At 38.4% G+C, this 72089-nt stretch overlaps 1 protein-coding gene across 1 annotated transcript; it reads left to right on the top strand.

The window, feature by feature from the left end:
* The first annotated feature begins 54349 nt into the window (after positions 1-54349).
* LOC109215251 (UPF0503 protein At3g09070, chloroplastic-like) lies at positions 54350-58189 on the top strand. Its single transcript, XM_019379281.1, has 2 exons — positions 54350-56547; positions 57722-58189. The coding sequence occupies exon 1, from the start codon at positions 54556-54558 to the stop codon at positions 56533-56535; it is 1980 nt and encodes a 659-aa protein (XP_019234826.1). The 5' UTR covers positions 54350-54555; the 3' UTR covers positions 56536-56547; positions 57722-58189.
* Positions 58190-72089: the final 13900 nt, after the last annotated feature.

The following is a 72089-nucleotide window of genomic DNA, read 5'->3' on the forward strand; positions in this document are numbered from 1 at the left end:
ATGGTACGTTCCCGAGGTAGAGTTGATACTTCCAAAGTGAGGGCAGAACCCTCCCGAGGCTGGGGTAGAGACAAATCCAACATACCTCTGTCAGTTCAAAAAGTAATCATCAAGAAAGCAATCGCTAATAGAGCCCCGAACACCTCTGACACTAGTGAGTATGTCCCATCCGAGAAGGCTTCTGAAGGAAACTCCGGGAAAGCACAGTCGGAAAACCAATTTCAACAAATCCAGGGGAGATTGCATTTGGTTGATGAGTCCTCCTCCTTTAAGGGTTCATCTAGGGGTTCGGAAGGGGGTAGTGAAGATTTTGAACCCTCTTCCGCCCATGCTCCCTCAGTACCAATCAATTTAGATGACGATGATGAAGTCCCAAAAGATGGGAGAGGGGGTGATACAGTTGTGGGAGGCTTGGCTAGATCAAGGAACCTGGAGGTGTGGGCCGATAGGTTTGTCAGTGAAAAGGCTTATGCCAAATTTCGAGAATGGTGGACCCAAAGGTCGCTTACTCTTGAGCTACAATTCATAACCAAAGACGTGAGCCAGCACAATCCAAATCTTCTAAGGCAATTCTCGGAGAGAAAAGGGTGGAAATGGTCTCCGGCCGTCCGTATGATGCCAATGAATACCTCGTCAGGGAGTTTTATGCCAATGTTGCCCACATCAAAAAGGGTGCAAAAGTGACGAAGGTCCGGAATTTGAAAATTCGGTTTGATGGCCAAGCACTGAACAGATATACAGGGTCTGAGGAGGTTAAGTCAGTGCAATACCTGGAGAAGCTAGCCTTGGGTGAGGCAGTTCGCCCATGGCTAGCTGAGTTACTTGCTATTCCGGGGTCGGCACCTGTATGGCTCACAACAAGAATGCCAATCCTAAGAAACACCCTTAGCTTTGAAGCAAAAGGGTGGCAAACATTCATGTGCAGCCGTCTTGACCCTTGCCAGCATGACCATGTCCTTCCACTTTCCCGAGCAATGTTGGTAGCTTCTATCATGGCAGGATATCCTATCAATGTAGGAAACTTGATGTCCTACAACATCTCCAACGCAATGCAGAAAGAAGAAAGATCTTATCCCTACCCCAACTTCCTGACTGAGTACTTCAAAGACCCAAGGGGTTGAGCCAAGACACTTTGATGTAGAGGTGAAAGCTAAAAAGCCTTTCTCATGGTATCACCTCCAGGGACTAGACAACCCTAAATTCAAGGGTAAAGCCACTACCTCCACTGGCCAGTCTGAAGATCCAGGGGTAGTGGCCACAGGATCAGTTGTCGAACCCTCCACAGCCACTGGTACTTCTACCGAAGCAGCAGCCATGCCTCCTCCATCTTCAGTGCCACAGTCAGTGCCTTCATCTTCTACCCTACCCTCAGACTGCAGTGAGGGTTTCCCAGACACGAGCCAGTCTCAACAACTGGATGCAGGCAGCCACCACAAAGTTGTCTGCCATATCCAGTGCAGTAGCAGCACAGTCTTCAGTCCCAGCAGAGCTTCAGGTACCTTCATCAGTGGAGGACTCATTGAAGAAGATTTTGGACAACCAGAAGAAGATTCTGGACGACTAGAAGAAGATCAGGGAGACTCTTGATGCACATGGGAAGGTAATCAAGGATATGGGGAAGCAGGTGAGGTAGCTGAAAAAGACTCAAAAAGAGTAGGTCGGGAAGTTGGCTAAGGAGGTGGAGAAGATTTCACATGCGTGAGATTAGCTTATGGACCTTCTCATGGATGATACAGTCCTAGCAACACATGCAGCAGAGCCCGAGGAACCAGGGACAGCAGTCGGCCAGTCTGAGGAGCCAGCTGCAACATCACACACTGCTGAGTAGCTGATCTAGATGCTCAGCAATCCTGTAGTCCCCCAGTCAGAGGATGAGGAGATACAGTTGGAGGATGCTGAGGACACTATTCAGGTTGAGGACCCAATGCAGACAGAGGCCACATAGGGAGTTTTCTTTACTCTCTGCCACTTTTCCATGTTCTTATTTGATTATTAGCATTAAGGACAATGCTATCTTTAATTTGGGGGGTGGTCCATTTTGATTTAAGACATTTGGTGTGTAATAACCAGTACTCTATTTTTCTCTATCTTTACTTATCTTTATTTTCACTTTTTGTATGTATATTTTTGTTATTTTCACATTTGGTATGTATATATTTTTACCATTTGATGTATATATTCATTTCCATTTATGTATATATTCAGCTTAATTTCCTTAGTTTAATTCATAACTTCTTTCGTTATTTTCCCTTAGTAGCATAGCTTCTTATTTCCTTTAGTAGCTTCGTTTTAAGTTGTTAGCTTCTTTTTTACGTTTATGTGAACAATAAGCCTTTAATTTTATTCATGTCGCGGTTCTTTCCAAAGGTGGATGTTGTGTGAACCGGGTGGCTCTTCCCAACGATGGATGGCGTGACAACCTTCTTAAGGGATTGAGTCCGTTTTATTTATGTTTTGGTGTAAATAGTAGAAATGAATAAAAGTATCTCAAGCAGGCTTCACTTGGTACTAACACATTTACCTTCGACCTTATGGTTAGAAACAAGTGATTGGCAAAGAATAGCTCTAGTTGTGACCTTTAGACTCTTGTGTTGACTAAAATAATCTTCGAGTGTTTTTCTTTGAGCCATTTGTGATGTTTCTTAGCTAGGGTTGTTGTGGGCCCTCGACTCTGTCTCTTTAACAATCCAGCAGCTTGAGAGGTGAGGTATTGAATTGCAAGTCCAAGTCCGTGCCAATAAGTCTAGAACTTGCCATGAATGTTTATCTAGGAAAAATTCTAAGTGTAGCTCGACTTGAGAAATTATTGTAGTCTCTCCTTGATCCAATTTGAAACTTGAAAGCTTTCGTAGCCTACCAATATGATATTTCTAGTCAACCCCTTTGAGCCGAAGCCCTTTTTCTTTCAATAACCATGTTACAAGCCTTTATCCGTTTATAATGACCCTCTCTTGGCACCCAATCTTTCCTTGACATTCTTGATAGACAAGTGGAAAAAGCACAAGTTTGAGGGAGAGACAAGGAATGTGAAAGTGATAAAAGGTACAAAGAACAAAAAAGAAATGAAGAAAAGGGAAGGCAAAAGAAAAGAAAGAAAAGCCAAAAAGAAATATGTCAAAAAGAAAGTGAATAAGATAGAAAAGTGAAGGGATTCAAAGAAAGCAATGATTAAAGGCATGGAATGATTAGAAAAGGAGAAAAATGATTGTCATGAGCAAAAAAAAAGTGACAGTGTGTCTCTCTAGTTAAATGACTCAAAGAGTCAAGAAAGTATGAGCCGAAATGAGAAAATGGAGTGTATAAGGAAAGATGAAACCATCATGTGCCGATAAGTCCTACATTGATCCAAAATCCTTCATTACATTCCCTCAAAAGCCCTATATGATTTCGAGTTGAGTGAGCTTACATTAGTGGTGATTCACATAAGGGGCAAGCTTATGGTACTCAGAGCCGGACTTGTGACATTCCCTTGAGAGAGATGAGCGTACTTCTTCACAATCCTTGTCTTCGAGTGTTACAATTCTAAAGCGAGATTTGCTTATGGAGAGTAGAGGAGAAGGAGTTTGGGTTCCAAATGACCTATGTAATAGAGAGATCTTCCTTGGTGAGTTAAGTCAACTCTTGATGCTCTAGTGTCACATTAGAGCTATGGTACTCAAAAAGGCAAAGCATGGTGTGGTTGATAATTCATTTGTATTGAGGGTAATTGTTATCCTCAATTGATGCATGATTGATTCACATTAGGGCAGCTGAACTATCCCTATATTTTTGTGGAGGTGGGAATTGCCTTATTTGCTTGAGGACAAGCAAACACTTAAGTTTGAGGGAGTTGATAAGTAAGGATTTTAACCTATTATTTGCTCTCTTTTACTTGCGTTTTAGGCCAAAAATGCGTAAAGGTATTCCCGAAAACTAATGTAATATGCTTGCTTGCAGGAATTGTTCCAAATGAGCCAAAGGAGTCATAATCAACTCATAAAGGAGGCAAAAACTTGAACAAAAACCAAGACTGGGCCAAGAGATCTGAAACACGGACCACACAAATACTGTGCAGCCGTGAAAGCCACAACGCGGCCGCGATCAGAAATACGCGGTCCGCGAAAGGGAGATTCGGAGAGTTGCATTTTCAGGCCAAATGATAAGCAAGGTCCGCGTCAGAAATATACGGCCGCGAAAGTCTCACCGCGGTCGCGATGGAAATTATGCGAACCACAGTGCATGAAGTTCAGAGAGCTCACAACTTCAGCAAAAGAAGGAAGTGCGGTTCGCGTCAGAATTACGCGGCCGCAGAAGTTCATTACGCAGCCGTGTTTGAAATTATGCGGCCCGCAAAACTCATCTCAACCCAGATCCAGATTTGAAGAACATGGACCGCGGTCAGAATTATGCGGCCGCGATAGCAAGAATGCAGTCGCGCTCAGAATTACGCGGCCGCACAACCTCCCCAGGGGTATTTTTGTCCGAAAATTTCATCTTAGTTTAAATAGATCTTTTTGGCATTTTTAGGTTATGTTATGTTTTAGCTGAGCACGTGAGACGGCTGCACATTCATTTTTGAGCAATTTTGTACTAGAATTATCTCTCAACATTAGATTTTCATCTTTTAATCTAGTATTATGGATTTTATCTTCATTTCTTCTTTGATTTCTGTTAATTCCATGAGTAGCTAAACTCATAGCTAGGGTTGTGACCTAACCCTAGTGTGGGTATTTGATGGGTATTGAATTTTAGGGCTTGAATATGTATGGGTTAGTGATATTTAGACTAGTTCTTGCTAGAACTATAGAATTTGTGGTTGCAAACATTGATTCATGCCTTTATGACTTAGTCTCTACTTGAGAAAGAGGGACTAAGTCTAGGAAAACTAGGCTAACAAGGAATTGGGATGAACTCAAGAAATTGATAACCCCAATTAAAGGGTTAAACCTAGAGATAGTATTATCCGGCTTGAGCTAATATCACTTAAATTGCATGAATACCCATTTGGACTTGAGAAAGTCGAATTTGCAAAATCACTCAAACTACCGAGAGGTATAGAGTGAGTAACCGGGTGTGATAGCTATGTTGCGACCCCAACTAATCACAATATTGTCCTATATTCTACTATCCGTTAGATATCCACCTAGGTAGACGTCACGACCCTAGTCCCTTTAAACCCTTAAAAATCAACAACAAAAACATTATACTTAGTTTCAAATATTGCATGCAATAGAATAAAGTTAGAAGTAGAAACCAAACCAAACATGTGTGGAAGTGTAATTATATTCAAAACCCGCATCTAGACTTAGATATAAACCTAATTCCAATTATTAACTCCATGTGGTTCGATCCCGACCTAGTTGGGTTAAAACTGCATCGACCACCCTCGCTACTCACTAGTAGTGTAGGCTTGGACCCGATCAGTAGCCCGTGTCCATCATTTTGTTTTGTCCACTATTGGATGATTGGTCACGATTTGTGATTTAAATGTTCTACTGGCATGGGAAGTTCGTTATGTGCTGTGATCTTGTTTCGCGTAATTGAATTAGTGGAAGGTTTTGGTTGGTATGATGTGTATCCTACTTGTGATTTAGAGCTAAGGAGGGACCCTCGCATTTTCATGTGGTTTGATATGTTTGAACCGGGCTGCGGGCCGCGGTGGAGTTATATTAGGATGATATCCTTGTGATTTGTTCATATGCTTTGATTCTGCCTAGCAGAATTAATTCGTAGTATGATATTGATAGGGAGTTGTGCCTATCGGGCTTGTTTGATAGTTCTCTCATGTATTTTTTTGTATATTCGGTCATATTTACGTGGTGCTTATTTGGTTTTAGCTTGCGAGGTGTGTGCCCAGGTGGCGTTAGATGTGACTTATTGATTCGGGTGAATAGTTATGATGTCCTCATGTTTCTCGCATCGTTGTCATCATTGTGAAGGTCTGGAACGAGGTTTTAGCTGAGATGAGGTTATTCGTTGGTGCTGTATTTGATTTTGGCCGGCTATTTTGGCTAAATTTATTGTTATGGGCATATGTGTGATGTGTTATGTTGTGTGGTTGTATCGTGTAGGTATAGGCATGAGTTGTTGCAGCTGGTTGAGGCTGATACCGTGTGTGGATATGGGAATAGGGTCTTTTGAAAATATCGGATGGTGAGAAATTTGGTTTTAAGGTTATCAGTGTGGGTAGAAGGAATAATTTTCAGTTGGGATGGTGTCGTCGGGCCTATGTGGATTAGGGTGATGTGGCATCATCCGCGAGTATATGTATGGTAAGTACATTCAGTGATTTGATGACCTCGAAATAGTTCTTGGCACGTTCGAGGACGAACGTTTGTTTAAAAGGGGGAGGATGTAACGACCTAACCTGTCGTTTTGAGAATTAGCATCCCGTTCGGTGGCTTAAGGTGTCTAGTAGCTCCGTGTTGTGTATTATTACTTGCGTGTGTGGTTGAGTTCGATTTTCGGATGTTTCGGGGTTGGTTTAGGAAGATAATTCTTATTTTAGAAGCTTAAGCCGTAAGAGTTGACCGGAGCTAGACTTTTGTGTAGACGACTCCAGAATGGTGGTTTGATGATTCCATAGCTCCGTATGGTGATTTTGGACTTAGGCGTGTATCCAAATTTGGATTTGGAGATCCTTAGGTTAATTTGATGCATTTTGGCAAAAATTAGAAAGTTGAAGGTTTGAAAGGTTAAGAGGTTTGACTGGGAGTTGACTTTGTCAATATCGGGATCAGATTGCAATTCTATGAGTGGAAATAGCTTCGTTATGTCATTTGGGACTTGTATGCAAAAGTTAACGTCATTCTGTGTTGATTTGATATATTTTGACGCGAGTTATGGGAGTTGAGAGTTCATAAGTTCATTAAGTTCGATTTGAGGTGCGATTCGTAGTTTTAACATTGTTTGATTTGATTTGAGGCCTCAACTCCGCGTTATGTTATGGAACTTGGTGGTATATTCGGACAGGGTCCCAGGGCCCCGGGTGTATTTCGGACGAGTTTCAGATCAATTGGATCATATGGGTAAGGCTGGTTTGGGCAGAGTTCTAGTGTGGCCGCACCTGCGGACCACTGGGCGCAGGTGCGTAGATGAAGGCACATAAGTGAGATGGCTGGGATCTGGTGTTTTGCGCATATGCGTTATCATTCCTGCAGATGTAGTTTCGCAGGAGCGAGTTGGTGCATGCAGGTGCAGACGTGAGATGGGTTGCTAGTCTTCGTAGATGCGGAGCATTTGGTCCAAAAGCAACTGCGCATGTGCGCTTCTTGGTTTGCAGAAGCGATACTGTAGGTACGATTGGTCTCTCGCATCTGTGATTCCTGGACTGATAAGTGAAAGCCGCAGATGTAGTGAATTGTCGCTAAAGCAAGAGCGCAGGTGCCCGTGTTTGTCCGCAAATGCGGAAGTGCTGGGCAGAATGCTATAAGTAGAGGGTTTGGTCATTTTTATCATATTTTTGAGTTAGAGACCTCGGATTTGAGCTACTTCTTGGGGGCTTCTTCACGTGTTGGATTGGGGTAGTGTTCTTTACCCCGATTTGATTTTATTTCATGATTTTATCTTTGTTTTTATCATTAAATTAGTGATTTGAATGGGAGAAAATGAGAAATTTTGGGAAAACTTTCAAAAATGTAAAATGACAATTTGAAGGATGGTATGATGTCGGAATTTGATAATTTTGGTACGGCTGGACTCGTATCGGAGTTGGTGTTCAAATTTTGTAATTTTTGTCGGGTTCCGGGCTGCGGGTCCGGGGTTGACTTTTTTGGTTGACGTTTTAGTTTTTATTAAATATTGAAGTTTTATTATCCGAATTTGTTTTCTATGGTTTTTATTCATGAGATGAAGTTATTTTGGCTAGATTTGAGCCGTCCGGAGGTTGCTTCACACGAAGAGGCTATTTTAGAGTACTGGTCTAGCTTCTTTGAGATATGTATCTTGCCTAACCTTGTGAGGGGGAAACTACCCCTTACGATTTGAGTTATTTGTGCTAATTGTATCATGTGAAAGCCGTGTACACGAGGTTACGAGTACGTACTCGGGCTTATTTGTAGGAATTTAACCATTTTAGGTTCTTAGGTTCTTATGTCCATTAGAAATAAAGGTGTCTTATCATGTTAAATCCTTCACTTACTAAATACACTCTTACGTTCCTTAATTGTAGTTGTCGCATCTTTATTGTCATGATGTCATTTCCGTAATTCCTTATCCTTAATTGAAGTTATTGATGTCTTTTCCGTAAATGCTTAACCTTAATTGAAGTTATTATTATCTCTTTGGTAATTTCTTAACTTTAAGTGAAGTTTTATTATTCCTTTCATTGCTGACTTATCCTTATTTGGAGTCATTGATTCATGCTATCTCTCTTATCATCGAGTTGTACTTATGTGGAATCATTGTTATACATTATCTCTCCCCTCGTTGAACTATTCTTGTTGAAACTATTATTACCTATAGTGTCTTTCATTGTGAGCTTGTTCTTCCGTTTCTCTGTGTTCTGTTGTCCGTGTGTTGAATTACTTGTCGTACTCTTGTGTTATTATTGTTGATTGTCGCTGTACTCAGTATTGTTGAGCAGAGGGTTATGTGTGGTTGTGGTATTGAAATTGTTTCGAGGAAAGTTGTGGTATATGGGCACATGTGGTGAAAGACCTTATATTGTGTTGTTATATTTTTGGCACACGTGGTATTGCTGAGAGGACTGTTGGGATGTTCGCACGTGAGTTGTCCGTGCTATTGTTATTATTGATATTTGCATGTGGCTTGACAAGTCCGGCTATATATGTGGGTTTGCGCATGTGGCGAGACAAGGTGGGAATATTATTATACGCGTGTGGCGAGACAAGGCGGGCATTTACTTCATTATTGCGCACGTGGCTAGGTAAGATGGTCTATGTCGGGGAATGAATTATGATGACTTGTGATGACTTGGGGGCATTGTTATTGACGATATTTGTAGAGTGGTGTACCAACCTTGTGTGAGTTATACATTGTACGTTTCTTGGTGTATGTTTTCGATATGACATTCGTTGCCTCTACTTATACTTGTTGACTTGAGTTGTGATCGAACACTTGTACAAACATACATGTAATTAATCACCGATATCGGTATAAGAAGACTAATTCTGATGATACCATTTATATGTACCCTCATTTACTTGCCTTCTGTGTGACAGTTATCCTATTGGCACGCGAGTTGTCCGTGTGGATATGAGATATTATCATTCCCTTGACACGTGAGTCGTCCGTGCGGTTCCTAATTGTAATGTGGGCACAAGATTCCAAGAGATTAGGGTTCATGAATTGGAACCCGTGAAATGTGACTATGAGGTGAAGTACCTTAAGAAATGTAAGTGGTTGCTCTTATTGAGTTGTTACTTATTTTCTTTACTTGGTATCACCGGACTTAAACTGTATTCAGCTTACTCCATGGCATTATTACCTCTTTGTTCCCTGTTGCTAATGGTTGCTCTTAGTTTCCTATTACAAGCATTGTTTTGTTATTGTTATCATGATTAGCTTTATATTGATTTGTCCCTGTTAGTTTCACATTTATACTTGTACAGGTTATTATGCCTAGTAAATGTCTTGACTGTTCCTCGTCACTACTCCACCGAGGTTAGTCTTTATACTTGCTGGGTACCGCTGTGGTGTACTCATGCTACGCTTTCTGCACATTTTTGTGCAAATTCAGGTACTTTGGAGTTAGTTGATCACTAGCTAGCTATCCGGTTTTTGTTGTGGAGACTCAAAGTAAATCTGTCGTCGCGTTCGTAGGCCCTGGAGTCACCTTCTGATATTGTACTTGTACCTTCTATTTCTATTTCGGAACAATTGTACTTAGAAGATTTGTCTTAGCAAGATCAGTAGAGCTTATGACTTGTACTACCAGTTTTGGGATTGTTGGCTTTGTATAGAAAATTCTGTTTCATATTCAATAGTTGTTGGTTGAGTTTGCCACTAATTCAGTAAGTGTTAGGCTTACTTAATCCCTAAGACTAGGTGTCATCACGACATCCTACAGAAAGAAATTGGGGGCGCGACACATACTTGCTATTACTACACTAACATAGTAATTGAAATCCTAGACGATGCAAAGGGAACATCTAGAACATTGTAAAAATCATTCTCATGGTTGTTGTAACTGAACACTTGTGATTGAAACAATGTTGAAAATAAGGTATTGATGGGCAACTGTGTTGAAATTTTCAAAAAGGATTTTTAGAATCTCCTTGAAAAGTTTAATGAGGGACTCGATTATGTCAGCTTTCGGTGTTGAAGTGAGTTGCATTTTTACATTGTCTTTGAAGCGTTTAGATCTCGTAGAGAGACCACTTTCAGATTAAAAAAAATGTTTTAAAAAGAATCAATCCCATTGTTATTGCCCTAAAACATAATACATTATATTATATGAGTACTAAAACTTGATCTTTTTTCTCTAATTTTGGAGATGTCAATGCAAATACTTTTGTTGCACTGGAAAGGAGAAGAACAATTACAATATGGAGAAAGAATCAGCTTTTATGAATATAAATAGTACTCTCATGGATGTAAAAATTGTGTCACTTTCGTAGTAAAATGCATCTCTTTTGGTCAATATATAAATAAATATATGTATTTACGTGTATGTAGTATTCTCATGGATATGAATATTGTGCCACTTTCCAATGATGCCTCAATTCCGTCTCTTTTTGCAATTTCATATCAAAATAAAATTAATTACTAATAGTGATTCCAGATTTTATAATATTGGGCTCGTGCTATGCACGGGAAATTCCTATCTAGTTTTGATATATACAACAAGCAGTCTACTGCACACCTTGAGCTAGCATTAAGAGTGGGGATTGTGGCACCCTACTCTTTTTTAGGAAAGGAAAATATGGACTCCATACCAAGAGTTGTTACTTAATCGCAAGAAAGAGGCAGCCATAAGTAGACCACTGGCATCACCTCCTTTTTTGGGAGAGTTAATGCTCATTGGGTATTTTAGTATGACATTATTTCACATAAAACAAAAACGAAGAGTTGCCCTCGTATACGAAGCATCCCTTGCCATGTTCAGCTTTGAGATGGAATTTCTAAATAATGGATTTTTAGGTTTTAATAAATTATGCCTTAGATACTCAGGTGATTAATTTTAGATCTAATTCTTCATTAGTATAACATGTTACAAAAATTAAAAGAAAAACTTCTTAAATTTGATCCTTATGAAAAGAAGTTACGAAAGAAAAATCAGCACCAAAACTATTTGCTTATGAAAGGGAAAAAATCAGAAATAGCCAGAGTTACAACTGGTAATTGAGAAATAGCCATAATTTCAAAAGTAATCCAAATTAGTCACATTAACAAAAACGCCCTTAAAAATTCGAAAGAATCCCAAAATAATATGCTAGAGTTCAAATTTTTTACATACGAAATTCTAGCATAATGTGCTGGAATTTCATAATGTGCTGGAGTTCCAACATAATATGTTGGAAGTTTATATGCAGGAGGTCCATAATCTAGCATATTATGCTGGGACTTTCCGTGTTTCAGCAAAATAGTGGCTATTTTTCAGTGACTTTGCAAATGCTGACTATTTTCCAATTACTAGTCCGCAAGCTGACTAGCCCATGCTATTTTAACGAGCTCCGAAGAATTTTGAAAAATTTTCATAAAGCACTATCTTTTGGTAGTAATTAGCCATCTATAGATATCATTTGCTATATTACGGATTATAGATACCTTTTGTGTGGCTATAAGATGTATTTGATGTATTTAAGCTATTGTATTCATGAATACAATAGCAAAAATAGGCGTGAATCAGGGAAGTCCAGCTAATCAGTTGTTGTATTCGACTGTATTCATGGAGTGAAATATGGGATTACAGCTGGACAGATTATTGTATTCAACTGTATTCACGGTGCGAAATAGGGGATTACACTATTTTTAAAACGGAAAGTGAATCAATTAACATAATAGACTCCTAATATAACTCAAAAAACTCAATTATAACACACAAATTTTGTATTTTCAGTTATAAAAAAGATACTCAACCGAAAAATACCCCAAAAAACATAGCAATCTTCAGAGAAATTATATAATACATCTTAATACATAAATTATATTAATTAAAAAAATATATGAATACATTTATGGCATATAGTGAGACAGTAAATATAATAAAATACATAGAATACAGTAGGATACATTGAAATACAATGGAAAAAAAGACAGTGAATACAATGAAATACATGGAATACAACGAGATACATTGAATTACAATGAAAAAAAAGACAATGAATACAATGAAATACATGAAAATACATTGAAATATATTAACAGAAAATCAAGTTGCTCAGTCCTAAACTTCGTCGTCTTTGTTCAAGAACAAACCCTAATTTTCGGCGAATCCGCCGTAGCAATACACTTCAACCAACGACGAAACAATCCACGGAACCCTCACAAACCCTTCCTATAACGGCGAAATGGCAAAAACCTACTCCTTCAAGCTCGACCCATTTCAGGAAGATACCGTCGCGTGCTTAGAACGTAAAGAATCAGTTCTTTATACTTCACCTTTAGGGATAAGTAGAGAGTTATTTATAATTCACCTTTGAAAGCATTGAGCAATCAGAAGTATAGGGAATTAAGCCATGAGTTTAGTGATATTCAATTCGGTGCAAGAATTAATCGGAATGAAAAGAAAATAGTGTGGTGAGAGAAATTTTGAGATGGAACATCATGTTTTTAGGGAATGGGGAAGAGAATGGGATGTATCAAAGTAGAGAGAGAAAGAAAATAGTGTAACTGAATAGCGTATTTAGTGGCTTAGGGCTAGGAGGTAACCAAAATTAAATATTTTGCTATAAACCTTAAAAGGTATCTATAGAATATAATTTTTTTAAATGGTATTTATTTAAAATAAATAAGGTTAAACCTTTGCTATATGAGGTAAAAATTCCAAAAATTTTCAAGTCTGGAAATTGATTAAAGGAACTTGAAAATGGTATTCGTGGTGATTTTTTCTTTAATACTACTAGCCTTTATTTTTTGGTCAAAAGATCTGCAATGAGCTTTGAGGCTAATATAGTTAGGTAGCTGGCCCAATTATTCTTAAATGGGGCACTGAAAATTATTTCTGATGAGTAGCCAGAGTTCAAATCAAAAGTGGGCTTTGGTTTTGTCTGAACTCTCAAGTAAAGTGCATACAAAACCCAGCCTGGAAAGTACTTATTGGGTCCATCCATTTCTTCTTATCCAACAGAATGTGGAAATGACTACCAATAAAGTTGTGATAATGAATTCAATAGCAATGGAATCCATTCATATTTGAAACTCACAAATCAAACTTCGCCTCAATCCTAAATTAAATTTGAATCTTCTATATGAATCTTCTTTATCCATTCGTATAGTACGATAGTGAAAGTGGAGCCTCCCACTTGTATTAGTAGCGCTATGTCGAACGTCTTTAGTTTTGAGTGATATTACTGCTCTTTTTTTAGTAACGGAAGAGAATGAGAAAGAATTAATACCAGAATAGAGCCGAATAGAGTTGTGAGTTTCTTTATTAGAACCATTTTTTCTTTTTCAAACATTTCATCTTTGGAAAAGGGAAAGAACAAAAATTGAGTCTTTCCTTTGTAAAACACACTTTTTTCCTTCATACACATCCTTTTGATCCATAACTCATTGGTCTCTCCACTTTAGCATAAGAAAGAAAAGAAAAAGTAAGAAAAAGCATTATTCTCCAATTGCTTTTCCCCTATCCCTTCATACTTTCAAAAGAAAACCATCTCTTGCTGATGATTTTCATGCAATTTTAAATGTTAAAGAAACTGTAGCAAAAGCCCTTTTTCTTGTTAGTCTCAAAGTATGTCAGTGTAAATAATAATATAAGCATCCAAAAAAAATCATTTTTTGTAATCAACCAAAGATCTATTGTTGGAATAATTGTAAATCCCTAAGAAGGTATGCCTAGAAATTACTCTCTTTGAATTCTTTTATGACCTTTGTCTGGCTTTAGTAACATGCCAAACTCTAAATTCTTTCTTGGGATTCCTTCACTCTACATATATAAAGCCATCATATTACTTACTCTATAAAGCTATGATTAGAATCCCTACTTATAGTGTAATAATAAGGCCTAAAACCATGTTATTAACCTAAGCCACTAAACCACAACCTTATATAAAAAATCATTAACCATGAATGTGAAATCTTTAGTCTTGGAAATTACAAGATTTAGGATCATGTTTTAATAGGTCTTACTTATCCTAATAAAAAATTAGTAGTGTCTTACTATGTCTAGTATTGAAAGAAGCAACTCTTGTGAGAATCAAAGACAAATTGATGCTTGTTGATGACCCAATGACAATATTTTCATATTTTTGCCCATAGCCCAAGAAAGTTACTCATTTGATTTGAGATCACCAAGCTTTAAAAGGTGTGTGTGCCTTTGTTTGTGCCACATGCAAGGGACACACCACTAAGTTCAAGATTTTGCAAACATGATACTCCCTCCGGTCCAAAATAAGTGATTTTTTGGCTTTTTTTTGTGGTCCAAAATAAGTGATTTTTTCAGATTTCAAAAATGAATTAATTATTTTTTTCCTACATTGTTCTTGGAGTAAATAGTGTTGGAATATGTGTTAGGAGTGTTTATGTGAGATAGTAAAGGTTAATATGGTCAATTCCATTGCTAATTAATGCTAAAAGGTGGATTTCTTAATTTGTGTGAAAACATACAAAAAATCACTTATTTTGGACCGGAGGAAGTATGTATTAGTGTAGAAATGCATCTGCAGAGGCTAAGGGACCATTCTTGATTAGTATTGGATACTATATGTAAAAGGTGTTTAAGTTATACACATTGATTAAATAAATTGTTTTACATTTATCAGTCAAGTTAAACTTTGATTCTTTCAAGAATGTAATTATCCTTAATACTGAGGAGTAACTTTAGAACCTTTAGAGTGAATTAAAAGAAAGAACATACTCACATGAAAGTTCTCACAAAAAAATAGTTGTTGTTGAATCAGCTATGAAATACACTCTTGCTCACGAATCTGTTATTATAAGGTAGACCAAATTATCACCGAGAAAATAGCGTCCCAAATGAGAGAAGAATAAGATTATAAGAGTTTTTTTTTTATTTCCAAGTTAGCTTAATTTGATAGTAAATGCCGGTACATATAACTTGAACTCATCTGAAAAGGTTTGAATATTATTAAGTCTATGAATACACATGTTCTTGATATGTTTAATGCTATTTTGAACATCTGAAAATGTGGTTAATGTGAAAGAGGTTTGGGTTAAATATTTGAGGGTCCAAAATGAAGGCTTTGGTTCTTGTTATTTAGTGGGCTATCTTTCAACAAGATATCTTATTTGTGTTAGATTCTTTTCAACTGATTTATGCTCTCTCTATCTCTGTGTATGTGGGGTTAGGGGTGGGCATCGGTCGGTTCGGTTCGATTATGAATATTATCGGTTTAGCATATCGGTTATCGGTTTACAAATTTGATAAACCGATAACTGAACCGATAAAATATCGGGTATCGGTTAATCGGTTATCGATCATTATCGGTTCGGTTATCGGTTTACCCGATAAGATAACTCAATCTAGAGTTAAGCAAAAAAGAGAAGACATTTTACTGGAGTTAAGCAAAAAAGAGAAGAATTCACATATAATATACTAAAGACTTACACTAGGAGTAACTAGTAAGGTCTATGAAGAATGAAGATGAAGCAACTAAAGAGTTCGGTTGAGAACGAATAGGAGAGAATGAACTGAAGCCCTAGCATCTGTATATACTTAAGGGTAAAGTCATAATTTTATTAATTCTTATTGGGTTATCGGTTAACCCATTAACAAAACTGACAAACCGAGGCCCGAACCGATAACCCAATAGTGAAAAAATTCTAAACCGTTATCAAACCATTAATCCAATAACCCGCTACCGATAACCCAATAAAAATTAACGATTCGGGTTATCGATTTTAACCGCTATATGCCCAGCCCTATGTGGGGTTTTAAAGGACTCTATATAGTACTGTCATTTTTATGTCTTTCTTTGAAATGAGGAGTGCAGCCTTTTTCTCTTTTTAATTTATCTCATTTACCCATATTTAAGATACCAAGCCAATTAGAAAATGACAAAAAAAATAATATGAAGATGTTTTTTTTTCCTTTCTACTGGATTCTACATATAATTTTAATGAACAAAATGAATATGTTTGCCACTAAAGGATACTCAATTGAAATGGACAATCTTACCTCCAGTTCAATTCACCCCATTTATACTGGGTAGTAACAAAATTACAGGTGAAAAGGTACTCTCATGGATTGAAGAATATGTGCAAAAGCATGAATTATATTGGATTCCAAACAACAATAACAAATCCAGTATAACCTCACAAATAAGATTTGAGAAGGATAGTATATATGTACGCAGACCTTACCTCTATCCTGTGAAGGTAGAGAAGTTGCTCCCGATAAGCCCTTGACTCAAGAAAAGAAATAACAACAAGATAATGAGATATCGGAGCGAAAGAGACGACATATAGTAATTAAAGAAGTCTTTCAATCAAAAATTACAAGATAATAAGGTAGCCGGAACGAAAGAGACAACGTGTTGTAATAGAAAACTAAGAAATAGAAAATACTACTGGTATGGAAATGAGGTACACTCGACTCATTGAAAATATGTAGTAATACAAGAATAATACTTATACCACTGGTATGAAAAAGAAGTACACTCTACTATCTACTGACTATGAAAAGAATTTCACTGGACCACGAAATGATATATTGGTACAAAATATGTTATTAGTTGTATCCACTATTGTACATTTGTACTTTAGAGCTATACATATTCTTATCATTAGCAAATTTTATATCCGAAGTGAATTGGATGGATCCCACCTGATAACATAAATAAAAAAAAATCAAATTTATCCTTTCACTTTTGACTAAAATTTAAAATTATCCTATACTATATAAACCTTAGTGTTTACCTCGAAAATACGAGTAACAATTAAATTTGATTTGTGGTTTTAAAGATATGTGATTTAGTTCAATACCAATTAATAATCAAGAAATATGAAGTATAGATGAAAGAAACGAATGAATCAAACCAGTATTACCAAACAGTATCGGCCTCGAGCTTAGTGACCTTGAGATGAACCAAGAACAATAAAGTAAGGATAGTAAAGAGAAAAGACAAGTCTGATGAACAATGAACCAGAAAAATAAGATAGTATATTCTTTGCCAATGATTAGATAATGTTTACAAATGATTGGGGTCCCCTTTATATAATAGGGAAACCCTACATAAGGTACATTTCCATTTACAGTAAGGAGTCTTATTGGGACAGTTGTCTAACTGCCTAGTACGGAATCGTACAATTCTATTCCGGAATTTGCGCCATGATTTTGGGGACGTGGCAGGAATCTCTCTCATTCTGTTAGAAATCCATAACGGCATTATTTCAGGGTCGAGCATACTCGGCTTTGGTATTCATCGTACTTCGATCCTCGGGTACTGCATCCTATCTTCGAGCTCGAGTCTGATCCATCGAGCTTAAACTAGATTTTGCCTGAACTCGGTCTTAAGACGACCCCTCGAGCCTATAGATCGAAGGTATATGATTTTGACCGTATACAGATAGTCCCCGCGTTTCTTAGAGTAGGTCGATAAGAAACGTTTTGATCTTTGATGCTCCAACGCCTTGATCCTGATGTCAATCTCGTCATGTCGGTGGCTGGAGTGACTGAAAAGTCGCTTTCGTGCAGTTCCCAAAGTCATTAATTAGGGGCGGCTGACGGTCGACTATTTGGCTTCCCCGATTCGCTTAAGCGACTTCTATAAATAGGCCAACTTCAAAATTTTGCAAACTTACTTCTCAAATCGTTCTCAAAATCTCATTAGCTCCTTCAACCTTTCTGAGTTCACCCTTCTCTCAATTTGTTCTTACTTCATCATCCCCCTTTTTCTCTTCTCTTTAATTTCCAAACCACAATGGCTAAAACAACTAAATCTGTTCTTCAAAAAGAAAAACCCTCTTCATCATCGCGTCCGGCCAGAAGTAAAACGGTGGTACCACCTCGTATCGAGGAGTGTATTCCCCGCCGTGTGAAATAACATCCGATTTTAAAATCGAAAAATCTGTATCGACACCAGGTCGATGTGAGCCCATGTCCCGATACATCTGTTTCATAACCAAAGATGAGCTCCAACAGGTAAAAAAGGACTGCAACTATGAGAACAAAGATGTACACCTACCCATTCACGATGGGCCCTGCCGATCCAGCTCTAGGTCCCATTGATCCAATTATTCTTAAATTTTTCCAGCAATACCAAGTGACGTTTGGCCAGATCTATCCTTCATTCTGGCGCATCGTCAATCTGATCAAATTCTTCTCGAGACAGGTCGAGGGAATGCCTTTTACCCTCGATCATCTGATCAGGCTATACATCCCTCATCTTTATCAAGGTGGCCTGATAAAGCTGCAACGCCAATCTACGAAATCTCTCTTCTCCAGCATCGATGAAGACAAAGATCGAGGGTGGATGAGCCGATTTGTCTGAGTCAGGACCTCCGACCTGATTCCTGCTGGGAGGATGCCATTCCCCGAGGAATGGAATATGAAACGTAAGTATATGTTTGTCGATAATGACTTTATACCCTGTTTTCCTTTCTCTTTCTCGACCTCATCGTTTTTTTCTCGGTCTAACCCCTTTCTGATGGTGTAGTTGTTGCTTGGTTCCCTGGTGCGGTCCCAGACCTCGAAGGTTGGGTCCAGAAACTGGCCTCTACTTCTTCGTACGCGTAGCGCAGCTGGCGTGACTTTGTCTTTATGCAGGCCTCGGAGACGCCATTGCTATGCAGCCGCCCTCGCCCGGTGAAGAAGAGATCCCAAATCCTTCCAAAGAAAAGAAAAGAAAGAGGGGGTCGCCTGCAAATTCTCCGAAGCCGAAGAAAAGCAAGGCTCGAAAGCCTAAGGCCGATACTGTTGCCCTATTTCCAGAAACGTCTCAACGCCTTCGGGACGAGGAGGAAGAGAGGAAGGATAACGACTACCTATTGGTAGTTCGAAAAAAGAGGAAGCACTAACGCTTCGAAGTCTACTGAACCGATGGTGGCTAATGCGGTTTATTCTAGGACTAAAGAAATCTCTGAGGGGAGCTCGAGCAAAGTCCTCGAGCCATCGGGCAGCAAAAGAACACCTCGTCTTGGAGGTCATTTGGAGGGTGAGACCGAAGGGCCCGGTCCCGAGGCCCTTCAAAGAGAAGAGAATGCCCCGAGTGGATCACTTGGGGTAATCAACGTGGATGAATCGCCACCTGATCTTGAGTTCTCTGAGGGGCAATTCCGAGATGCTCGGAACATGCGAACTCCTAATGTGGGGACGAGCCATGAAGGGCACGATATCTTTCGAGAGTTCCTTGCAGGGATCGAAGATGGTCCCGACCCAGATGCTTCTTTTATTTTTGATGAGGCCCAGCGGCTCTTCAAACAAGTAAGTTTCTGCCCTTAGGATCGCGCCTGCGTTTTATCGTTGTTGTTTTGAGTCTAACTTTTCCTTTTTGTGAAGGCTGTGACGCTCCATCGAGAAGTGTTTTCCAAGTCTCGAGCTGAGCTTGCTCAATGTGAGGCAGAGCTCAAGAAGCTCTCGAAAGAAAGGGATAGCCTTAATATCCTCTATGTCAAAAAGGATGGGGAGATCAGTGACCTTCGAGCTGGACTGGAGAAGGCTCGCCAAGAACAGACCAAGCTTGTTGAAAAGGTAATATACCCTTTGAATTTTTGTTATGTATTTGTCCGATTGGTCGGATAACATTTCAACTTTTGCAGGCTCAACAAAAGGGCGAGCTGGTGGAGCAGCTTCGAGAGGAGCTCAAGATGAAGGAGGTCGAGACCCTGGGGTGGAGACAAGGCATGGACCGTCTCGCCTCGGAGAAAGATACTCTTCGGGAGCAGTTGGCTTCAATTGAACGCAGCTTCAGAGTGTAAAGGAGGAGAGCCTGGCCCGAAGCCACAGAATCGAGGAGCTCGAAGCTAAATCTGCTGCTGAGCTTACAAAGGCCAAATCTGACGCATAGGCATTTATATCTTCGTACCGAGATGACGTCGAAGCAACTAACACTCGGGCAAAGGAGATCTTTGCTGCGACCGAAGTTAAGCTATCATGTGCACTCAACCACGCCAGGCGACAGTCCCGGAGAGAAACCCTCGAGGAGGTGCATGCTCGCGCCTTCGACCACTCAGTCGATATTGAAAAGTCAAAGACTTTGGAAGAAGAGGCCGCCGCTTTGCTTTCTAATGATGAGGATTCAGCTAGTGGCTCCGATAGCGGAGGAGACGAAGATCAAGTCCCCGAGGAGGAGGTTCCCGAAGACGCGGCTGCCGAAGATGCAGCTGCCGAAGATGTAGCTGTCGAAGATGTGGCCCCGGAGTAGGTTTAGGTTTCTTTGCTTTATTTTTATGTTTTTGTGCAAGGACCCCTCGTGGGTATTGTAAAATATCTCTTGTAAGCCCCTCTTATAAATATAAAAAGATCTCTTTGCTTCATCTTCGATTCCGTATAGTCTTTATTTTTTGAAAAATTTAATAACTTCAATGACAAAGTGAACCTTGGCTCGGATTCTGAATATAACAACCCTTAGGTTTTCTAGTGATCAGCGTGTGATCCTCGAACTTAGAATAGAATACCTCTTAAGGTTTTTGTTAGTCTTCAAGCTATGCTTAAGCTGATTTGGCGCGAGCTCAGGATAATGGAATTCTTGAGTCCGAGTTGAGTGAGAGCAAGATCTCGAACCCTATATGTTTTGGCCCTTATATCGGCCCTTAGGCTCTTTTATATTGGCCCTTAGGATCTTTAAGTTGGCCCTTAAGCTCTTTAACTTGGGCCAATTCGGCCTCTAAAGCGGCTATAATTTTTCCCTCTTTTCGGCTAAAAGACTTAGTGAAAAATTTATCTATGCCTTAGCATGTGTTTTTTTGCACCCGTTGGGTTTTTCGAAGGTTCGACGTATCGGAACCTTATTAGTAATTTGTTTATGTAAACATAATCGAATACCTCTTGAGGTTATTTTGAAGGCTGACGTTATCGAAGCCTTTGTATTATTCGAGGGCTGATTTTATCGAAGCCCTTTATCTTTTGCTTTTGCCAAGGGTAGCCTGATTTAACCGGTTTTTTCAAAGTGTTTGAAGGCCTTTATTTTTATGGCTGAAGTCGAACGTCTCCGAGCCGCATTATTTCGGCCGTAGCCTTTTTATATAACTGTAGTCTTTAATATGGCTGTAGCCATTAATATGGCCGTAGCCTTCGGGTATGTCTCTTGGACTTGTTTCCCGATAACCTTTTGAACTTGTTCGTAAGGTTAGTCCCCGAGTATGATGGCCTTGGCCTCTATATCGAGGGGATGCCTCTTTGAGGTCTTATAAGTTTGAGTTTTTGATGACTCGGACGTGTTGACTGTCGATGACAGTCCCCGAGTATTCGGGGTGTATTTGCGTTCTGTCCCTTGAGCCCTTTCTCGTAGAATTATAAGTGTAGAGCTCGTATAATAGTAGACTTCTTTGAGACACAAAGTGTTTTGATATAGAAGGAATGCTTCCTTGGATAATTGATACATGCGTACATGTTTTGCCGTCGACCCTCGACTATTTTATATAGACACGGTTCATCTAACCGTTTGGCCCATTACAAAGTTCTTCTATCGAGGCCCTTTCAGGCGTGAAGTATTTTCCTCGAAAATATGACCTCCGAGGGTTATGCCCCCCAGTATTCGAGGTTGACTGAAAAGAAGCCTTGGGTATTGTTGAGTTCTCCTTAGGTAGCATATAGTTGTTGCCTCGTTAAAAACCTCGCCGGTAAAACCAATTTGGGATAAAATCCGATCTAAGGAAAAAAGAGAGTGCAACCCATGCTTTAGAACCTAAGGCCTTCGTGTAAAAAGGTGTCTTCGATATCTTCGATCAAACACATGCAATGAGTTAGTTTCTAATTAAAATGGACAAGAAAGATACATTCATACCTTAGCAATAGTATCGTTTGAGCAATGATACGTTCCTATTGTTCGGCAATTGTTCACCTTCTATAGTGCTAAGTTTGTAAGATCATTTACCGATAACTCCGAGGACTCGGTACGGTCCTTCCCAATTCGGGCCCAATTTCCCTTCATTCGGGTCTCGAGTATTAAGGGTGACTTTCCGTAGAACTAAGTCACTCATTTCAAAGTGTCGAAGGTTGGTTCTTCTATTGTAGTACCTCTCGATTCTTTGCTTCTGCGCGGCCATCCGAACAAGTGTTGCTTCTCATTTTTCATCTAATAGCTCGAGGCTGGTGTTCATAGCCTCGTGATATGATTCCTCCGATGCATGTCGAAACCTAACGCTGGGTTCTCCGACCTCGACAAGGATAAGGTCCTCGGATCCATATACTAAAGAGAACGAAGTAGCCCCCGTGCTAGACTTCGATGTTGTTCGATATGCCCAGAGAACCTCAGGTAGAACTTCTCTCCATTTTCCCTTTGCATCATCTAACCTTTTCTTCAGGTTTTGAACAATAGTTTTGTTTGTTGACTCAGCCTGTCCATTTCCAGTTGGGTGGTATGGTGTTGATAAGTTCCTCTTTATTTTATGTGCTTCAAGGAACTCCGTCACCTTGCTACCGATGAATTGTTTTCCATTATCACATACAATCTCGGCGGGTATCCCGAACCGGCATATGATGTGGTCCCAGATGAAGTCAATAACTTCTTTTTCTCTGACCTTCTCGAAGGCCTGTGCTTCCACCCATTTAGAAAAATAATCAGTCATAAACAAAATAAATTTAGCTTTACCTGGGGCCGTTGGTAGAGGACCGACTATGTCCATTCCCTATTTCATGAAAGGCCACGTAGATAGGACTGAGTGAAGTTGTTCCCCGGGTTGATGGATCATCGGTGCAAACCACTGGCACTTATCACATTTTTTACAAACTCCTTAGTATCTTTTTCCATGCTGTCCCAGTAATACTCTAATAATCTTGCAAACTGAAGACTCGGCGCCGGAGTGATTCCCACAAGTGCCTTCATGGATTTCTCGTAGAACATAATCCGTGTCCCCTGGCCCTAAACATACCGCCAATGGCCCATCGAACGTTCTCCTGTACAGTGTTCCATCTTCATCTAATGCGAACCTAGTAGCCTTGGTTCGTAGGGCCCTCGATTCTTTGTAGTCCGATGGGAGTTTTCCATTATTCAAGTAATCGATATATTTATTCCTCCAGTCCCAAGTCAAACTCGTTAAATTTATCTCAGTGTGACCCTCTTCAACCACTGACCTCGATTACTGGATGACAGTCGCCAAGACGATATCATCTTCTTCTACCGAGGATCCCAGATTAGCAAGTGCATCGGCCTCGCTATTTAGTTCTTGAGGCACATGATCCAGAGTCCACTTCTTGAAGCGGTGCAAAGTTACATGTAGCTTATCCAAGTATCGTTGCATCATGTCCTCTCGAACCTCAAAACTCTTGTTTACTTGGTTTACCACTAACAGTGAATCGCACTTGGCTTCAATGACTTCTGCTCCCAAGCTCTTCACTAACTCAAGACCTGCAATCATGGCCTCATACTTAGCCTTATTATTAGTCAACCAAGAAGTTTTGATAGATTGTCTAAAGATGCCGCCCATATGTGGCTTTAAGACAATGCCAAGCCCGGACCCTTTCACATTCGAGGCGTCGTCCGTGAAAAGGGTCCATACCCCCGATGATGTACCCAAACTTAGCAGGAGTTCTTTCTCTACTCGGGTACGAGTGTCGGTGTAAAATCGGCCACGAAGTCAGCTAGGATTTGAGACTTGATGGTCGTTCGGGGTTGATATTCGATATCGTGCCCACTGAGCTCGACGGCCTATTTGGCCAGCCGGCCCGATAGCGCAGGCTTATGCAAAATATTTGGAAGGGGGTAAGTGGTTATACACATATGGGATGACATTGAAAATATGGATTTAGCTTCCTAGATGCGCTTATTAATGCAAGTGCTAATTTTTCTAAGTGAGGATATCTAGTTTCAGCACTCCTAGAGTTCGGCTTACATAATAAACAGGAAATTGAGTACCTTGCTCTTCTCGAACTAGTACCCCATTTACCGCTATCTCGGATACTTCCATGTATAGGTAAAGTTTTTCATATACCTTCGAGGTGTGAAGCAAAGGCGGGATCGATAAGTATCGCTTCAATTCTTCTAAGGCTTGCTGGCATTCCAGGGTCCATGCGAAATCCTTTTTCTTTTTTAGCAAAGAAAAGAACCTATGACTCCGATGTGATGACCTCAAAATGAACCGACCCAAGGCAGCTATTTGTCTTGTTAGCCTTTGCACGGCCTTCACACTATCCACGACCTTGATATCCTCGATGGCCTTGATCTTATTGGGGTTAATTTTGATGCTCGATTCGATATCATGAAGCCGAGGAACTTACCCGAGCCGACTCTGAAGGCACATTTTTTCGGGTTAAGCTTCATGTTGTATTTTCTCAAAATTTTGAACGTTTCCTCCAAATGAGTTAAATGGTCCTCTGAGTGCGGGGACTTAACCAACGTATCATTAATATAAACTTCCATTGTTTTACCTATCTGTTCTTCGAACATTTTGTTAACTAGGCGTTGATATGTAGCTCCTGCATTTTTTAGCCCGAAGGGCATTACGTTGTAACAATAAGTTCCAAATTTAGTGATAAACGAAGTCTTTTCCTGGTCCTCCGGGTTCATCTGAATTTGATTGTACCTGGAGTAGGCATCGAGAAAAGTTAGGATCTCGTGGTCGGCTGTGGCATCGATCATACGATCGATGTTGGGCGGTGGGAAAGAATCTTTCGAACATGCATTGTTAAATCCTTGTAATCTACGCACATTCTAAGTTTATTTCCTTTTTTAGGAACTAAAACTACGTTGACTAACCATTCGGGGTATTTTACCTCTCGAATAGACACTATTTTAAGGAGTTTGGTTACCTCGTCCTTTATGAATGCATGTTTCACCTCAGACTGGGGCCTCCATTTTCTTTACCGGTTTGAACCTTGGGTCGAGGCTTAACCGATGTGTTGTTATTTACGGTGGAATCCCTGTCATATCTAAGTGGGACCAAGCAAAGCAATCCATATTATCAATAAGAAATTGAATGAGTTTTTTCCTAAGTTCGGGGGTTAATCCCGTTCCCAGGTATACCTTTCTCTCGGGCATGTATTCGATCATTATGATCTGCTTTAGTTCCTCGATAGTTGACTTGGTAGCATCGGACTCTTTAGGAACGACGAAGGTTCGATGGGTAAGGAAATCCTCTTCTTCGTCTTTGATCACCTGTTGCTCCAATTCCGTCGAGGCTGGGGGCGGTGATTGCTATTTAGCCGCCTACTTACCTTTGATGCTCGATTTCTCCGAGGCCGAAGGCTCTGGTATCAGCATCACTTCATCGACTGCAAACATTTCATTTGCAGCATGTTGCTCTCCATAGACCGTTTTTACGCCATCCTCCGTTGGGAACTTCATCATCTAATGAAGAGTTGAAGGTACCGCCATCATGTTGTATATCCATGGTCTCCTGAGGAGTGCATTATACCTCATGTCGCCTTCGATGACATGGAATTTTGTATCACGTATGGTCCTGACTATGTTGGCTGGCAGGATTATCTCCCCTTTTGTTGTTTCGCTTACCATGTTAAAGCCATTTAGGACCGGGATGCATGTACAATCTGATCTTGTAGGCCGAGCTGTTCTACGACCCTCGATCTGATTATGTTCACTGAGCTACCTGGATCCACTAGAACACGTTTAACTTGAATTTTATTTAAAAAGATAGAAATTACCAGGGCGTCATTGTGTGGCTGAGATATGCCTTCCGCTTCCTCTTCATAGAATGAAAGGACGTCCTCGGGAACATAGCTCCGAGTCCGCTTTTCTCTGGTGACCGACACCTTGGTGCGCTTGAATATGGGTCTTTGTGGGACGTCGACACCACCAACGATCATATGGATTACATGTTGTGGTTCTTCTTGCTCATTCTTTCTTGCATCTCTTTCCCTGAAGTGGCTTTTAGCCCGGTCACAGAGAAATTCTCGAAGGTGACCCTCGTTGAACAACCGAGCCACCTCCTTCGTTAGCTGTCAATAATCTTCGGTCCTATGGCCGTGTGTGCCATGATACTTACACATCAAGTTTAGATTCCTCTGAGAAGGATCGGTTTGGATAGGCTTGGGCCACCTGGTATCTTTGATTCTTCCAATAGCTGACACAATCCCTGATGCGTCTACACTGAAATTATACTCTGATAATCGAGGTACCTCCGAGGGGTCGGTGTGTTTATCGAACCCGCTCTTACTCATGAGTCCCTGAGAGATTTGACCTCGATCATTTCTCCGATCATTCTGAGGGGCATTTCGGCCCGAACCATTGTTTCTCCCATCGACATACGGCTGATATCATTCTTTGTTTGACCTTGATTCCCTGTCTGTATCCCTCGGGGGCTTAGCTGCCGATCTGTTAGGATGAACTGAACTCGAGAGGGCTCCCAACTGGTCGTCCTCGACCCTAATCTTCAATTGATAACGGTTATGTACATCCGACCACGTCACAACTGGATACTCGATCAGATTCTGCTTTAATTGTCGGGACGCAATCGAACTCCTTTCATTCAAACCCTGCATAAAAGCTTGTACTGCTCAGTCATCCAAGACCGGTGGTAATACCATTCGCTTCATCTGAAACCTGGACACAAACTCCCTCAACATCTCGTCGTTCCTTTATTTTATTTTAAATACATCTGATTGCTTCGTTGCCACCTTTATGGCCCCGGCGTGTGCTTTCACGAAGGCGTCTGCTAACATAGCAAATCAATAGAGTTATGAGGCAAGTTATGATACCAAATCATGGCTCTTTTCGACAAAGTTTCCCCAAATTGTTTTAACAACACGGACTCAATTTCATCATCCTTCAGGTCGTTTCCTTTAATCCCACAAGTATACGAGGTAATATGCTCATTAGGGTCCGTTGTCCCGTTATAATTGGGTATATTGAGCATGCGAAACTTTTTAGGAATGGGCATCGGAGTCGCACTTTGAGGGAATGGTTTTTGTATGAACTTTTTGGCATCTAAACCCTTCAAGCCTGGAGGTTCCCCCGGTATCTGGTCAATACGGGAGTTATAAGTTTTCACTTTTTTGTCGTTTCCAATCTTCTTTTCCCCGGACTCGATCCTCCTGATGAGCTCTTCGAGCATTTTCATAACAGTGGGGTCAGTCCCCGAGCCATTTTCATTTGACCTTTCGGGCGCCGGTTTAGCACGTCGAGTATTTTCTGGTTCAGCTATGCTCGGAGTTTTATTCTGACTCAGAAGTTGAGCGATGGCGATCTGCTGAGCTTGTAGCATCTCGAATATCACTTGGAGGCTGACTCCCCCATCTCATATACCTGGTGTTCCTTGGCCCCCAGATCGGGATTCCCTGCGTACACTCCCTCTGGGGTCTGTGCCTAGATCTGCATTTAAAGCAATGCGCGAACTAACGTCAACTAGTTCCACATTTGGCATTTCCCCTAGGTTTATCGGTGGTACACCGACCCCTACATTATTGTTTTAAAAACTGAAATTCAAGACCTTCGCTGTCATGAATAGGTGTATTTTGCGAGTTTGACGTGTTTAATCCTGAGAATCAGAAATTCTTGACAAGAAAAAGTGTAAAAATAACGTGTGTTATGAGAATCAGTAATGAAATAATCACTATTATGTTTAGCCCCACGTTGGGCGCCAAACTGTTTGCCTCGAAAATACGAGTAACAATTAAATTTGATTTGTGGCTTTACAGATATGTGATTTAGTTCAACACCAATTAATAATCAAGAAATATGAAGTATAGATGAAAGAAACGAATGAATCAAACCAGTGTTACCAAACAGTATCGGCAAGCTTAGTGACCTCGAGATGAACCAAGAACAATAAAGTAAGGATAGTAAAGAGAAAAGACATGTCTGATGAACAATGAGCTAGAAAAAATAAGATAGTATATTCTTTGCCAATGATTAGATGATGTTTACAAATGATTGGGGTCCCCTTTATATAATAAATAAGGTACATTTCCATTTACAGTGAGGAATCTTATTGGGACAACTGTCTAACCGCCTAGTACGGAATCGTACAATTCTATGCCGGGATTTGCGCCATGATTCTGAAGACGTGGCAGGAATCTCGTTCATTCTGTTAGAAATCCATAACGGCATTATTTCAGGGTCGAGCATACTCGGCTTCGGTATTCATCGTACTTCGTTCCTCGGGCACTGCATCTTGTCTTCGAGCTCGAGTCTGATCCATCGAGCTCGAACTCGATTTTGCCTGAACTCGATCTTAAGACGACCCTCGAGCCTATAGATCGAAGCATATGATTTTGACCGTATACACTTAGATTAGAGTTTCACTAATAAGAAAGAATTTTATTGAATAATCATTGTTTTGATTCTCTAAGTCCAGTTGTAGTTCATCTGCCATAGGCTGTCGAGTTGTAACCGTTTGCTTTATTCAAAAATACTTTAAGGTTGCTTTTGTTAGTAAAAATATTTGTCTGACTTGGAAGTGTGTAATGTGTGGGTTGTTGGGGTAAAGACTTAGAGTTAAGCCTTAGATTACAAGAGTTATAATTTGGTTCATTTGTTTAGTGGAGTTTGGAGTTAAATTTGGGATATGTCATAATTTTTAGTTTTTTACACCTTTTGAGTTAAAGTGATTTTTCTCGTAAAATTTTTATGTTCTTTACTTTATTCACACACAGATTTAATTGTTTAAAGTTTCAAGAAACGCGAAAATTTGGCACAAGCCAATACATCCCTCTTGAGTCGTATACGTGTACTTAAAACAACAGATTTGCTGACTAAAAAGGTATTAATGATAAACTTTGTTGGAATTGTATATTTATTTCACTGGATTGAAGATGCAGTCCACTGAGTCTAGAAATAAAATTAATAGATGGTCCAATATCTAAATATATATATACTGTGAAGCGTAATAATGAGGAACAATAATTATGCAATGGGAAATTATGAGGCACCATTATTTGACATAATTGACTTCGGCGAAATTTGTGGAAGCTAATGTTGCACGCGTGCGCTTCTTCTCCTTGTTGATGTCAATACGTGGGTAACCACCCACCCCACCCCCACACATAAAAAAAGATGATGATTATATTATTATTTTTTATTTAATGTGTGAATAAAGTAAAGAACATTCTTATAATACATTCTTCTTTCGCTATATTGCTTGGTATAATATAGTCCCATTGTCTTGAAGATAGCTATGAGGGTGGTACCAGTTGCTGAAATGAGTGTTCCTAGCTGTTATATTCAACCCTGTAATATTAGTTTTATTTCGTATGTTTTAGTTCTTGTCAAGTTTATGTTGAAGTTTTACTTATGTCAATTAAGTCCTCGGAGTTAGTTGTTTTATGTCAATCAAATCCACATTTCTGTTAGAGTAATGAGACAGGTTGCTTAAATAAACTGCCAATACTGGGAAAAAATAGAATATGATAAGTTCCATTTACAATTGTTGTTTATTATAAATGGAATAAATATTTTAATAAATGATAGGATTACGATAAGAGGGACCCACAAAACAGAGAATGGAATGTTTGTCTGAAAATCTTTGATCAGCAACTAAGGTATCATATCCACTTCTGACAAATTTAAATTTGATTTATTCCATCCAAATCAAACACAAGATAGAAGACAAAGCTATATGAGGAATTGGGGAGAATAAAAATAAATAAATAAAAACTCAGAGACAGACAAATGTAAAAGCTGTGGTAGTTTACATATTTATATACTTATTCTGGATTAGATTAGAAAAATGGTCAAGTTTGAGGAAATATCACCTTTAGCCACATGCATTCCATGCATAAATGATAAATATATACGTTTATTCGTAATTTGATAGTAATACACAAACATAGATTATGTATACATTAATTAGTAATACACAACCATAAATTATATAGATAAACAGGAAAAAAAAAACCACATTGTTTTAAATTATTTTGTCGTTCCGAAAAGAAAAGGAAAAAATGACACAGCTGCGGAGTTAACATTATAAATTAAACTCATAAAGATGTAGTAAATTTTTTTACAACAATTAATGTATTAATCTAAATTTTTTCTGTTACCTACCTATGTGGAATCCTTCTCATCGACCTATCTTTTTTTACCTGCAAGAAGAGGGTGCATCTCTTTACTATTGTTACTTATAAGAAGATTAATTAATTTGAGCAAAGTTTAAGAGTGAAGTTCACTAAGTTCAAAACGGAGAAAGCAGAAAAAAATTCTTTTTTGTTTTGTTTTGTACTAGTGTTCACTACTATTAGGGCCCGGATTAATTTTGCGCCGTATAAGATCTATTAAAGGAGAAAGCACATCATATTAGAATTTTTTTCATAATCAAGACTCAACTCGAAATATCTAATCAAGCATGGAAAAATCATATTCATCTACCACCACCGTTAGGGGCTGTTTGGTTTAAAGGATTAGGTGGGTTATTCCGATGTAAATTTTAGGATCAAACAGTGGCGGATCCAAGATTTTAAAGTCGTGGGTGCTCACTGATAAAATTCTAAAAGAAAAAGAAAAAAGAGTTTAGTTATGGGTGCTCACTCAATATTTATCTAAATATTTTTATAATTATCTATACAAATTTACTAAATCTTGTCAAAGATAATGGGTGCTTGAGCACCCAAAACCAGCATGTAGATCCGCCACTGGGATCAAATATATCTCGTGTATAGTTGGAGGTATTTTATACCAAAATTTAAATATAACTTATCAAATATAAAAGGTAATACAAGTTATTCAAAATATAATTGTGATTTTATAATCTTATAATTACAATCTTGGAATATTCGAGATTTTTAACCAAATGATCCCCTAATAAAGAAAAAAAGAATCTTTAATTACTATGAAGTGTACAAGAGTGTGTGTGCGTGTCCTGTCTTGGGACTTTACACGAGGCTGTTTTTTTGACACTTTATTCCTTACTTTTTAGCTCTCTGGGTCCCATGCGGTGTGAATAAATGAGAGTTAATGAGCCCGCGTGAGGTTTGAACAAAAAAAGAATGACGTGGGCCCATTTAGGCCAACGAGTTAAAACCTCAAGCCGGCCGGCTGCCTCACCCCATCTCGTGACCTTAGCGGCGGCCTCTTTCATTAGCCTCCACTCAAAGAGGCCCATTATTTACCCTTTGAGTATTTTGGAAATTTTACCTCCTATAGTAAATTATTACACCTTATTTATTATAAATTAAAATTATTTTGAAATATAATTATTTATAGTTACCTTATATTTTATAAAAAAATATGTATTTATTGTAAAACAATCATATAGGCGTTAAATATGCTACTTATGTTTTTTTCTCTTTCTTTCAGTTAACACACGTTCTCTCTCAAATCATAATAAGATTTTTCTTCTTTCTCTCTCCATGATCGCTCTCTCTCTCACAGCGAGATTGTAGGAAAATTTCTCAGAATTGATCCTCAACATTTTTGCTCCAAAAGTTTATAGTAATTGGTAAAGCTTTTGGCCGGTTCACGCCAAATTACTCTGTCATTCTTCTTTTTCTCTTCACTTTTTTAATTATCGCCATTATTAGGTTTTGAGGAAGAAACTTCATATTTCGTCTTTGTAACGACCCGGCCGGCCGTTTTTAGAATTAACGCTCCGATCCCCTATTAACTGCATTCCCCGTGTTTGTATCTGTTGTTGTGAGTTGCCGGGAGGATTTATTTGGAGGTTCGGAGAGTTTTGGGACACTTAGTCCCTAAATGAGAGTTTAAGTTTTAAAATTTGGACCGTAGTCGGAACAGTGTGAAGACGACCTCGGAATGGAATTCTGTTGGTTATGTTAGCTCCGTTGGGTGATTTCGGGTTTAGGACCGTGTTCGGATTGTGTTTTGGAGGTCCGTAGCTTATTTAGGCTTGAAATGCCGAAAGTTGAATTTTTGAAGTTTCCGGTTCGATAGTGAGATTTTGATATCAGGGTCGTATACTGTCTATTGTGATGCCTCGAAGGTTGGCCTTGGAGCGATATTGATGCAGGACGGTAGGGTGATTGCCTACGCGTCCAGACAGTTGAAGGTTCATGAGAAGAATTATCCTGTCCATGATCTCGAGTTAGCTGCTATTGTTCACGCCTTGAAGATCTGGCGTCATTATTTGTGCGGTGTGCCTTGTGTGATTTATACTAATCACCGGAGTTTGAAACATATGTTCAAGCAAAAGGACCTTAATTTGCGTCAGAGGAGATGGCTAGAGCTGCAGCAGAGAGGCACATGGCGATGGATGTTCAGGCATTAGCCAGCCAGTTTGTGAGATTGGATCTTTCGGAGCCCAGTCGGGTTCTAGCTTGCGTGGTCTCTCAGTCTTCCTTGTTTGATCGTATCCGGGAGCGTCAGTTTGATGACCCTTATTTACTTGTACCCAAGGACAAGGTTTTGCATAGCGATGCCAGAGATGTGACTATTGGTGATGACGGGATATTGAGGATGCAAGGTCGAGTTTGTGTACCCAATGTTGATGGGCTTCGGGAGTTGATTCTAGAGGAGACCCATAGTTCGCGGCAGTCCATTCATCCGGGTGCCACGAAGATGTATCAGGATTTGAGACAGCACTATTGGTGGAGACGGATGAAGAAAGATATAGTTGGTATCAGAGATCCAGGTTCATAGGAGTCATGAATCACAAGCCGGTTATTTAGAGTCTCGCGGATCGGTACGGAGACGTCTGTACTTATCTACGAGAGGCTATGTAACTGTTAGGAAAAATTTCCACCTCATTTGATTTCCTTGTCGTGCGAAATTTTGATATCACAATTCAAAACTTCTGTCTTCTATTCTCTCACAGATGGTGAGGACACGTGCTACCCGAGATGACCAGGCACCCGTGCCCCCTACTGGAGCCGTCAGAGACCGGGGCCAGGGTGGAGGCCGAGGACGCGTACGTGGTGCAGCCAGAGCACCTGCGCGAGCTGCCACCGAGGTACCACCAGCAGTTCCAGCCGGAGTCCAGACACCTGATATGTCTGCTACTACTACTCCAGCACTCCAGGAGACTCTGGCGCAGTTTATGACTATGTACACCACTCTAGCTCAGGCAGGGTTGCTTCCCCTTGCTGCAGCTACATCCAGGCCGGGGGAGGAGCACAAACTCCCGCCGCCCGCACTCCTGAGCAGCGAGTGCATGTTGATCAGGTCCCAGAGATTATTCTTGTACAGCCGGTAGCCCCAGCTCAGCCCGAGGAGAGGGCAGTAGCTTCAGAGGACGAGCAGGAAAGGCTTGAGAGGTTCAAGAAGTATCAGCCTCCTACATTCAACGGACTAGCCTTAGATGATGCAAAATGGATTTCTAGAGGAGTGCTACCACATCCTCCGTACCATGGGTATATCAGGATCGAGCGGGGTTTCCTTCACTACCTTCCAGCTCCAAGGAGCCGCCTATCAGTGGTGGCGTGCTTATGAGTTAGACAGTCCGGATGAGGCAGCTTCCCTGACTTGGGCTCAGTTTTCAGATATGTTCACGAGAGAGTATGTTCCCCAGAGTCTCAGGGATGCTTGGCGCGCAGAGTTCGAGTAATTGCGCCAGGGTACTATGACTGTCTCGGAGTATGCTGTCCGTTTCACCGACTTGGCTAGACATGCACCAGCTTTGGTTTCTACTGTTCGCGAGAAGGTTCGCCGGTTTATTGAGGGGATCATTCCTAGCATCAGGTCTAGTTTGGCTCGGGAGTTGGAGATGGATATTTCTTATAAGTAGGTGGTGAGCATTGCTAGGAGAGTAGAGGGTATACATGCTCTGGACAGAGAGGAGAGGGAGGCCAGGAGGTCTCGAGAGTCAGGCCATTATTCTGGTGCTCGTGCCCCAGCTTCAGATCGTCGTGGTAGGGGCTATATGAGTCGCCCTGTTCATTCAGCTCTTCAAGCAGCCAGTGGTATTCCAGCTCCTCCTAGACCTTAGGAGCCTTATTATGCACCTCCAGTATCTAGTGCGCCTCCTGCACGGGGTGCTTCCAGCGGTTAGTCCAGTAAACTTGGATCGAGCTAGTCACAGCCGCCACGTCCTCCCAAAGCTTATTTTGAGTGTGGTGACACACGCCATGTGGTAAGGGATTGCCCTAGACTTGGGAGGGCTGCACCTCCACAGACTTCTCAGCCACAGTGCGCCCCGCAGAGTTCTCAGGCTATGATCACAGCACCAGTTGCTACCCCACCTGCTCAGCCAGCTTGAGGTGGAGGTCGGGGAGGTAGAGGTCGTCCTCGAGGGGGAGGCCAGGCCAGATACTATGCCCTTCCTGCTCGTACTAAGGCTGTCGCCTCCGATTCCGTCATCACAAGTACTATCTTGGTCTGGTCACAGAGATGCATCGGTTCTATTCGATCCAGGCTCCACTTATTCTTATGCGTCCTCTTATTTTGCCTCGTATTTGGGCGTATCTCGGGATTCTTTGGGATCTCATGTTTATGTTTCTACTCATGTTGGAAATTCTCTTGTTGTGGACCGCGTTTATCGGTCGTGTTTGATTGCTCTTCGTGGTTTTGAGACCAGAGTCGATTCGTCATTGCTCAGCATGGTAGACTTTAATGTTATTCTGGGCATGGACTGGTTGTCGCCCCATTATGCTATTCTTGATTGTCACACAAAAATCGTGACGCTGGCTATGCCAGGTGTACCGCTAGTAGAGTGGAGGGGTACTTTACATCATACCAGTAGAGTTATTTCATTCCTTAAGCCTCAGTGTATGGCTGAGAAGGGGTGTGACGCGTATCTAGCTTATGTAAGAGATGTTAGTATTGATACCCCTACAGTTGATTCAGTCCCAGTAGTACGAGATTTCTCTGATGTGTTTCCAGCTGACTTTCCGGGCATGCCGCCTGATAGAGATATTGATTTTTGCATTGATCTGTTGCCGGGCACTCAGCCCATTTCTATTCCTCCGTACCGTATGGCTCCTCCTGAGTTGAAGGAGTTGAAGGAGCAGTTACAGGAATTACTTGATAAGGATTTCATACGGCCCAGTGTATCACCTTGGGTTGCTCCTGTCTTATTTGTGAAGAAGAAGGATGGTTCTATGCGTACGTGTATTGATTATCGCCAGTTGAAAAAGGTTATAGTGAAGAACCGTTATCCTTTGCCTCGTATTGATGACATGTTTGATCATTTACAGGGTGCTTGTGTGTTTTCCAATTTGACTTGCGTTCAGGCTATCATCAGTTGAAGATTCGGGAGCCGGATATCCCGAAGACTGCCTTCAGGACTCGGTATGGTCATTACGAGTTCCTTGTTATGTCATTTGGGCTGACTAATGCCCCAGTAGCCTTCATGCATTTGATGCACAGTGTATTCCGGCCATATCTTGACTCATTCATTATTGTCTTTATTGATGACATTCTGGTATATTCCCGGAGTCGGGAAGATTATGAGCAGCACCTGAGGGCAGTGCTCCAGACTTTGAGGGAGAAGAAACTATATGCTAAGTTCTCGAAATGTGAGTTCTGGTTGGATTTCGTGGCATTCTTGGGTCACGTGGTATCTAGTGAGGGGATAAAGGTGGATCCGAAGAAAGTGGAAGCAGTGCAGAGTTGGCCCAGACCATCCTCAGCTAAAGAGATCCGCAACTTTCTCGGCTTGGCGGGTTATTACCGTCAATTTGTTTTGGGGTTTTCATCTATTGCAGCACCGATGACCAGACTGACCTAGGAGGGTGCTCTGTTCCAGTGGACGGAAGAGTGTGAGGAGAGCTTTCAAAAGCTCAAGACAGCTTTGACTACAACCCCGGTTTTGATACTGTTTATTTTTGTTATTTCTTTTTCCGCAATTTGTTAGACTTACTTAGTCGTAGAGACTAGGTGTCGTCACGATAGTTCACGGAGGGCGAACTGGGGTCGTGACAGTCTTTAATGGCTGATTCAACAACTCCAAGAGGGTTACACGAGGTATACCCACTAAAGCACTCAATTTTGATCGTCGGCATCATCATCCACTATTGGCTCATCCTCTTAGGAGAACAAATCTAGCCATCTCTACGCTTGAGAAGATTTCAGGGCCGGGTTTTTGTCCGTCTACATTTTTTGTTTTATTACAATATATTCAGTATTTTGCTTGGCCGCAAAAAGCCATCTACGTCGAACTTTCTTCTCTTCTTTGTTATTTTAGTCATATATAATGATACAAATATATTATATTGTGTACAAATACACTCAAATATATTGTATTTTTGTATAAATACATTATTTTTTTGCATGTATTTATGTATTTCGAAGGTCTATGTTTTTTGTATACAGCCGAATATCACTGTGTTTTGTGATTTTTTGTGGTTTGAATACAGTCGAATTGAATACGGTGAATTGAGTACAATCTATAATAATGAATAATGAATATTTGTGAAATGAATAAAGTATATACAATAGAATTGAATAGAACGGTATACACCCTATTTCTTGATACATCACTGTATTTATAAATACAATCACGTGAATACGTGGAATACAACACAATAGCAGCGAAATTTATGTAGAATTAATTTTGTTGAGTTAAATTAGGAGTGGTACATGCTAATTGATCCTCTTTTCGTTATTAAATAGCTGGACTCACCTATTTTTTAGGCGAATTCCGCTACTGTATTCATGAATGCAGTAGCGCGAATATAACGAATATAGTCGAACAGCTGGATTCCCATATTACTGTATTCATGAATACAGTAGCGCGAATATAGCGAATACAGTCGCGTATCAGCAAAATTTATGTATAATTGATATTGTTGAGTTAAATTAGGAGTGATACATGCTAATTGATTCTCTTCTGTTATTAAATAGCTTAACTCTCCTATATTTAAGCGAATTCGCTATTGTATTCTTGAATACAGTAGCACGAATAAAGTCCACCAACTGGACTCCCCTATTTTTTAGGCGAATTCTGCCACTGTATTCATGAATACAATAGCGCGAATACAGTCGCGTAACAACTAAATTATAGATATAAGAATTAATATGTATATGTTAGCTATAGAAAATTAATAGTCACTAAAAATAGTTGTTTCTGAAAATTCCTCTTATTACTTTCAGAAACGTATTTTTAGCCACTGCAAAAATAATAGTCATATATATAATGTACTTTTTGACTAGCAAATATAATTAATTTTAATCGATACCAATTTTATATTTTTCTATAATTCTTTTCCCCAACCCAGCCTCTCGCGTTTTAGAGAATCCTATTTAAATTCGAAAAGCTTTTTTTTTTTTTTTGGAATTGTTCAGCTACTCCGTTAGGGGTCGGTGGGTTTAGAAGCATAAAAAATATAATATATAAATTAGTAATGTAAGAATTAAAATGCAGGAATCATTACATGGGGATAATTCGATACTGGTTTTAGAGGGTAATTATTCGATTTGCGCGGATATATTTTACTTTGAAGGATAAAAAGATCCTTTTTTTGGTAAATAAATTTTTATTACGAGGGAAAGATGTTATTGTAAAAGTCGAAACAAAAACCCTTACAACATGGTTAGTAGACTCAAGTTGTAGTACACTACTCAAAAAAACTGAACTACTAATATCTATCTATTGTTTAGCTTTGTATCTCCTATTACAATAGTCATGGAGCTTATCTCTCTTACCTCTAGCATTCTCTCGGCCCATTCTTATTCCATATTCCATCCCATTGGCTTCATGGTTATCCCCTTCCATTTTAATAGTTTTCTCCACACACTTTTTGGATATTTGCATAGAAAGAATAGGTGTTCTCTAGATTCATTCTCAACTTCACAAGATCATATTACTCACAATACCCTATTTTACAAGCGTGTCCTTAGTATATAGTTTTCCATGAGCTATCAATCGCAATATAAAGATCCACTTGGGGCTTCCAACATTATTACATACGAGCCTTCTCCATGGAACTTTCTAGAAATTCCCTCGGCTTGGTGATATAATTTATTTATAGAGAAAGAAGTCATTCCTACTATATCCGGAGGCATGTAACCAGCATTTGCAAAGTAGTCTTTAGCCTTCAAGATTTTCCTCACCATCTAGGATGCTTGAGTCGGATTTATATCCTATATTGGCACGTTCTTTCCATAATAGTTATGGATCCATTGGATCCACAACTTATCTTTTTTCTTTCACAAATTTCAGAAGTGCTTACTGATAAAAGCTTTATTCCAAGTATGCACGTCAATAATGTTTAGTCCCCTTGCAGAGAGTGTTCTGCAAACTTTGTCCCACGCCAGTAAGTTTTTCCTATTATTCTCAACACCCCCAGTCCAAAGGAACTTCCTGCACATTGCCTCAATCAAGTGTATGATCTTCTTTGGGAGTACAAAAACTTAAGCCCAAAAGATTTGGATGGAAAATAATATATTTTTTATCAACTGTACCCTGCCAGCATAGGCTAGGTACTTTGTAGTCCATGATTTAATTCTTCCTAGCATACTTTGTACAAAAATTAGTCTCCCTGTACTTAGTGGGACTCCAAGATAGCATAACTGGTAACCGCCCTTTAGTAAAGTTCAGCTTCGCCAGGATGTCATTCTGCATAGCCTAAGGCACACCACCAAAGTAAATAGAGCTCTCCTGCTTATTAACTACCAATCACAAAGCCTTTGAAAAGTTTAGGAAGTAGTCAAATAGAAGTTGGACAGAGATGGCATCACCTCTACATAAGAGTAGCATGTCATCCGCAAAACCAAGTTGTACAATCTTCATTTTCTCCATCTGGGATGATAATTGAAATCTACGTTGTTTTTGGAGAGTTTTGAGGATTTTTCTGAAGTATTCCATAGTTAACACGAAAGGGAAAAGGGATAGGGAGTCTCCTTGCCTTAAACCTCTTTTGGCATCAAAGGGCTTGTAAATGTCCATTTATCAGAACTGAGTATGAGACTGTTTTAACACATTGCATGATCCAACTTGTAAACCTTTTTGGGAAATCCAGACCATCCATCTCTTGCTCCAAGAACACCTACTGTACTAAGTAATAAGCCTTTTGCATATCCAATTTCATCAAAGATTATATTGTCGGAAATGATTCTACCTAGAACAAAAGTAGATTGGGAGTTGTCAACGAGTTCATCCATCACATCCTGGAGCCTTTGGAAAAGTATTTTTTTTAGATGATTTTGTACAGGATTATGCAGCAAGATCTAGGTCGATTGTCCTTTATGGATGATGCGGTCTTCACTTTTGGGATCAAAGTTACTACAATGCAATTTATCAGTTTAAACATGTCTATTCTCTCAAAGAACTGCAAGACAGATTGGGTGATTTCATCTCCAATGATAGGCCATGCCTTCAACCTTCTTTCCTCATAGTGCTTGCCTCAGGTTGCTGGTCTAGACTGGTAGTGCCATTGGGATCAACCTTATTCTATTGTGCACCCCGATCTCCTGTAGCATCTTTCTTCCACCACACCTGCTTTGTTTTTTGAGTTTTGCCTCTAGGTTGTTGCACAAGGGGTCGCTGAGCTTCCACTTCTCTACAGGAGTGGCCTACCATCAAGAATTTTCCACAGAACTCTGGCTCCCATTCATAGGCAATTTCTTGTTCCAAGTGATTCCCATTTGGATCAAGCACAATTATCGACCTCTATAAGGACCCTAATATATGATATACGAGCATCATTTGTAGTGCAATCACCAGCATACAATGGAGTACCTAGTCTACTACTAATTACTCAGAGATCTTTTGTTCCAGCAGTGTAATGGCAAATTAGGAAATTTAACCCTTTATAGTGGAATCGTCTTTAGGACTTCATTCTGGAAACTAAAACCGGTAGCCCAAAGCTTCATTATCACGGGTCTGTTATTAATCATATTAGGTCCAGAGAATGGTACCTCATCTCTCTCCTCCATGCTATTGAACTGAATCACAAAATAGTCCTCATTATGGTAGAAGATTTGAGGCGTGGTTGTAAATTTCCAGTGCGCCGCTAGGAATTCTTTCAACTGCCCCTATCACTGGAGAGTACCCAATCACATATAGTATAATTGATTATTTCCATTTTGTAGTTCCATCTTCAATGTCCTCGTGCTCTAATTGCACAATTTTCTTCCCTTCTTGTATAATTGGAGCTATGTATTCAAGACTCATTCCTTTAGCTATTTGTTACCCGCTACCACATTTGCTCCGGATAGACCTTGTGGGTTTGTGTTATTGACTCTCTTCCCTTGCCCTTTTGGCGAGGCTGTTTTGGTCCATACAGCTAGGGGTTCGTCATGACTCTGCTGCTTACCTATTTCATCACATGGCCTCCTAATCCCTTTTAATTTTGAATTATTATGCGTCCCTGATTGCACCGACGCCGCCCCTATGATACTGGTGGGTGTAACAGATGTTTGAGCCACCATTTTGTTCAATTGCACCTCAGTTCTTATCATTGCACAGCTCATCCCCTTTGGTGTTGATGAGCTACTCCCTGGTCCATTAATTCCGTTACCCGCCAGTATAGTCGTTGATACGCTATTTGAATTACCTTCACTCGCCGGCGATGCAGTTAATTTGATGCTAGAATTGGGGTCCTCATTTGGCGATTCCCCAACTCCGATCCTTTTGTAAGGCCCTCTAGTAGTTTTAGGCCAGTCAATAGCACCTTATTGTTGTGTTTCCGAGGTCTTCCCCTCCCCATTCCAGCAAGGGCGCGTGTTAGGAAGGCTCACCTTAACGATCCTTATAAAAGTCAGACTCTATTATTAAACGGCAAAGGGCCAAATATATCCCTATACTATGAGAAAATATTTAAATATACCCTTCGTTATACTTTGGGTCCAAATATATCCTTGCCATAATACTGTTTGTTCAAATATACCCTTCTTTTGTTAAGTTTGTGCAAAGTGGACATCAAATTCTATGTGACACTGATAATTGATGAGGTGGATGCCACATGCCATGCCACCTCAGCGACCCTAATCCATATATATAAGACTAAAGTTTGAAATACAATATTTTCATGGTAACGAAATGGTGGCAATGGTGGTGGAGGGGAAGGCAATTTTAGTGGTGAAAAAAAAGGAGGGGAAAAATGGGTTAGGGGCACTGAAGTGGCAAGCCATATGGCATCCAACTCATCAAATGTCAGTGCCACGTACGATTGGATGTCCACTTTGGACAAACTTAACGGAAAATGGGTATATTTGAATCAATACTATAACGACAGGGGTATATATGGACTCAATGTATAAGGAGAGGTACAATTAAATATTTTCTGATAGTACATGGGTATATTTATGCTTTTTCCGATTATTATAATAGTGTTGATAAGAATAAGGCGAAATGGCTTCCTGGCCACTTAAACTTGTATCGATTTGTAAAGCCGATACATGAACTTATATTTTTCCCATTTTAACACTTCAACTTTACTGAATGAATACTAATAAACACTTTCTGTTGAACGTGTTCGCTTATCGCTCTGACATGAATGCCATGTCACATGTTTGGTCTTTATTATATGACATGTGGATTTGTGGGTCCTATATTATTAGGAAAATAATCAATCTTTAAAAATTTAAATTTCTTTTTCTTTCTCTTTTTCTCCACCATACACAACCAATAGTCCACCAACAACTCCAAACCTCAGCCATTTTCAACCACCATCATCTTCTTCCTAACAATATAGCCTACTGCTCTTTTCTGCTTTGACAGCCTGTATATATAGCTTGTGTTATGTACATACTATTCACAAGGTACCAATGGATGACAACTTCAGAGTAGGGGTGGACAAGGTCGTCGGCTCTCTGACTTCGACGGCGACGCCCTCCTCCTCCAATTTGAGTTCTCTATGGTGTTTAACCGACGACGAGATTCACAAAAGGGAATGGGACAAGGATAGTCCTTCTCGAGAACTACTCGACTTTGATTCCAAACCCCCTCCTCATATTGACAGCTTCTTCGCTAAGCCCCACCTGCAAACCCTAGATTTCCCCAAAACAGCTCCAGTCCGATCTGGAAGAGCTCAGTGACGGCCAAGAAGAACCAGATGATGATGATGATGATGAAACGAATATCCGCTCTTGCATTTCTTTTTCTAGCAAATCAACGCATAACAATTTGGGCTACTTTTAGATTTGTGCTTGTCATCCTTGTGCAGGAGCCATCTGGTGAATTGGGAAGAGAAAGGGAAAAAGAAACGGGGAAGGAGAGGGAAAGTAGGATAGAAAATGAAAAAAATTTACAGGACGGGGAGATGCTTGGGAAGATGAGACAGGTGGTAGGGAGGGGGGGGGGGGGAAGAGAAGGGGAGAGAGAAAGGTCTTTTTTTTTTTGTTTCTTATTTATATTATATTCTATTTCTAATATTTTTTTAATAAAAATAAGACTATTCACGCGCCTTGGCAGCGTGATTTGCACACAATTTAGCCATGTCAGTTGTGTCACTTCCACGTAGGCTTGGTCAGTGGTCAATTGTGTTTATTACTATTCATTCCGTCAAGTTAAAGTGTTCAAATGGGAAAAATATAAATTTATGTATCGGCTTTACAAACCGCTACAAGTTTAAGTAGCCGAGAAGCCATTACGCCTAAGAATAAAGAAATATAAGGGGAAAAAAAAGCAAGGAAATTAAGTGGACAGGAGAGGATATAACGAAGTGGATTGAACGAGTGCGGGAATTAAGAAGAGAGGTGAAATGAAAAGGACATAACAAGTGACCGGTTTTGGTTTTCTAGTAGAGCATAGCACCAAACACTTTGCTTCTTCTGGCCAAGCTATTTTCTTTGTCTCTCACTGCAAGTGTCATAAGCTATCACTTTTCGACAGCACAGACTCATTTTTCTCGAAACAAAGCTGATTTACAGGATTCAAATTTATTACTTGTGTAGTGAATTTCTTAAGGGAAAGAGGGATTAAACTACCCCTATCGTTTGCTCGTTTGCTGAATGGTTTATAGACACCTTCCGTTTATTTATTCGTCCAAACAAGCACACGACATTAGTATATTAAGAAAATTTCCCTCACGTCTAACGGCAAAATTTGTGGGCATTCAATTTGACGTGGCAGTTTCTCGTTGGGCGCGTGGCAATTTCGGGCTAAAACAAAAAGTAGACCTTGCTAATAAACTATTAAGATACATACTGCATTTGCCCTTGCTCACCCCATATATTTAATCGATCCAAAATTACTTCATGACTGTTTACGCGTGAATAATATTTGATCAAAATTGAAAAAGGTATATTTGAAGATAAATTTCAAATTTAAAAAAAATGGTAAAAGTTGAAGATTGATGTAAATAAGCATTTCAGTATTTCAAATCAATATTTCAGTATTTTATTTAAAGATCAAATAAGTTCAATATTTACAAATACTCATGATCAAAACTAATATTCTCTATATTGCAGCATTTGCCCTTGCTCACACCATATGTGTTTATTCTTTCCTTAATTCACATACGCAGAGTCAAAATTTAAAGTTTATGAGTTCTGAATGTCATCGAATTCATATCTTATTTTAGTTACTTAATTCATAATTAAATACTTATATATATATATATATATATATATATATATATTAAATAAATATTTTAATATAAAAATACAAATTTTAAACAAAAAAATACTACATTCATCCGAATTTAAATGGCACACGTGGGTTCGACTTACACACCAATGAATGAAGGGACATGCTACGAAGTAGACGTAGAAAACACAGAGCAATTAGATGGGTAACGTAATCCTTACGCAGTAGACAAAGTGTAGGAGGTAATTTATAATATAGGCAATAGGTTATTGTATAATGTCTATAAATCTCAACAGTAGTAATAATACAGTAGTGAGTATTTGGTACGAACATAGACCACGATCTTCCTACTTTATTTTAATTCTTTATTTAATGCTCGTATTAGAGCTCCACTTAATTTGGATTTGTACGGCATAAGACCCATTAAAAGAAAAAATATTTCTTGTAAAAAGAAATTTTATATACGGAGCTCAAACCCAATACATCTAATTAAGGATGAAAAAATTCTATCTACCCATCTCTCTAACTTGTTAGGGATCGTTTGGTATGATGGATAAGCAAAATAATATTGGAATAAGATTTAACACTGCCTTATCCCTTATTTGGTTACTAATCCGGAATAATTTATGCCTGCCAGAGGATTGGATAATATAATAATCCCGGACAAGGATAAGTATCGCAGGATAAAATTAAACAATAAAATTAAGATACTCAGGATTAATATAACATACCAAACAATCAATAAGAAATAATCTCAGAATTATTCGTACTTGATGTTATGCAAATATTATATGCATGATATATGTTCTTTTAATAATTTTATTCAGGAATAAGAAACAAGTATACCTTTTTTTAATCATTTCATAGAACAGATAAATAAAGTGGATTAAATAGATTAGCATTAATTTTTCATCGTAAATATAGAAAAAGAATCCTATGGAAAATGCTCATAAGTACTCATAACCTACTTTTTTTTAAAGCTAATTTATTTTAAAATCTTTTGTTACTTTGATGTAAATATTTAGGTACTGGTAAGATTTTGTCGAACAACAGGGCTCATAAGGAGCACAAAACGAACATCGAGCATCCCAATCTAATGTCCCTAGTTAGACTGTAGTTTGAAGATGATTAAGTATAAATATTATTTTCTCCTAAACTTTAGTTAACATTGAATTGCAACAACCAACAACAACAATCACCCAGTATAATTTCACAAGTGGAGTCTGGGGAGGGTAGAATATGTTGGATTTTTAAGCTATTAATGCTTAAAATGGGGTGAATGGGAAATAGAGGGGAAAATGAAATATTTGAGTTTCCCTCCTTGATTGTCCCATATGGCAAAAGGAAAAGGTTTTTGATAGCTCATAAAGAGTTGAGAAGAAGGCAAGCCTCACGCCGTCGTCGCTCGGCTCGGCTCGGCTTCGGCTTCGGCTTTGGTCAAATGATCGATTGATTAATTTTTGGACCAAATTTATTTGTTAATAGTAAATATTAACAGAAATATTTTGTTAATAACAAAATATTAATATTAAAATAAATATTAATATTAAGTCTAATTTTCAGTTTTCTGTTTTTGTAACAGAAAATTAACTACCCTTCAATTTTCCCTCTTTATTATTGAGTAAATAGTCATTTATGTTATGACATTTATGCTATGGCCGTTTTGCATAAACAGCCATTCTGAAGAGTTTTCGATACGAATTTTTGTGTTTCTCCTCCTTCTTCTGCATACTTTTAACATCAAACAAAACAACAGTAAGTGTGATTAGCTACCGAACTTTGTGTTCGCTGAAACACTGGGGTTTCAAGTACCATTACACCAGTGTGTAATTTGTTCTATCCTGGGAGAAAATAATCCATAACCTTGGGTACTAGGAGGGGATTAAATTCCTTAAGGAAACATTGTGAATTCAGTGGGCTCGGATTAAAATTCTATTTCTGTTTATGTTAATTTATAATTTTCAGAATTATTTTACAAATACAGTTTACTAACAAGATTTACGAAGCCTTACTCCTACCCTAGAAGGACAGAGAGAGTGTTTCTGATAGACCCTCGGCTAAAGATGGTGAATGAAGTCTTGAAGTTAACATTAAATTGCCAAAAAAAAAAAAAAATTGTCTCTAAAACAAATATATGAGATTGAAAGAGAAGTTTTTAGATATACTATTAGGGTAAGGCATAGATACTAACAATAGTAAAAAGTTTTACACAATCAATTCGATTTAATCAGTTATAGCAGGTTATTATTTAATTTTCAGTACGAAAAATGATCTAAATAATCCCTTATCATTTGACAAATAGTTTAAAAACTAGCTCGCCGACTAGTGTTACAATATGTGAATCCCACTTTTAATGCGTTGGCTACGTATTACTGGACTACGTGTCATTAGCCTAAAAAAAAAAAAGAAGAAATACTTTTTTTTTTGGTTTCCCACCTAGTGTCCGATATTCGCATTGGAGCTCGATTATATCCGGATTCGCGCCGCGTAGGGTCCCTTTCGGGGAAGCGCTCCCTACCAAGGATTTTTCCATATCCAGGGCTCGAACTCGAGACCTCTGGTTAAAGGAAGAGCAGTCACATCCACTGCACCATATCCTTTGGTGGTAAGAAATCCTTGCATCTTCTTCCCCAACCATCTTCACCTCCCCATTTTCTGCCATATCCGAAATTATTAAGCACTAGGTCTAAACTCTCTATCCTTTTATCATATTTTGAAGTTGTATAATGTCGTACGTAAATTATTAGTGCACAAGTTAACTCTTACTATTATATTTCATGAAAATTAGGTTACTAAAAGCTGCAACGAAATGAGAATGTGGGTGAATTTCGTTTAAATCTGAATGGATTTGGGTGAGATATGTCATTTCCCTTTCTTTGGCGACTCCCCAGGAGACACATTTTGGACTTTTTCAGACAAGTCCCCACATTTTCTTTCATTCCTTTGCCCCACCTTCCTCTTTTCAATACTTTATTCTGAATTTTATAACTTTAGTTTTTATTTGTTTATATTTCACTTTATAGGCAAGATTGAAAGAATATAGTACGTGAAAGGTGAAAGGTCCTTCCAGCGGCCAATTTTAGCATATGGTGTTTACGTCAAATTAAATAATTTAATTTGAAAAATTATAAATTACAGTGATAACATTTTGATTGCAGATAATTTATAAAGGATTAGATAAATAATATATTTCTTGCATTAATTAGTTCAACGAAAACATTATGTATAGATAAAAATTTTCCGAGCTAAATTCCAAAGCCCCACAAAGCCAGCTACAAAGCCTTTTTTTGCATGCCTTTAACAGTTTTAACTTAACTTTTCTTCCAGTGTAAGTTGATCAACATGGCCATTACAATAATTTCATACCAAAAGTGCTTTGTTTTTACCGTTAGTGGCTATGATTTCATCAATAAAAAGCAACCAAAGTTTGTGTATGGTATTTTATACCTTAGAGACTACTTTTGGATAAATCTGTCATTCTAAGTATGACTTAAGATTATGATTTGGGAGGCTGATACAGGCAGAGGCAGGATTTCAGCGAAGTGGGTTCAAACAAGGAAAAAGTTAAAAAATTGAAAGAGATTGTAGCCAGTGAAAATTAAACCGGCGACCTCTCAAAGGTTTTGAACCCCCTCCACTAAGCTATGTTTTTAGGTTGTGTCAAGGGGATTCAAAACATAATATATAAAGGTAAAAAATAAAATTTACTTTATATACAAAGAATAATTTTTTGGCGAAGGGAGTTCGAGTGAACACCCTTACGCCCCTAAATCTGCCCCGAGGTCATAAGCCCATAAACGTGCAAACATATTGATATGGACTTATTCTTTTAGTTTCTCATTATGGTAATAAATGACAAACTACTTTGTAACTAATATATATATATATATATATATATATATATATATATATATATATATATGTATGTTAGACGCAAATTNCCTTACACAAAGACGAAACACGGACTTAAGAAATGGATAGAGTTAGAGGATGAGACCAACTAGAACTCTTCCACCAAGGAAGAGTAGCATATGTATTCTAGTCAATCTCTTTTTACTAACTCCATAAATATCAATGTTGTTCTCTTTTACAGTTAATGCACATAAGTAGAAGTTAAACGTGAATTGAGAGCAAAAGAGCAAGGCAATTTTGCAAGCAATTCGTGTGTGATTCAAGCGTGCAAACCTGAAGCTACTTGAACCAGATAGAAGAACGAGTTCCAAGTGTCTCTCTTTTACTCACCAAAAAAAAAAAACTGGAATTAGCTACGAACGTCATTGCTAATCTGTAGCTACAACACTCGTAGCTAGCAGAATTCTTGATAATCCTTTGCTAATCGGTCGCTAAATGAAATTAGCAACGGATTTTTCTGTTTAGCTACAGAATTTGTCCGTCGCTATAACCTGATTTTTTAGTAGTGATTCTAGTTCAATTGTAGTAGGTGATTTTACATTGTACCTTTCAGCTTATCTAGAAGCAATTGTATTAGGTACTTAGAGTTTTCAAGTTAGAGTTAACTTGAAGTTGTCGCAACAGTTAAAGCTGTGTGCCACAATGGGATTAGAGTTAATCCTAGGTTTACTTTGTAAATGCAGTTTTTGGCTCAGTGATTTTAGTGGAGAGTTTGGAAAAATCCTACTAGAAGGAAGGTCGTGGTTTTCTTACCTTTTGAGCCAGGTTTTTTCCACGTAAAAATCATTGTGTTCTTTAATTTATGTATTTATTATTCCGCAACAGTAGTAGTAGGAACACTTAGAAGAACCAGGTACTTCTATAATCAAGTTAAGCGAAAATTGAGTACCACACCAAACCTACCCCCCCCCCCCCCTCCTCCCCCTCTTGCGTGGTATTGAAGTGTAAAACATCAACCTTTCCTTCTTTATTTTTACAATTTTAGTATCATGATTACCCCCCCCCCCCCCCAAACCCAATATCTATGCTATGAATTTACCTATATGATAACTAAATTTTATTTTAAAAAATGAGAAAAATAAAAAATAGTAATCAAGCATATAATTAATGACGTTGAATAATGGGCAAAATAAAATTGAAATCAAATAATTTGCTTATCAATAATTAATAAAAATCAAATTTCAAAACATTTATGTATTTACACAATTAAGAAAAAAATAGTAAGAACCTTATAAACACATACGCAATGCAGGTAGTACAAAAATGTATAATTATTAAAAATAAAAGCAGATTTTATAACGAACTTCTGAAAGATTATATCTATTTACCGTTGAAAGATATAACTTAAAAATATACTTAATGCATGTTATATGAAAATAAAAATCATAGAAGTATGGTAGAATTTGTGATAAATTTATAAAAGAATCATTTTATTTATAATTTTAATAAATTTGAATTATAATTTATAACGAGGTATAACAATATTTAAATTATAGGTAAAAATCATTTTTTTAAAAGCATAATTTTAGGTAAAATCATTAAAAAAAATAGCATATACAAAAAAGAGAGTATTACATAGAGGAATTGAAAATGATAAGGGTAAAATAGACATTGTAAAGAATAAAGTGGGGGAGGGGGGATGAGGAGAATGATAATTTTTCAAATTTAAGGGGAGGATGAACTAAATTTGATTTAATCATATTTGCTTGTGGCCTTAATCTGGTAAATTTAATTATTTGACATAATAATCAAATTTTATGTTAAATAATGGAATGATGAAGCGACAGATGAAGAACAGTACGTGTTAAATAGATTTAAATTGGAAAACTTAGTCTTCACTAAGTAATTTTTTTCTCTTTTTTTTTTTTCCTATTTCTTGACTTGTATTTAAATTACAGGACGCAGTAGATTTTGAAAAAAGAAATAGTTGAGGACGATGTGATGATTCATTAACTGACGTATATAAAGCCTTAATAAAAAAAAAACTAATAAATCTAATTGTTAAACTATTCATTCGTTTGTCTTTTCAAGACAACAACCCAAGGGCGCTCGTGGCATTTGCGAAAGGACACAGTTACAACTTTAGCAGCTTCTCTGCACGATAAAGATTTAAAACAAAGATATCAACCACCAAGTAAGGGTGATGGAGAATTTTTTGGTGATGTTATAAATACAATTATATTTATGGTGAATGTCTATATTTAGAGAGATTTTAGGGTTTATTACTTGGTGGCTAAGTCACCCTCTCCCTGTAAATAGAGGGTTCTATTTCATTGTAATTCATCCTAAATATCAATAAGAATTCTCTCTCCCTACTTTTCTCTGCAATACTACTCTTCTTCTTTTATTGTTTTATAACACGTTATCAGCACGAGACTCTAACCAATTGAGTAGAAGATTTGGAATTGAGCATAATGATTATCAATTATTCCATGAACTTCCTTCATAATTAAATTCTGGATTTAAGGTAAGTATCTTACCGTATTTTTCTCTTTTATTCTATACTTTGATTTTAAATACAAGCAAAGACAACAAAGTTTGATTATAACTCTAATGGAGTTTGTAAGAAATTATAACTACGTGAAGTGGTAAAATTTTTATGTCTTGCCATGATCAAAGTCATGTATGATCGTGAGCACAAGAAGTGAAAACCCGTCCCATTGAATTTGCTCCATTCTCATTCCCTTAAGAGAATGTGATAGCAATATGTGATAAGTCTCAAAGAAGACAAAATTATTACCATGAAGGTATCAATGGATGTGGACGTGGCAATAGACGAAATTATAATCGTCATCATTGTGATAATGAGAATAATAAGGATTCTCAAAATAAGCCTTCACTCTTGAAGTTGATGTTTGTCATCGATTTGACATAAGATTTCGTAAAGCACATACAGATGCTTATGGTCCATTCATGATGTGAATGTGACAACATCTGATTTATGAATATATATTCATTCTTCAAGGAATATGAACGTGCTAGTGGTAGTGAATATACCGCACTCGCCTCTAAAAGGAGGTTTGAGATGATGTAAGAAAATAATGTCATTATTATGGCATGAAGTCATTGGTCACGTACCTACTGTACGCCAAAATATTTTGGCAATGTAATTATTAAAGGACAATAATAATGCAAGAAATATATCTTGCATATGATTTTGACCATGACCATAATGGTATAACTTTCTCCTTGAAAGAGATATATGGCCATATGGATGTTGATGAATTTGTGATAGTATAAAATTAATTGAGAACTCTGCAAGAGTCAATTATACTATTTCGGAGAAACACAATTGATTACCAATAAGGTATTGTGTTGTAGTAAGTCTCAAAGAAACTTATTCAGTTTTTAAAGTATTCGCGAAATCGGTTGGTCATACTGAGACTATAAATAAAGGAAAGATTTAATATCTTCTATTACTACAACTTGTAGCAGGGTAATATGTATGTGAAAAGCTACCTGCTTTATTCTCCAGTTTGTACTACACAAATAAAAGAATACCACAATAAAGTGAATTTTATTGATATAAAAACTCATATCATAATAAACTTGGAGTTTATTGATAATTGCACACGTTATGGTGTAAATCTGAAGTTTATCAATATTGATAATTTATCTAGTTGGCATAATTGGTTTAGCCATGTTAATTCAAGTATGATGTGCAAAAATAAAAGAGAATTCGCATGGGTAAATATTAAAGAACTAGAAAGTTCTTTACGAATTCTCTTACAATGCTTGTTCCCATTAATTAATAGACCAATTAAAATTGGGATTGAATCCCATGAATGCTGGAAATATCAAAGGTGAATATGGGCCCATTCATCTGCCATGTATACCACATAAGATGCATCTATGAGATGGTTACATGTGCGATTATTAATAACCCGCAACATGGTGTTTTGCGAGGTAACTTGCTCAATAATTTAATTTCGAGCATAATTTCCAGATTTTCTATTCAAGAAGTTCATCTTGATAAGTTGGTTTACATCACAGTTCGTTTAGCAAAATGATTTATTGAGTGCCTCCACTTAATAGTTAAACTATTGCTTATGAGAACAATGTTATACATATCAGTTTGATATACGCTATATACGAAAGTATATTATTTTCTCCCCTCACAAGTGGTTCAGAGTCAGGAACCAAATAATTCCATCTTATTATAATTGATGTGCGGTGTATATTTTGACTAACCATAACGCACAAAGATGGGTTCTCAAAGTTGAGGAAACAAGTTAGTTTTTCTAACATGAGGGGGAGACATGATAAACAGTTGAGAAAAAGTTACGTGGAATGAATTATCATTTGTACATCTAGATCCTCGAATAAAATAATATGAACTTGAAGTTCATAAAAGGATAATTCATTTGCAATATATTGCAAAGCATGCCAGACGCATTTGCTGACCCAAAGAAAGTAACTACATTCTCGTTGCAAATACTCCTATTAAGTCCTAGAAGGACAAAGTCTGTGGTACGCTTAAGGCGTATAGACTAATCGGTTTCAAATAAACTTCTTAATAAAGAAGATGAGCAAATGATCAAAATGATCATAATAAAGGAGGCAAGCGATCTAGAAGATCACATGACATAATACTTCATAAAATCTCAGGAGAGATTCAGGTTCCTGAAAATATGAATGAAGAGATCTCTATGTCATGTCTTTATGTAAAGAAAGCTGGAACCGATATAAAATGTTCATCGACGAAATCTATGATAGCGCTAAATATATATATGAGGATCTTAAATCTGAAGAAACAATTCGAATAGAATTGGTTTCATATGAAAGACATGTAGTTTTGAACATGTAGTTCAAACACTTGAAAGTATAAAGTCAATGATATGTGCAATCAGTTTTCGGTATCTTATTTGTCTAGCATGACATGAAACCTTGATATGCATCTAAAGTCTATTATATGACTTATATGAATTAACTTATATGACAATCCTTGAAGGATTTAAATCGCTTAAAGCTATAATTTTTGGTCCTGAAGTACCATATCCTCAATGCAATTTGTGCACAAATGTATCTTGCTATAGCTATAAGCATGATAATGTGATAGCGAAGATTTTCAAGGTGCAACATATTCATTGGAGTTACTATGCCGGATTTATTCACCAAATCTTTGCCGACGTCAACGTTCAAGAAGCTAGTGCACAATTGTGATGCGAAGGCTCAAGGATGTGAATTGATGCTCTCATCAGGGGGAGATAATAAGCGTTGCACTCTTTTTCCCTTACAAGGTTTTGTCCCACTGGGTTTTTCTTGCAAGGTTTTTAACGAGGCAACCAAAAGGCGTATTGTTAGATATGTGTACTCTTTTTCCTTTTCTAGAATTTTTTTCCCATTGGGTTTTCTTTTAGTTAAGGTTTTAACGAGGCACATTATCTGTTGAATAGACATTCAAGGGGGAATGTTATAAATAGAATTTTATTTATGGTGAATGTCTATATTTAGAGAGATTCTAGGGTTCATTGCTTGGTGGCTAAATCACCCTCTCCCTATAAATAGAGGGTTCTATTCTATTGTAATTCATCCCAAATTCAATAAGAATTCACTCTCCCTCTTTTTCTGCAATATTGTTCTTGTTCTTTTATTATTTTCATAACAAGCTCTGAAATTTTGGTATTTTTTGAATTGGACCATCTAATATTCAAAATTTATTAATTCAATTAAAACAAATTTGTCTCACGTCGGAGCCATAAAAAGGGTAGCGCTCCTTATGAAGAATTTCTCAAGGCTCAAATTCAAATTTCTGATTAAGGGTGAAAGAATTTTATTCATCTCATGACATTTCTATGTGGTGCATTCTGCTAAATGTTATTTCTTTACTTAACCAAATTTTCTTTTTTTTCCCTCTAATTATCCAAATTTAAGTCGCGTAAGGCTCATCAAATGAGAAAATACTCCTTATCATAAATTTTTTCATTTTCAACGCTCGAACTAGAGATCTATGCTAATTAACAAAAACTAAGTAGAGAGCAGCAGTGCTGAATCTGACCTGCATAGACAGAGAGTATAGTGTATGGGTCAGGTGAAACATAACAACCCACAAGTAGCAAATGGTAAGCCCCAAGACGATGGGACTCAAAATTTAGTGCTAAAAAACAAAAAAAGACACTGAAAAAGAAAGCCCCCCAAAAACAAAAAGAAACTCCCTTAACCAACAAAAAATAGCAGAGTTTTAACACAAAAATTAAAAGAAGAAAAAGCAAAGAAAGCGAAAGGAGATGAAAGTGTGATGGCGTGATTTACTTTTGCTTTCTATCAAGACAGGAATCTTTGAAAATCCAATGTTCTCATAAAAGTAAATGAATTTAAATAATACATTTCTTGTTAAAAAAAAATTCCTAACGGAAAAAAGTGAAACTTTTTATTCAGCTGGGTTTTTTGCCATGCTTATATTGAGATAGATAGATTAATTTTGAGGTGTGTGTTTTCACAAAATATTAGACGCTGTTTCAAGAGCTAGTAAAATCGTAAAACAATATTAGAAACTTTGAAATGAGAAGAATATATAAATGTGGATTATTTTTTTTATAGTTTCTCTTTTTTTAATGTAATTTGAAAATAATTTAACTTATTTTGCATGCAATTTTATCTCAAGAACTAGTCAAGTTAATTCGTATTACAATTTACATCGGATTATTTTTGAATATAGGAGAAAAGTTACTTTATCCTCCATTTGGATGAAGTAAATTGTTTAAGGTCATTGTATTGCATTATTTAATAGGTTATACCTATTGTTTTAAGGTCATTTATTCACATTTACTATAGATATTAATTGGTGATATAAAGATTAAATGTTATACTTATACGTACTTAATATTGTATTAATTAATTTAAAAAAGTCCAGAAACATATCAAGGGTATATTGGTCTTTTCGAGAGAATTTAGAGAGAGAAACAAGAAAAGAGAATCTAGAGAGAGAAAGAGAGATTTTCTTGTTTCTTTTAATTTGTCTCTCCTTCCAACACATTCTACTCTTCTTCTTCACTCTCTCTTTCTCTCTCTCTCTCTTACTTGCCCGTTGTGAACACAAATTCTCCCAAATTTCTGCAAATTTCGGTATTCTCTTCTCACTATAATACGCCCTGGTACAAAATGCTGCTGTAACTAACATGAGCAGAGTGCGCATTGCACACAGCACCATAGCATTCGCCGGGAATGAATCCCACCAGCGTAGACCCAACACAACCACCACCGCCGCCGCCGTTGCTGCAACCACCGCGCTCCTCCTTCAGCTGCGACCGTCACCCAGATGAACAATTCACCGGTTTTTGCCCTGAATGTCTCTGTGAACGCCTCACTACTTTAGACAATAACAGTAATAATAACAATCCTTCTTCTTCTTCTCGCCGTCCTTCTACTTCCTCTTCTTCTGCAGCAGCAGCTATTAAATCGCTTTTTTCGAAGCCTTCTGCTAATAATCTTCCTCCTAAACCCACTAATAATAAACCCAACGCCTCGTTTTTCCCCGAGCTTCGTCGGACTAAGTCTTTTAGTGCTTCGAAAAACGAGGCGTTGGGCTTTAATGCTTCTGCTTTTGAACCCCAACGGAAATCCTGTGATGTTCGTGGTCGTAATACTCTTTGGTCTTTGTTCTCCATTGACGACGAGACAAAAAGTACTGCTAAACAACCCGCTTGTTCGCAAAACCCAAATGATATTGTTGATGAGGAAGAAGAAGAAGAAGAACCCGAAAACGATGAAGAATTAGAGGCTGTGGTGGATGAAATAACTGAAGAGGAGGTGAAACCAGTGGAGAACGAGGTGGAACCAGAGATTGTGGTAGAAGAAGTGGAGGAGATGAATAATGGGGATATATTGAAGCCGATGAAAGATCATATAGATCTTGATTCGCAGGCGAAAAAGGCTTCAGTTGCAGGGAGTTTTTGGTCAGCTGCATCGGTGTTTAGCAAGAAATGGCACAACTGGAGGCGAAAACAGAAGCTGAAAAAGAGAAACAATGGCGAAAATTCGGGTACATTGCCTGTAGGAAAGCCAATTTCAAGGCGTTATAATAATAGGGATACCCAATCGGAGATAGCAGATTATGGTTTTGGGAGAAGGTCTTGTGATACTGATCCTCGGTTTTCACTCGATGCTGGTAGGATTAGCTTTGATGATCCGAGGTATTCTTTCGACGAGCCTCGTGCTTCTTGGGACGGTTATTTGATTGGTAGGAGTGCTTTTCCTAGAATGCCACCTATGGTTTCAGTGATAGAAGATGCCCCTGTCGTGCAAATTCCCCGTACGGATAACCAGATACTGGTTGAAGAACCACCGCGTATTTCAATGAATTCTATCAATGAGGATGAGGGTGGGGTCCCTGGAGGTACTACTCAGACTAAGGAGTATTACTCTGATTCGTCTTCGAGGAGAAGGAAGAGTCTTGATAGGTCTAATTCAATTAGGAAGACTGCAGCTGCTGTCGTGGCTGAAATTGATGAGATGAAGGCTGCTGCAATGTCTAATAAAGTAGTATTGCCTGCTGTGAAGGTGAGTGATCAATTTCATGGAGCCAAAGTGTTGGTTGGTGAGAGGGATTCGAATTCGTTCTCGAATTCCAATTCTTTGAGGGATGACTGCTCTGAGACTTTTGAATTGACAGGTTTTAGGGATAATGGTTCGGTGATTGGAAATGGTGGGGAGCGAAAGGGGTCGTCGAAAAAGTCAAGGAGGTGGGCCTGGAATTTATGGGGTTTTATACATAGGAGAGGTAGCAGTAATGGGAACAAAGATGAGGAAGATGATAGGTATAGTAGATCAAATGGAGTGGAGAGGTCATTTTCGGAATCTTGGCAAGATTTGAGGACCAATGGTGATGTAAGAGGTGGTATTAATGGGAAGGTGTTCAGGAGTAATAGCAGTGTGAGCTGGAGAAGCTCGACGAACAGTATTGGTGGATCATTTGGTGGGAGTGTGAGGAAATCTGGTGTTGAGATGAATGGCCATGTAAAGAAGAAAAGAGATGATTTTGTGTTGGAGAGGAATCGGAGTGCGAGGTATTCACCTAGTCATCTTGATAATGGACTCTTGAGGTTCTACTTGGCACCCATGAGAGGCAGCCGGAGAGGTTTACCAGGAAAAAGTAGGCCAAATGGCTCACACTCAATTGCGAGGAGCCTACTTCGACTGTACTGAGATCCATCCAAGGTCCTTAGTGCTTCTTTTGATCAAAATGTTAATTTTCCTTGCATTTGTTTCAATATCCCTTGTGCCAATGTAATCTCGCGACAATGCATATGTCATCTATGTACTCCTTGGATTTTTTCTAATAACAGGAAAAGTCTTTTCTTTGTCATAACCTTTCCTTTTAGTGCCAATATTATGTCTCTCATTTCATCCTCAATGAATTTACTTCATGTCTTAATTGAGTAGGATTATTGTATTTGTACATGCTTCTGTTTCACTTTGTTTTCTTTTGCTGATTATATAAATATGAAAGGAATTCTTACCTGACATGTTTACGGGTAAATTCTGAGCACTTTCTGTTGTTATTAGTGTTATTTTGAATGTTCAAACCATTCAAAAATGTTCTTACTATTGGATATACATCAGCAAGCATATTACTGTAAATGGATTTACTTGGTATACCTACAAATATGGAAGTTGGTGATTGTGTCATGTTTGGTAGTATGACAGCCAGGGTGTATCTTTTTGTTACCAATCTCACGTTACTTCGGTCCTTTACTTTGCTTTCCTTCTAAACTTTCCACATTTCCATACTTCTATTATAGGAGAAATGCAGCAGATTTCTCTTAATTTCTTAATTGCTAGGACTTCTCGATGATTCGCTTTATATGTTGTTGACCCATTTTTCATACTCATACAGTTATGATTCTACTGATCTTAAACCTCTGTATAGCAGTGTAGCCAGTAATGATTTATTCTTACTTGTTCTGTGCCTATACTGAATTTTTTTTTATTTAGAAATCAATATGGCTGTCATAACAAATGATATGAATTTCCAAAAGTTACTTAAAACCAGCTAATCTTTTGAGATTCAGGATACATGAAATCCAAGCTCTTGCTGGTGTTTCTGACCAATTTGACCAGTACACTTGTTAGTGATTTTCATGATTGTTGTTTGTTGAGTTCATTGTTCCGTTTGTCAGCGTCAATTGCTCTTTCCGGACTAGTCCTTGTCAAGGAAACAAAACATAGTGGATCACCCACCCAAAAAAGAAAAACAATAATGTGTTGTGGATCAAGCTGTTAAATTTTTTTACTTGATAAAGTTTACATATTCAAGGTTGTGTGCTTATGATGTTCATTGTGTACACCCTGCTGGAACTGACATTAAGGTTCTTTACCATTTTTTATCCAGGAATAAGTTTGAGGCTTAGGACAGCCTACAAGTCGCTTATCTTTCTTGGTAACAAGGTTGCTGATGACAATATCAGCAGGCGCAAAGACTGCCTTTTGAAGTTTCGGAATGCACACAGGCTCTATGGTAACTCAGTTTGCGAAGCTCCATTCGGAGGTATCAGCAAATTTGTGCAGAGTATTGAATGGCATTACTTTGAACAAGTGTATTCCGGAAACTTTACCTTGGACCTTGTTTGGAAATACTGCAGTTACACTACTGCTAAAGTTTCAAATAGGGGATTGTGTAAAACAACTGCAGAAGATTTGGGTTTGTGTTGGTATATGTAAATGTTCACTTAATTGGTATATGTAGTGTACACTCCTCTTAGTGCAGAAGACTTGAATTTTTCTTGCTTTCTCAATTGGGGTTTGTATCTTTCATTGGATTTGGTTAGAAATTATAAAAAAGATAAATTCGATATGGCTATATGAATCCTTAATATCTATTTGTTACATTTGGATTCATTACATTTGAATACGCAATATACATCTTTTTTCAATTTCATTTTTCCAGCTAGTTCAGAGGCTGCTCGTTGTGATTATAAAATAACGTAACATAGCCAAAGTATAATTGAGCAATCGACATGATATATTTGCTCGCATTTCCAGCGAAGATCATAATTTGCAGGAATAACTATGATATAAATGCTAAGATTCTTTTACATGTTGAGATTTTATCTCCTTGGAGAAAAGCTAAGATTGGTCTGGTCTCTGGAGAGTTTCACTATAGTTTTTGCATTATTAGCCATAAAAATCTTAATTATTTCATAAAAAATGGAGAAAAGGGAAGAGTCTTTGTGTTTGCGCAATAAGAAGAGTGAACAAACCAGCTCTAAGAGGAAATCCAAGCAATATTTTGCCTAATTACATCAGGCTAAACATTTCTTTCCTTTCTTCTTTTGAAAAAGAAAAAAGAATACAAAGCAATGATTATATGTCTAAATACTGAGGTGTTTTCCTCATCTTAATAGGAAATCAAAGTAGTAATAAAGTCGGCAAATCCCTAAAAAAATTCTAAGTATGAGATTGAGAGTTTCATGTTTGTGTCCACTTTTTGGTGTTTCTTTCCTCAATCAACTCATCAAGTAAAAGCTCAATGATCAAAATATGCTACCTATTAAAGTCAAAAAGATTAAAGAAAACATCAGTACATGTTTTCTACCTTCAATTCATGACCAACAAAAAGATGAAAAAAGAAAACAAAAGAGGCTCAAAACCCAATGCCAATATGTCTACTTTCCTCCTCCCAATTAAGTCCTCTTCTTTAGTGGAAATCGTTGGCAAAGATTTTCTTGGAGATTTTAGTAGGGCTTGCCTTCTTTTTCAACAGTTATATTCAACGTGGATGAGGTGCATGACAAATTAAAATAGTTTTACGAGGTCTCACAATTACATGTTTTATTATGACGTTTACCGCGGAGCCGATTCAAGATTTAACCTCTTTAAGTTTAACTTTTAAATAATATTGAACCATTGTATTTTTAATATTATAATTTCGTAACTATTATTTTTTCGTAATTTTAGAAAATTTTATTCATAAATTTATATTTTGCGTCCAAAATACTGGTTCACAGTACCTCAAGATTGCATTTGGCTCGCTTATTACGAGAAAAAAAAATACATGGTAATTTCTTTTCATGTGCCTAAACTTTGATAGATAGAGTTATTCGATATCTGTACTAAGGCTGTATGGTGGGCCGGGCCCGGGCCTAAATGGGCTAAACGGGCCGGGCTAAACGGGCCTGGGCTTCGCGGTCCCGGGCTCTGGCGGTCCCGGGCTTCGCGGTCCCGGGCTTCGTGGGCTCAACGGGTAGGACCAGCCCGTGACGGGCCTAAGCCCATATGGTCATGGGCTAAATGGGCCGGGCTCGTGGGCTTAGCGGGCCTAACGGGCTTTTTTTTTTAATTTTTATTTTCGGGCTTTTTTTTTAATTTTTTTTATTTAAGGCAATTTCTTGTAAACCATATGTGTATGTATATATATAATTGCTCTTATGCATGGCTATACAAATATATGTAGTATATATAATATAGAAATCTAATTATTAAAGTGTTTGACGAAAATGTAAAATAACAAATCAATAGTAAAACTAAATTGGCATGCATAATAAATTAATAACAAAGTACAACATGAAGCATAAATACGTCTAATAATTTTAAAATAACACAAATTGTTGAAAAATCTTAAAGACGAATTTGCGGATAAATACCCTCAACACAATACTTTATATGCCTCCTTAAAATGCCTGTGGTACACCCTGAACGAAAATTTAAGACTGTTCCACAGTTTTTGCACTTTAATATTTGGCCTTCTTCATTTTCTTCAAGCACTTCATAGTATTGCGAAACAAATAAGCGCACTCTTTCCGAACGAGGCATGATTTAACTAGAAAATTGAGATTGAGACTTGAAGTCTTGAAAATTGGAGATTGAGAGATTGAGAGAAATTTAGATTGAGAAATGAGTATTGAGTATTGAAATGAAGAAGAGGGAGGGGGGTACTTATAGTGTTAGAGAAGGTTAGTTTTGTAAATTGAAAAAAAACGGCTATTTGTGCAATTAATATGACCGTTGGTGGTCATTGGGGGTGGGGCCCTCATTTTGAAAAATCTTGTTTTGTAGTATATATAGTACTACTTCTTCATGTAAATATAATATATATAGTATACTAGTATATTGTATGTTATGTATATATATTCCCTTATATAGTTTGTTGTAGTATATATTGTATGTTATGTATATATATTCCCTTATATATTTTCTTGTAGTATATATTGTATGTTATGTATATATATTCCCTTATATAATTTCTTGTAGTATATATTGTATGTTATGTATATATATTCCCTTATATATTTTCTTGTAGTATATATTGTATGTTATGTATATATATTCCCTTATATAATTTATTGTAGTATATATTGTATGTTATGTATATATATTCCCTTATATATTTTCTTGTAGTATATATTGTATGTTATGTATATATATTCCCTTATATAATTTATTGTAGTATATATTGTATGTTATGTATATATATTCCCTTATATATTTTCTTGTAGTATATATTGTATGTTATGTATATATATTATAGCTTATAAATAATTGCAAGTTAAAGACAAAAAAATATTGCGAAGAGATATTCAAGGGCATGTCTTATAATTTTTATTACCAAAAATGGCATATCTTTCTTAGTCTTCTTCCCCCCAATGGAATGAGCACAACAAGGTACTAATACCACCATTAAAAGGAAAAAAAACTAAAGAAGGTATTCCAATGTACAAGTTACACCATAATCTACATTGTATCTCTAACAAATCTCATAAATCCTTCAAGGTTCGGAGGAGGTTCCGTTGGTGGTGGCGGAAAAGAAGCTTGTTCATCACCGCTTCCGGGCGAAGCAGGATCCTCCGCAAGTTCCGCTATCATTTCTTCATAAGCTTCGTCTATCTCCGGTTGTGATTCTGCAAGTCCAAAGTTTCTTCTTTTCGAGCGGATCCAATCTCAGAATAGTACTGATTTTTCCAAGCTCTCCCTCATAGACGCTCTATGATCACCTATTTGAAGTCTTGCTTGACTGAAAAGCGCTCTCTGATGCAACTGTTGAAGCTTGAATAGATAAAATATCCCGAGCCATCCTTGCAAGAACCGGAAAATATTTTTCCCTTGCCTTCCACCATTCCAAAAGATCAAAGGTGCCGTCTGGATTCTCCTTTTCAAGTCCCTGCGACAAATAAACTTGTAAAAGCTCATTTAGATGTGAAGTCTCATCAAAATTATTGATGTTTATGCGCCAGTAATTTCCCACAAGTTTTACACTTAGCCTTATTTGTTTCTCTTACTTGAGTAAAAAAATTCCAAACTATTGATGTTTCTAGGCGTTTAGAAGGTTGTCTATTAAAAGTAGGGGTTTCTACAGGTGGGTCGGACGGGGCATCAGTTGGGTTATTAACAGGACTAGTAGGTGAATCATCTAAATCCGGTTGGGTTTCATCTACATCCTCATTTTCCTCATCATTTTCTAAGATAGTTTGATTAGGATAAAGAGCATTCATAACTTGTTCATTTAATTGTTCACCTGGTGCAACATTATGGCAAAATTCACTATCGGAAAATTGAAAACAAGGGTTATCACTATCAAGAATAATAGGAGCAGCAGGACGGGTAATAGGTCTGGGTCGGGGAGCCGGGGGAAGGGTAGTAGGTTGGAGACTACTTTCACCAATTTTAGCTTTTCCCTTACCACCAAACATTTTTTTTCAAAGAAAATGCCATATTAATTAGAATTATGCAAACTAAACACACAAAAATATATTCTTAAAACTTAAGAGTTGGAACGAGTTTACCGAATTGCCGAACAACTTCTTGAAAATTGAAAATCGTTGAAGACTTGAATACTTCAATTCACCAACTTCACAATTTTTCACGAAATTGCAATAATAAAATAAGCAATTATAGAAGAGAAATTAGATATAGATTGAGAGAGATTGAGAGAGATTGAGATAGATTGATGAATTGGTGAGTAAAAATGAAAGAATGAGGGGGTATTTATAGTTGAGAATTGGGAAAAAGTGTAATTAAATAAAGTTTGGGGGCCAAATGGCTATTTTTTAAAGTTTCAAACGGTTGAAAATTAAAGGCCAACGGCTAGATTTTAAAATCTGACCGTTGGTCTTTTTAAAAAAAAAATTTTTTTTTTTTAAAAAAAAGAGCCGTTGGAGCCCGTTAGGACCGTTAGGCCCGGTTGAACCGGCCCAGGACCGCCTGCCGGTCCCGGGCTTAGCGGTCCCGGTCTCGTGGGCTTGATGCAAGGGACCAGCCCGCCACGGGCTTTCTACACCATCAGGGACCGGCCCACCAGGACCGGCCCGCCGGGACCGTTTAGCCCGTTAAGACCGCGGGCACGGTCCGGTCCCCGTCCCAGACCGGCCCACAATACAGCATTAATCTGTACTGATGGGAGGTAGCAAGTATCCGGTGAAATTGCCTAGACATTACAAAAAAATCAACATTAGTATGAGCATTTGATTTATTAGCTTGAGTTAATTGTAATTGATCACTAATCGAAGAGGCTCTAGTTCTCGTCACTCTGTCATCGATCACCTAAGATAAATAGTAGTATACGATATGCTCCGGGGGCGGATGCACCCTAGTCCAAGCGGTGTCATCCGACACCGCTTCGCCAGAAAACTTTAATTATTACACGTATAAACATTGGGCAAAAGGTATACATAAAAATCACATGACACTACTAAACAAAATATAGTGTCTGGTCTGATGGCCAAGCGCCTCACTTGCAACGTTGAGGTCTGCGGTTCAAATACTTCATGTGCGTTTCTTTTGCATTTTTTTCTTTTAAGCCTCTTTTGTTTCAAAAATAAAATCGTGTCCTCTTCCGTAACACCATAAGTGATAATGAAATACTATTTAACTTCTAAAAAGTAATTATTTTATAATAAGATAAACGAATTTTAAATTGAAACTACGAAAAAGTTCTCATCCTCTATAACTTGTAATTTCTAAGTGACAGGCTGGTGGTGTTGCTCTTCTCTATTTCTTATCTCCCATATTTATTGTAGTAATTTGTTCACCACTTTAAATTTCTACACCGCTTATAAAAATTCCTGCGTGCGCCCCTGATATGCTCTAATCCACTTCGATTTAACTACGATCACCGGGTCTTTTCAAACTTATTGATTTGCATAGAATTAAAATGTAAATAGAACTTGAAAAGGCAAGTATTACAATTAACTGGTGTTTCTCTATATCGTTCCAATTTTATCGGATATAGTCGAAAAGACATTAACTGGTGTATCCACAAGGCAAACCGCGTAGATTTCTGAGGAAATATTGTCACGACCCGGATTTCCCACCCTCGGGAGTCGTGATGGCGCCTACTAATGAAAGCTAGGCAAGCCAACTAACTAAACCATTTGACCTGTCTTCCATTTTTATTTTATTTAATGACTTAGCATCAACAGTTTATAGAAACATAATTTAAAACGCGGAAGAAATAAATTGTAAACTTAACAATACTGCTAATACCTTCCCATGACAAAACCACCCAAGATTTGGTGTCACAACTTCACAGACTGTCTAAGAGTACTACAAATAAAGGTCTGAAAGAAATGACAAAACACTGTCTCTAGAACTACATAAGAAAAGCAGGAAAATAGATGGAGGGAGACACCAAGGCCTGCGGACGCCTGCAGGACTACCTCGGGTCGCCAGGTAAGTAGGAATTTGAAACCTCACTGCGATCCAAAATCTGCAGCACCGGGATCTTCACAAAATAGTGCAGAGTGTAGTATCAGCACAACCGACCCCATGTGCTGGTAAGTGCCTAGCCTAACCTCGGCGAAGTAGTGACGAGGCTAGAACCAGACTACCAAATAAACATGTGTAGTTATATAATATACAGCGGAATATAAACAAGTAAAGATGGGAAGAGGTACATGTTGCGGGGTATATCAATTTCAATAGTAAATGAAGAACAAGGCACAAGGACAACTTAGAACTAACAACGAAACAACAAGGAACTTATATTCCATCCATAAACACTTTGTATCAACAATTGTTGCAGAGTGCAATCCGATCCAAGCATATAACAACACTGTTGCGGCGTGCAACCCGATCCATATCATTTATCACTGTTGCGGCGTGCAACCCGACCCAAATATATCATTGTTGCGGCGTGCAACCCGATCTAAATATATCATTATTGCGGCATGCAACCTGATCCAAATATATCATTGTTGCGGCGTGCAACCCGATCCAAATATATCATTGTTGCGGCGTGCAACCTGATCACATATATCATTGTTGCGACGTGCAACCCGATCCAAATATACAATCAACATCAACCATAACAAGAGTCCCTACTAGGGATCAATAAGAACTACACTATCCCGGCAAGGGAGTCAACAATAAGAATGAACACATCCTGGCAAGGGAAAATCAGCTATAACCAAACTTGTTCCAGCATCTACTACCTCAACTAACACAAATGCTCAACCATGAGTAATCTCTACGAGAATAATTATATACCTTGCTCAACACGGAGAGTCAACAACTTAGGCATTCGTAGTAGTTCTCAATAACACAATAAATTTCAATTTAAGACTCACGGTCATGCTCGACATAATAGAATCACCCACGGGGGTGGACACATAAACAGGAATACTCAGAGAATCACTAGGCACGATCAGATACGACGCAAAATAAGATAACACATAGGAGTAGGTAGACCCTGGATCAAATAGCACTGAAGCACACCTACCACAAACCAAAACTGTACCTGTGATAACTGCGTCGGAAGCCTCAGCCCCCGGCCTAGCTAGAAGAGCATAAAATCGGGGCTGAGCCCCACCACCCTGGACTACATCTCTGGGATGGCCTGCTACTGGCTGGCCTCCACCCCTAGCGGCCTGAGCTCTACCTCTAGTACCTCTACCCCCACCTCTAGCACCTCTACCCCTACCTCTGGCTGGCTGGGCGGGCTGTGGAACACCTGGTGCCTGAACCATAGCACGGGAACCCTGCTGCTGCGACTGAGTACCCACTAACCTCGGACAAGCCCTCCGAATATGACCATACTCACCACACTCAAAGCATCCACCTGAGTATTGCGGCTGCGGAAACTGAGACTGACCCTGACGACCTGAATGACCACCCCGAAAACTCTGGAGCGGCGGTGCACTGATGGGAGCTGGTGGTGCACTGTAGGGATGCTCTGGCTGCTGATCAGAATACTGTATATGAGAACCACTGCCACCTGAGGCACCGTGAGAAACCTGAAGCACTGACTGAAAGGGCCTAGGAGGATGGCCCCTACCATACGAATCCCTGCCTCCAGACGAGGTACCACTGAATCTGCCTGAATGACGGGGCCTCTTGTCAGACCCCTGACCACCTCCCCATGACAAAACCTTCTCGACCCTCCTGGCCACATTGGCCGCCTCCTGGAAAGAAATGTCACTCCCCGTCTCCTTAGCCATCTGAAGTCGAATGGGCTGGATAAGTCCCTCAATGAACCTCCTCTCTCTCTCTGTGGGGAGTATAAATAGAGCATGACAGGCCAAATCAATAAACCTGGTCTCATACTGGGTAACAGTCATGGAACCCTGCTGGAGACGCTCGAACTACCTCCGGTACATCTCCCTCTGAGTAACGGGAAGAAACTTCTCCAAGAATAGCCGGGTAAACTGCTCCCAAGTCAAAGCTGGCGATCCGGCTGGTCTAGCCAAACAATAATCTCTCCACCAAGTCTTGGCGGATCTAGATAAGCGGAAAGTAGCAAAGTCGACCCCATTGGTCTCCACTATCCCCATGTTCCTAAGAACCTCATGACAGCTGTCTAGATAATCCTGGGGATCCTCAGAAGATGCACCGCTGAAAGTGGCAGTGAAGAGCATAGTAAACCTATCCAATCTCCACAAGGCATCGGCACTCATGGATGCTCCGACACCGGTCTGGGCTACCACACCCGGTTGAACTGCTCCAACTGGCTGAGCTGCTGGAGTTTGGAACTGAGGAGCCACCTGCTCCGGAGTGCGAGTAGCAGGAGTCTGGGCCCCTCCTCCAGCCTGAGAGACGGCTGGGGCTAAAGGAAGCAAGCCTGCCTGGGTGGCACTCTCCACGAGGCCCACTAGACGGACCAGAGCATCCTGAAGTACTGGAGAGCAATGAACCTTTCTGGGACCTGAGCTGGGCCCACTAGAGCTGTCTGGGCCGGAACCTCCTCGTCAAATTCAACCTGAGGCTCCGCCGCTGGTGGTGCTGCTCCGGGCTAAGCTCTGCCCCTACCTCGGCCTCTAGCACGGCCTCGACCTCTGCCCCCCGAAGGAGCTGCTGGGGGCTCGGGCTGCTGATCGCGGATGAGGAAGCACGTGTTCTCGCATCTGCGAAAGAACAGAGTAGAAATTCGATTAGTATTGAGAAACCAAACCGCACGACAGGAAAGAATAGATGCAAAGTTTTTCCTAACTCTGTAGCCTCTGGGATAAGTACAGACGTCACCGTACCGATCCCTCAGACTCTACCAAGCTTGTCTGTGAATTGTGAGACCTATGTAACCTAGTGCTCCGATACCAACTTGTCACGACCCGGATTTCCCACCCTCGGGAGTCGTGATGGCGCCTACTAATGAAAGCTAGGCAAGCCAACTAACTAAACCATTTGTCCTGTCTTCCATTTTTATTTTATTTAATGACTTAGCATCAACAGTTTATAGCAACATAATTTAAAATGCGGAAGAAATAAATTGTAAACTTAACAATACCGCTAATACCATCCCATGACAAAACCACCCAAGATTTGGTGTCACAACTTCACAGACTGTCTAAGAGTACTACAAATAAGGGTCTGAAAGAAATGACAAAACACTGTCTCTAGAACTACATAAGAAAAGCTGGAAAATAGATAGAGGGAGACGCCAAGGCCTGCGGACGCCTGCAGGACTACCTCGGGTCTCCTGGTAAGTAGGAATTTGAAACCTCACTGTGATCCGAAATCTGCAGCACTGGGATCTGCACAAAATAGTGCAGGGTGTAGTATGAGCACCACCGACCCCATGTGCTGGTAAGTGCCTAGCCTAACCTCGGCGAAGTAGTGATGAGGCTAGGACCAGACTACCAAATAAACCTGTGTAGTTATATAATATACAGCGGAATATAAACAACAATAAACAAGTAAAGATGGGAGGGGGTACATGCTGCGGGGTATATCAGTTTCAACAGTAAATTAAGAACAAGGCACAAGGACAACTTAGAATTTACAACGAAACAACAAGGAACTTATATTCCATCCATAAGCACTTTGTATCAACAATCGTTGCGGAGTGCAACCCGATCCCAACATATAACAACACTGTTGCGGCGTGCAACCCGATCCATATCATTTATCACTGTTGCGGTGTGCAACCCGACCCAAATATATCATTGTTGCGGCATACAACCCGATCCAAATATATCATTGTTGCGGTGTGCAACCCGATCCAAATATATCATTGTTGCAGCATGCAACCCGATCCAAATATACAATCAACATCAACCATAACAAGAGTCCCGGCTAGGGATCAATAAGAACTACACTATCCCGGCAAGGGAGTCAACAATAAGAATGAACACATCCCTGCAAGGGAAAATCAGCTTTAACCAAGCTTGTTCCGACATCTACTACCTCAACTAACACAAATGCTCAACCATGAGTAATCTCTACGAGAATAATTGTAAACCTTGCTCAACACAGAGAGTCAACAACTTAGGCATTCGTAGTAGTTCTCAATAACACAATAAATTTTAATTTAAGACTCACGGTCATGCTCGACACCGACGTATAGATACTCATCACCACACCTATACGTCGTACTCAACACATAACATGTAGCATACAAGATCAAACTCCTATTCTCTCAAGCTAAGGTTAGACCAAACACTTACCTCGATGCCACGAACTCAGTTCAAGCCTCAACTATAGCTTTACCTCGTGATTCCACCACCAATTCGCTCGTATCTAGTCACAAGTTACTTAATTACATCAATGAATGCTAAATAAACAATTTCTAATGCATGGAAATAAGTTTTCTAAAGCCTTTCCCAAAAAGTCAAAAATCAGCCCCGGGGCCGCATGGTCAAAACCCGAGGTTCGAACCAAAACCCAACTACCCATTCACCTATGAACTCAAATATATAATTTGTTTTGAAATCGGACCTCAAATCGAGGTCCAAATCCTCTTTTTTTGAAAAACCTACGTTCTACCCAAAACACCCAATTTCCCCCATGAAAATTATTGATTTTGAGTTGAAATCATGTTAAAAGATGTTAATGATTGAAGGACACTAGTAAAAATTGACTTACAATCGATTTGGAAGAAGAGTTGTTTTTGGAAAATCGCCCTAGGGAGTTTTTGTTTTGAAAAGATGTGAAAAAGGGTTGTTTTTCGGCTAAGTATAAAAAGTTGCAGGCTGCAGTTATGGGAATGGCGAAGGGAGGTTGGCAAATGCGAAACCTGCAGGCCTGCAATTCCTTAAGTCCAAAATTTCACCCCGTGGCCTATCCAAAACTTACCCGTGCCCTCGGGGCTCCAAACCAAACATGCACACCACCCTAAAAACATCATACGGACTCGCTCGTACATTCAAATCACTAAAATAGCATCAACAACTATGAATTTAGCATCAAAATCATGAAACTTTCTCAAGACTTCACATTTCCAATTTTCTCAATAACTATCCGATTCACGTCGTTTCAAGTCCGTTTCTTACCAAATTTTACCGACAACACATATATATCATATTGAACCTGTACCGGGCTCTGGAACCATAATACGGGCGCGATACCACAGGTTTCACATAACATTTCACTTTCAAAAACCTTTATATTTTTCAGAAAATAATTTCTTTCAAAAATTCATTTCTCGGGCTTGGGACCTCGGAATTCGATTCCGGACATACGCCTAAGTCCCATATTTTTCTACGGACCTTTCGGGACCGTCAAATCACGGGTCCGGGTCCGTTTTCCCAAAATATTGACTGAAGTCAACTTAATTCATTTTAAAGCCAAATTTTATCATTTTTCACAGATTTTCACATCTAGACTTTCCGGCTATGCGCCCGGACTGCACACGAAATCGAGATTATACTGAAAGAGGTTTTTAAGGCCTCGAAACACAGAATTTAATTTAAAAACAAGTGATGACCTTTTGGTTCATCACAAATATCTTATTCAGTCTTCCAAATCTCAAAACCCACTATGGTTTGGGCCGTTCTGTGATGGTTATTTGGCTAATTGGGTCACTCACACTATAAAGTCGGCCGTTTTTGTTGGACCTCTCTTGCGCAATTGTTCCTTTTTTTACGAGGGGATTTTTATATTCCTATACACTATTTGATACTTTATTACCCTTACTACTCAAGTTTCAATTTAATTACATTTTATATACAAATTTACCAATTATATACACTTTAGGAATTAAATGAGTATCCCTTTATATTATGAATTAATTATTTTTATCTCTCCGTCCTGCGGTCTCTCTCTCCGTCTCTCTCTCTCTCCTGCTCTCTCTCTCTCTCTCCCTGCGTTTCTCTCTATCTCTCAATCCCTAATTCCAGTAATGTAGAGCAAAGGAAAAGAGAACAATAATTCCACCATTGATAGTCATTAAAAAACTTTGAAGCTTTGAATTCGAATTTGGGTTTTCAAAAAACATTATTTATTTAGATTGAGTGTTGTTGCTACGTGAAGAAGGATCATATAATGATACAGAAAAAAGCAGATTAGGATCATACCATAAGCCTATTTGTCGTCTTTTCTTGAATACAAACAAGCAAATATAAAAATGTGTATTAGCACTAGTTAGATACTTATAAGGGGAAGCAGAAAGAATAACAGTAAATAATTACCATCGTGTTTATACCAATTTAATTCAATTTATTATGATTGATTTATATAATAAATTGAAGATAAATATTACTTAATTATGATTAAGTGATAAACTGAAGGAAAAGAGAGCAGCAATTCCACCATTGATAGTCATTAAAAAGCTTTGAAGCTTTGATTCGAATTTGGGTTTTCAAAAACCATTATTTGTTTGGATTGGGTGTTATTGTAAATAATTGGGAATATTGTTTGGAGTTTATATCTCAATTTTGAGGATGTTTTGGTGAAGTCCAGACTTAATTTTGGCTGTATTTCAGAGTGAAACTCGAAGAAGAAGAAGAAGAAGAAGATGAAGGCATGACATACATTATACTTACGAAATTGTAGTAACGTTGTAGTAAAATTGTAAATAAATTGTGTAATATATTAGTTGTATGAAATTTATTTTTATTATGTATAAATCAGATACAAAATATACAGAAGACATATGTATAAAATTTGTATAAAAATTGTATTTAAGTGGTATGATATTGTAGTTGTATATAACTAGATAGAAATAATGTATGAAAGTTGTAGATAAGTTGTATAATATATAATTAGTTGTATGAATTTTATTTTTACTATGTATAAATCAGATACAAAATATATAAAAGATATATTGTATAAATTTGTATAAAAATTGTATTTAAGTTGTATGATATTGTAGTTGTATATAACTCGGTAGAAATAATGTATGAAAATTATAGATAAGTTGGATAGTATATAATTATTATGTATTATACTTTTATTTTTTCCATTAACTTCAACCAAATATTGTCCAAATACCTAGTCAAATTATCTCATCTAAAGTGAAACGGAGAAGTAACTTTTAACACTTCCATGAAACAACACCTCTTTTCCACATAGTACATATAATTTTTAAGCGGTGTTTATATTTGCTATTACTTGTTGAAGCAGATCATTCTGTTGAAACTGAACTGAAGAGAAGATTTTAAGCTCCTAAAAATCCAGGTATATTTCTCTATCTCAAGACCATGTTCTACCAGTGTACCATAAAGTTGGCTTGTGATTTTTCTTCTGTAAATTATTATTTTGGTTCTATGTTTGCTTCCCTTGTCTCTTCTCCACCTTTTTTTAATTTTCATCTTTCGTTAATTCCCTTTTTGCAGACCTGTGTTCTTTGAGTGAACATACATTGTAATGGGTGCAAGCAGAAAGTGAAGAAGCTTCTTCAAAAAATTGAAGGTTGAAAGCTAAAAAACTAGGCGGATCTCGTTCTTTTATGGTTTCTGAGGACGTGAAGGCGAGTGAATCAGCGGTGGAGAAAAAAGGAAAAGGGTATAACTAAATCCCTTGATTGAAGGCACAAATGATGGATTTGGGAGTCTTTTAAGATGGATTGTATATATTTTGTAACTAAAATGTGTTTAGGTCGGGTAAATATCAAAACATGAATATTTTTCGTAATAAGGTTTCAAATAGTGTATAGGAATGAAAAATATATATTTTATTTATTTATATTTTCTATGTTTTGTAGTTTTTAATAAGTATCTAGATTTTTGCTTACAAATTGTATACATTGCTCCTTAAAAGCCTCCCTCCCATTATAGGTGTCTTCAATTAAGGGATTCGATTACATCCTTTCCTTTTTTTCCCTCTCCTCTTCTCTCTCCTTTTCTTTACATCAAAATCCCATAATCTACGCCCAGAATCTCCATCTTCTCTCTTCCTTCCATTGCCAACAACTTTATATTATTAAAAAAATTGTCAGTTGTATTGTCTAGACTGGACAACACTGAAAATGAAGAAATATTTAGGAATTGTATGATAATTGTATCAGATACATCAATACCTAAAATATAATTGTATCATACTTATATCACAATTGTATCTAACTTGTATCTGGTACATTAATACCCAAAAATAATACCTGATACAATACTAACAAA

This window comes from Nicotiana attenuata, unplaced genomic scaffold (assembly GCF_001879085.1).
Source record: "Nicotiana attenuata strain UT unplaced genomic scaffold, NIATTr2, whole genome shotgun sequence".
Taxonomy (NCBI): domain Eukaryota; kingdom Viridiplantae; phylum Streptophyta; class Magnoliopsida; order Solanales; family Solanaceae; genus Nicotiana; species Nicotiana attenuata.

Bases quoted from the DNA above. Each gene is read 5' to 3' on its own strand.
- LOC109215251 (XM_019379281.1), top strand. From the start codon at position 54,556: ATGAATCCCACCAGCGTAGACCCAACACAACCACCACCGCCGCCGCCG.